Source organism: Nicotiana tomentosiformis, chromosome 1 (genome assembly GCF_000390325.3).
Source record: "Nicotiana tomentosiformis chromosome 1, ASM39032v3, whole genome shotgun sequence".
Lineage (NCBI taxonomy): Eukaryota > Viridiplantae > Streptophyta > Magnoliopsida > Solanales > Solanaceae > Nicotiana > Nicotiana tomentosiformis.
Window position 1 is genome coordinate 146,600,963 of NC_090812.1, and position 72,089 is coordinate 146,673,051.

At 35.9% G+C, this 72,089-nt stretch overlaps 4 protein-coding genes across 7 annotated transcripts; 1 reads left to right on the top strand and 3 right to left on the bottom strand.

Moving 5' to 3' along the window:
* The first annotated feature begins 29,947 nt into the window (after positions 1–29,947).
* On the top strand, positions 29,948–40,381 carry LOC104112921 (DNA topoisomerase 6 subunit B). 2 transcript variants are annotated; one of them, XM_009622961.4, is made up of 19 exons: positions 29,952–30,292; positions 30,473–30,525; positions 32,436–32,533; positions 32,646–32,751; positions 32,870–33,004; positions 33,161–33,212; positions 33,473–33,537; positions 33,931–34,037; positions 34,115–34,217; positions 34,352–34,437; positions 34,574–34,770; positions 37,276–37,391; positions 37,534–37,619; positions 37,720–37,792; positions 38,627–38,718; positions 39,033–39,171; positions 39,243–39,337; positions 39,415–39,589; positions 40,028–40,381. In XM_009622961.4, exons 1-19 carry the CDS (start codon positions 30,211–30,213, stop codon positions 40,172–40,174), a joined length of 2,007 nt encoding a protein of 668 aa, XP_009621256.1. In that variant the 5' UTR covers positions 29,952–30,210; the 3' UTR covers positions 40,175–40,381. The 2 variants fall into 2 exon arrangements, with proteins under 2 accessions (XP_009621257.1, XP_009621256.1); XM_009622962.4 differs by lacking the exon at positions 40,028–40,381 and having other exon boundaries at positions 29,948–30,292; positions 39,247–39,337; positions 39,415–39,550.
* A 647-nt stretch (positions 40,382–41,028) lies between these two features.
* On the bottom strand, positions 41,029–44,140 carry LOC138903678 (uncharacterized). The gene is made up of 2 exons (XM_070192127.1): positions 41,985–44,140; positions 41,029–41,889 (listed from the first exon to the last, which is right to left on the bottom strand). Exons 1-2 carry the CDS (start codon positions 43,974–43,976, stop codon positions 41,881–41,883), a joined length of 2,001 nt encoding a protein of 666 aa, XP_070048228.1. The 5' UTR covers positions 43,977–44,140; the 3' UTR covers positions 41,029–41,880.
* LOC104088030 (uncharacterized) lies at positions 44,140–48,798 on the bottom strand. Of its 2 annotated transcripts, XM_070192121.1 has the most exons (4): positions 48,330–48,712; positions 47,879–47,989; positions 45,919–47,286; positions 44,140–44,875 (listed from the first exon to the last, which is right to left on the bottom strand). In XM_070192121.1, the coding sequence occupies exons 1-4, from the start codon at positions 48,685–48,687 to the stop codon at positions 44,145–44,147; spliced, it is 2,568 nt and encodes an 855-aa protein (XP_070048222.1). In that variant the 5' UTR covers positions 48,688–48,712; the 3' UTR covers positions 44,140–44,144. The 2 variants fall into 2 exon arrangements, with proteins under 2 accessions (XP_070048222.1, XP_070048226.1); XM_070192125.1 differs by lacking the exon at positions 47,879–47,989 and having other exon boundaries at positions 48,330–48,798.
* Positions 48,799–49,235: 437 nt separating this feature from the next.
* Positions 49,236–58,911, bottom strand: LOC138903681 (uncharacterized). Of its 2 annotated transcripts, XM_070192129.1 has the most exons (12): positions 58,509–58,911; positions 55,038–58,414; positions 54,850–54,896; positions 54,610–54,771; positions 52,741–53,005; positions 52,562–52,649; positions 52,260–52,381; positions 51,944–52,161; positions 51,702–51,859; positions 51,334–51,628; positions 51,197–51,250; positions 49,236–50,378 (listed from the first exon to the last, which is right to left on the bottom strand). In XM_070192129.1, the coding sequence occupies exons 8-12, from the start codon at positions 52,004–52,006 to the stop codon at positions 50,163–50,165; spliced, it is 786 nt and encodes a 261-aa protein (XP_070048230.1). In that variant the 5' UTR covers positions 52,007–52,161; positions 52,260–52,381; positions 52,562–52,649; positions 52,741–53,005; positions 54,610–54,771; positions 54,850–54,896; positions 55,038–58,414; positions 58,509–58,911; the 3' UTR covers positions 49,236–50,162. The 2 variants fall into 2 exon arrangements, 1 of the variants encoding a protein (XP_070048230.1); XR_011413019.1 differs by lacking the exons at positions 49,236–50,378; positions 54,610–54,771; positions 54,850–54,896; positions 55,038–58,414; positions 58,509–58,911 and adding an exon at positions 53,091–53,472 and having other exon boundaries at positions 51,198–51,628.
* Between the last annotated feature and the right edge of the window lie 13,178 nt (positions 58,912–72,089).

A 72,089-nucleotide genomic window follows, 5' to 3' on the forward strand; every position in this document is an offset into this window, starting at 1 on the left:
ATTGTGTACTCAAATAGTATACTGATATGCTAAATATATAATGTTTACATATTTATGTCATTGCTTGCTGTCAACATAGTATACTGATATAGCCTACTTATATACTATATAAGTATCATGTTTTACTGATAAAAAACACAAACAAATCAGTACAATTCTATACTCATATAGTATATTGATATATCATACATATATACTGTATCGGTATCATGTTTTACTGATTAAAAAATACACACACAAACCAGTACAATTCTATACTCACATAGTATACTCATATAGCATACTTATATACTATATCAGTATCATCTTTTAATGATAAAAAATATAGACAAACCAGTATAATTCCATACTCACATAGTATATTGATTTAGCATACATATATACTATATCGGTATCATGTTTTCCTTATTAAAAAATACGCACACAAACCAGTACAATTCTATACTCACATAGTATACTCATATAACATATTTATATACTATATCAATATCATATTTTACTAATAAAAACACACTCACAAAAACCAGTATAATTCTGTACTCACATAGTATACTGATGTAGCATACTTATATACTATATCGGTATCATGTTTTACTGATTAAACACACACACACACAAACCAGTATAATTCTATACTCACATAGTATACTGATGTAGCATACTTATATACTATATCGGTATCATCTTTTACTAATAAAAAATACACACGCAAACCAACAAAATTTATACTCACATAGTATACTGATATAGCATAGTGATATACTATATCGATATCATGTTTTGTTGATAAAACACATACAAAAATCAATACAATTCTATACTCACATAGTATACTGATATAGCATCATGATATAATATATAGGTATCACATAGTCATTTACTTCAAAAAATGCAGAACCTTCTTGAGCATGATTTATTAACCTGATATTGACATTTTTCTCTAATGGCATATTGTTTCATAACGAGAGCCAGTAGGTTCTTGTCTTTGTAAATTTATCCTTTTTCAACTTTTTGATAAATTTGATTAGTTATGATATTTGCATCATCAAGTTCTATACTGGTGTCATCTCACTCTTGCACATCAAAAGTGTTGATCATATCACTACTTTTAAATTGTGCAATTTCTTATGTAATTGTAGCAACATCAAAACTGGAGGTGCTTGCAACTATAGTATTTTTAGCAAACGACACAAATAGTGAGAGTGTTGTCATCCCCACACTTGATTTTTCAATTCCATATAAACACTAACATTCGTATCACTGCAAATTATAATTGGCGGATATCCTTGAGCGATAGCATACTGAATAATTATTGTGTTACTGCCCTTTTGCAGTTGCTTTGCAATCTCTATTAGAAGTTGTTCAAATTTCCAACATGTCTTTATTAGAATTGCATCAACATGAAAGTTTATGAAACTATATTTATCATCCCATTCTCCACTATGTTGCAACAAAATTGGTATATTTTCCATGATTATATAGATTTTGAAGTTACAATTACTTTTATGTCCAAAATTGAATCTCGACAGTGCAAATTTCAATAGTGTTAATATCAAATACTGAATTTCAACAGAAGATTTTTCAAACTCAAATCAGCTATTATGATTCAAACCTCCAGATCTCTAGATCTCCAAACTGAGAACAAAATTTTCAATTAAAAATTCAGAAATTTGAGCATTGCAAAATCAAAATCTGAACAACACGATGCGAATTTGAGCATCAAAAGTTTCAGCATCTTCAAAAGTCAAATCAGTTGCTATGATTCGAACATATTGGTACTTCTACAAAATTTAAGGAGAAACAGTCGAATTTGAAACTCACATCAGCATCTTCGCTATGTTTTTTCAGTCTTGCGATCTTCAAGTCTTCAACAACGATTTTTTGATGCTGGTGGAATCTCAATTTTGTGCGCTAATTTTTGTGAAATTCTGCCAAATTTGAGCAGCTTTTCCATTTTTATAGATAGGGCATTAGTGTGGATAGTTATTTTGAGATACTCGTCTGTTTATTAAATGGGAAGGAGATTGTAATTATTTAATGGGTAGAATTCTTTTATGGTAGAGCATGGTAAATATTTTAACTTTTATAGGTACTCATGTCTTTTGTGATGACCCGATAAGTCATTTTCAGTTTATCCTTCATTTATGTGCTTCGAGACCTCAAATAGCTCTGTTTAGCCTTCCTTGATTTGTGTGCACAGTCCATGTATTTTTCAGAAGATCTTTATGTGAAAAACTGATAAAAATATGAAATCGTGCATTAAAACTCATTTGAGTCGACTACAATCAACGTTTTGTGTAAAGGACCCGGATCAGTATTTTTATGGCCCCGATATGTCCGTATCATAATTTGGGACTTGGGCGTATATCCGGAATCGAATTCGGAAGTCTCTATCTTGAATTAACGAAATTTGTTGAAAACTAGCAATTTAAAGGTTTAAAGAATTCTTAAGCTTGACCGTAGGTTGACTTTGTTGATACCGGATTTGGATTTCAGTTCTGGAACTTGGTATAGGTTCATTTCAGTATTTATGACTTGTCTACAAAAAATTTGGTGCAAAACAGAGTTGATTTGACGTAATTCGGACGCATGATTGAAAAGTTGAAAGTTCTATAGTTCCTTTGAAATTTTCCTTCGTTTTGGTGTCTAATTCATGGTTCTAGGTGATATTTTGATGTTTTGATTGCGCGAGCAAGTTCATATGATGTTATTACACTTATTTTCATGCTTGGCTTGGAGCCTGAAAGGCTCGGGTAAGTTTCGGATAGGCTACAAACCATTTGAACTTAAAGCATTTGCTGGTTTTGGGCTACTATTGTCATCTAGTGTGCTCTTCTTTGCGATCGCAAAGATACTCCCATGATCGGGAAGAGCAATCTGAGCTGGGGAGGAATTTTCTCATCGTGAACGGGAGGAGTTGGTCGCGAACGCGGAGCAGTGGGGGGTCTGCCCTTCGCGAACGCGGCCACTCCTTTGAGAATGCGTAGTGATAGGAAGCAGGGGTTGGGGATGGAACTCTTACTTTACGCAAACGCAAGCCCAGGCTCGCGAATGCGAAGGCGAGGTAGGCTAAGCCTACGCGAACGCATAGAGTTTGTCGCGGTCGTGATGGCCAACTGGGCAGTGTCATTCGCGAACGTGTCAGGTGTCTCGCGAACGCGATGAACACCTGACGCCCAGTGTACTAAATATCCCAAATACGAGATTTCACCCATTTTTTACTATCTTCACATTAGAGCTCGGCCTAGAGGCAATTTTGAAGAGAAATTTCAACACCCATTGATTTCTAACCTTAATCTATGTTCTTTCATGGTAGAAAATTAGGAATTTGGAAAGAATTTTGGGGTTTTATAAAATTGAGATTTAGACCAATGGGTTTTGGTCTGAATCTCGGGTTTTGATCGGGATCCGGGGTCTGAAAAGTCGAAACTAATCACATAATCCGGCTTCGGGGGTTGATTTTTGTTGACTTTTTGGGAAAAGTATAAAGATCATAATTTTATATATTGTAATTTATTTCCCTAGCATTGTTTGTTCATATTAAGTCGGTTTTGGTTAGATTCGGTTGGTTCAGAGGTGAATTTTAGAGTAAATGCACCGGTTGAGCTATGATTTGCTTATAGAGCAAGGTACGTGTTGGGTCTAACCTTGATTTGAGGGAATAGGAACCCTTGAGCTATATTCTATGTGAATTACATGTGTAGCGGCGTATATGTGAGGTGAAGAGTGTATGTATGCCGTCAAAATACTTGTTTCCATGCTTTCACGTGCTTCATTAATTATTTCATGTCTTAACTGTTACATGCTTTAATTTCTTCCTATGCCTTAACTTGCTACTTGTCACTTATTTCCCTCATATTAATATGTTCGTTTCTCCCATGCTTTCATGATTAATTGCCACTTGCCTTAATTGCCTTACTTGTACACTTTAATTGTCATATACTTGACTTCACTTGTTGCCTTGTAGTAATTGTAGCATTCATTGATTTGGTACGAGGCCCATTTATGGCTTGTTTTCATATTCTGTAATCATAGAGATTTTTGAGAATTGAGTTGTTGAATTGCTTTCATTTATTGATTTTATTTACGGATCGGGTTGCACGCCGCAACGGGTGGAATACGGGAGGATTGATAATGATATGGTGGGATCAAGTTGCACGTCGCAACGTATTTTACATGTGATTTTCATATGGTGAAATAAGGGAGGATTATAATATTGATTCTGATTATATGATGGTATTAGGTTGCGCGCCGCAACGAATTTTACATGTTATCCTTGATATTGATATGGTTAAATAAGGGAGGATTGTGTTTGTACGATGGGATTGGGTTGCGTGCCGCAACATATTGCCTATTTTATATTCATTGTGCATTGTGTTAGTGTAACGACCCGACTTTCGTTTATGCCCCGTTCAGTGACTTAAGGTCTCGAGCAGCTTCGCAATATTTATTTTGACCCGCGGAGAGTTGACTTTTGAGAAAACAACCCCAGAATAGAATTTCGAGGATGGAAATAGCTTCATATGATGATTTCGGACTTAGGCGTATGTTCGGATTTGGATTTGGAAGTCCGTAGGATAATTCGACATATTTTGGCAAAAGTTGGAAAATATAAGATTTTGAAAAAGTCTGACCGAAAGGTAAATTTTTGATAACGAGGTCGGATATCGGTTCCGGAAATGGGAATAGCTCCATTAAGTAAATTATGACTTGTGTGCAAATTTTGAAGTCATTCCGGATTGATTTGATACGTTTCGGCGGAAAATATAGAAGTTGGAAGATTTGAAAACTTATAATACGATTCGATGCACGATTCGTAATTGCGATATTGTTTGACGTGGTTTGAAGCCTCGACTAAGTTTGTATTGTATTATGGGAGATTTTGGTATATTTGGTTGAGGTTCCGAGGGCCTCAGGTGGATTTCGGAAGGTTAACGGATCAATTCGGACTTGAAGAAAAGCTGCTGGAATTTCTGGGCAGCTGCTGTTTTTTTCGCATGTCCGTGAACAGTAACCGCATGTGCGTGAACAGTAACCGCAGATGCGAATCTAGGCAGAATGTTAAGGACCAAAAATTAGTCATTTTGCCATTTTCGTTTTTGGATTTTTGAAGCTCGGATTTGGGCGATTCTGGAGGGAGTTTTCACAAGTTTGGTTGGGTAAGTGTTCTATATCCTAAGGTGTTTATATTTCATTAATACATGATTATATTCATCATTTAATTCGAATTTAAATGGAAGAAATCAAGATTTTTATAAAATCTTCCTAAAACGAAAATTTAAGATTTGGAGGTCGAGTTGGTATTGCAATTCGATATAATTGGTATGGTTGAACTCGTATCGGAATGGGTGTTCGAATTTCATAAAAATTATGTCGGGTTCCGAGGAGCAATCCCAGCATTGACTTTTATTGACTTTTTGGAATAAACTTTTAAGTCGACGTATTATTATCCAGAATTGTTTCCGATGAATTTTAATGAAGTTATACAATTAATTTGGTTAGATTTGAGCGGTCCGGAGGTCAATTCAAGCAAGAAGACGATTTTGGAATATCGGCATAACTTCAAAAAAGTAAGTGTCTTGCTTAATCTCGAGTGGGGAAATTACCCCTTAGGCATTGAGTCTTATGTGCCATTTATGAAATGTAAAAAGCCATCTACGCGAGGTGACGAGTACGTACTCGGGATTATACGTGCAAAAATTCATTGAACTAAAGTCTTAGGCATTATTGTGTAGTAAATTAGAAAATTATTAAATCATCTGTTTGCCATGCCTAAATCCTTATTGTTGAATTTGTTTTTATATGATAATTTGATGTGATTGTTAGTTTAAATATCTATGAAATTTCGTGAGTATTGTTGGTTTAATATTTTTTGGAAATTAATTCCAATATGAATTTTCTCTGCAAATAATTAATTAAATGATCTTAAGAAGAGGTGTTTATATAATTATCGAAATTTTGAATTTAATGAAGACTTTGCTTTATGTTGAGTAATTTCTATCTCTATTGATTGTTTTTGGGTGTTATATACATTGTGTGGAGCCTTGGGCTATTTGTTGTGAAATTAATTGATTTTGTTATATCTTTGGAATTTGGTTGTGGCTATTGGATAAATTGTGATATGAATTAATTTTATTATGTTGTTGTGATAATTTCCCGTGTAAATTATTGTGTTGCGTGAGTTGTTATTTTGGGGAGATAAGGGTGGTATTTCACCGTTGATATTATGTGGTTATAAGGGTGCCATTTCACTGTTGTGTGTGTTGGAATATTGTATGGGCGGAGCGATAAGGGTGGCTATAGGAGCGATAAGGGTGGCAATAGAAGCGAAAAGGGTGGCTATAGGAGCAATAATGGTGGCAATATGAGTGATAAGTGTGGCTATTGGTATTGTCTGGGCGGAGCGATAATGGTGGCTATATGAGTGATAAGGGTGGCAATAGGAGCGATAAGGGTGGCTATTGTCAGGGACGATATGTGATGATGTGGGGTTGAGGTGTTGATAATTTTCATGTGATGTTGTGATTTTCTTGTGTTTACTTTTATACCTTGTGCAATTTGTCTTGTTGTTGGTAAATTGATAACAATCTGATTTATGTTGAAATTGAGAGCCCGTGGCTATTGCCAAGCGGATTATAAAATAAAATGTGGGCACGAGGTGTCGTGAGTAAATAATGAGGATATTTGGCACGTGAATTGTCCGTGCAGTTGTGATATAAAATATGGGCACGAGGTGCTGTGATGAAATAATAATGACAATTGGAACGTGAATTGTCCGTGCAGTTGTGATATGAAATGAGGGCACGAGGTGCCGGAAAAATATGATGATTTAATTATGGGCACGAGGTGTCGTGGGAATATGAAAATATACTGAGACCCGTGTTTACGAAAAATATGAAAATAGGCTGAGACCCGTATTTTTATGATTATGAAATGAGGTGTCACATGGTAACTTTTTAATTGAAAGAATTATATTCAAAATATTTATTTGGAAGGAGTTTTATTCAAAAAGAATTATATGAAAGAATTGTATTTGAAAGATATTTATTTGAGGAAATTATATTTGAAAAGATTTATTGAAAGAATTATATTTAAAAAATAATTATTTGGAAGAATTATACGTGAATGATATTTATTTGAAAAAACTTAAATTAATTGGGCGTACATGTATTTATTAATTGTTGTGTGATATTTGTGGTATTCTTGTTGTCTTGCTGCGCATACCACTGGTTGTTTTATCCTACCCTTATTGCTATATGTTTCCTAATATTTTGTATATTATATTGCACAGGTTATTAGACTAGTGAGTGTCTTGAATGTACCTCGTCTCTACTCCATTGAAGTTAGTCTTGATACTTACTGGGTACCGACTGTGGTGTACTCATACTATACTTCTGCACATTTTTGTGCAGAGCCAGGTATTAGAGATATCGGATTTGAGTAGAGTTAAAGCGGGATCGAAAGGATTCAAGGTAGAGTTGTTTGGCTATCGCAGTCCCTTGGAATCTTTTCATTTCATTGTACTGTTAATTTGTAATCAAACAATATTGTATATTTGGTCCTCGTGATCATTCCATGTATTCAGTTAGAGTTCGTGACTCGGTACTACCAGTCTTGGGAGGTTGTATATCGTAATTATTTTCGATGTTAGTTTTAAAAAAATGGCTTCAAAAGGTAATTGAAATCGGCTTACCTAGTCTTAGAGACTAGGTGCCATCACGATGCATGTGCTGGGATTTTGGGTCGTGACAAGTTGGTATCAGAGCTCTAGGTTCATAGGTTCTACGAGTCACGAACGAGTCTAGTAGAGTCTTGTGGATAGGTACAGATATTTCTGTACTTATCTTCGAGAGGCTACATAACTGTTAGGAAATTTCCATTTCTTTCATTCTTGTCATGCGGAATTCGTTGAATTTGGAATTTGAACCTTTGTATCTCCATTCTCTCACAGATAATGAGGACACGTGCGACTGGGTTAGCTGAGCATGCATCCGCACATACTGCTAGGGCTGCATGAGGCTGGGATGGAGATAGAGGCCGAGATAGAGGTCGAGGAAGAGCACGTATTGTGACTAGAGCACCTGTCAGAACGACAGTTGAGGAGCCACTAGTAGCTCCAGTTGGGGGACAGGTACCAGAAGCACCTATTGTTACCCCAGACTTCAGGAGATCTTAGCACAGTTCATGAGTATGTTTGGTACATTAACTCATGTGGGATTGAGCTTTGTTGCACCAAATATTTCGCAGATTGGGGGAGTAGCTCAGACACTTACCACAACTCCAGAGCAGTAGGTTCACGTTGGTCAAGGTCCGAGTGTAGTACCGATACAACCTATTATTCCATTTCGGCCTGAGGTCAGGCCTGAGGCATCAAAAGAAGAACAAAAGAGACTTGAAAGGTTTAAAAAATATGATCCACCAACTTTCAGTGGCACGGCTACAGAGGATGCCCAAGGATTTCTGGAAAATTGTCACTGTATTCTCCGTACCATGGGTATTGTGTAAGTGAGCGGAGTTGCCTTTACTACATTTCAACTGTCACGCGCAGCGTATCGGTGGTGGCAAATCTATGAAGAAGGTAGATCAGCCGATGCAACACCACTAACTTGGACTCAATTTTCGGAAATGTTTTTGAAAGAGTTTGTTCCTCATACACTCCGATATGCGTGGCGCATGAAGTTTGAACGGTTGCGTTAGGGCACTATGACAATGTCAGAATATGCTATCAGGTTCAGTGAGTTAGCCCGTCATGCACCTATATTAGTTCCTACAATCAGAGAACGGGACCGCAGATTCATTGATGGGCTCGATTATTATATTAAAATATGTATGGCTCGAGAGTTGCAAATTGATGCTCCATTTCAACAAAGTAGTGAAGATTGCAAGGAAGTTTGAGGATGTTTTAGGCGAGGAAAGGGAGTCTAAGGAGGTCAAAAGGTCTCGAAGATCTGGAGGGTTCAGTGGATTTTACTCTTCAACTAGAACCCATTATAGCGGAGGCTCGAGCAGCCGGTCAGCTCAGTCCGCACATCAGATTACTCGGGGTTATCCAGTTTATAGTGCACCACCAACACGAGATTCTTATAGTGGTGATTCCAGTTATTCGGCACAGACTCAGTACGAGCAGTCGCGACCTCATAGGGGTTGTTATGAGTGTGGTGATACTAGGCACATCATGAGAGATTGTCCCAAACTTGGGAGGGGTGGATTTCATCAGAACACTCAAGCTACAAGCTTTTATTCCAGCTGATACTCCACGTGCACAGTTAGCTAGAGGTGGAGTACATGCGGGTAGTGGGCGCCTAAGAGGTGGAGGCCCGACCCGTTGATAAATCGCTATGTTTTGGCTGAGGCCAATACACGAAATGGTGTTGTTACAGGTACGATCTTAATTTTATTATAAAAGGATATTTTCCTTAATTTGATTCGGTTCTGAATATTGAGGTGAGTCCTCCTATTATGCTCCACTTATGGGTGAGCTTCGTAAATTTGTGACCCACTTATATGTTTATCCCTATGAGGAGATTTAAAGATGTGAGCCCGTGTATGTCATTTTATTTTTGGTACACCATTGAGGGCTATAAGCCCAAAAGTAATTTTTATTATTCATTACAACAGATTTAATGTGTTTCGAAATAATTGATTCCAATTTTTATGAATTATATACCCTACCGGTATGAGAGTTCATTATATGTTGTGAAAATTATTTATGAAATATATCGAAAAGAAAGAAAGAAAGGAAACTGAAAATTTCAGTTGGCACAATGTGCAACATACTTGTGATTCGGAGTTAAGGAAGAGATCCTCGTATTTTTACATGATGTGAAATATTTAAACTGGGATGCAAGCCGCGGTGGAAGTTATGTAAGGACGAGGTCCTTGTGGTAAAATATTTATGAGTTCAAAAATTTTTCCTTTGTGAAATTTAATTGTACAATAGTATTAATAGGGAGTCATGCTTGTTAGGCTTATTTGATAATTCTTATATATTTTTCTGTTCATATTCAGCTATTTTCGTGTTGTAAACATTGAGTTTTAACCTATAAGATGAGTGCCCAGGTGGCGTTAAATGTGACTCATTAATCCGAGTAAGTAATCATGAGGTCTTCATGCCTCACATTCTATTGTCAGCGTTGTAAAAATTCGAAATGAGGTGGTGGTTAATATGAGATTAATTGATGATGTTGGAATTAATAATGAACAGCTTGTAAGACCAGAGATGTGGTGATGAGCATACATATGATGTGCTTCATGTCCTGATATCATTATGATAATGCAGTGCTTGTAATACTGGGATTGGTGTTATTGATATATACCTTGTGGTATTGTGTTGGGTTGTGGATGTGTTGTTAGGAGTTGTTTTGGTGTTACTCTAGCAGGTGAATATGCCCAATTACTAGGGAGACTCTGCCGAAATTTCTGAAAATTTTGGGAGTTAGTAAAATTTGGAGGATTGAGATTTGCAAAGAAAGAGATAAGTTATTTTATGTGTTTGAGGGCGAATGATCCTAAGCGGGGGAGAATGTAACACCCTAGAAAATATTTGAAGTACTTCAACACTATCAAGAAAATTGATGTGTGCGTAGACACGAGTTGCTATAGCCAGTTAAGACTAATACTATGTGTTGTTGTAAAAATCAGACCTTTTAAAATGTTTGGAGTGTAAGGAATTGATCTTAAAGCTTAGAAATATGGATAAAAGAAATAAACTCAAATGAGATGATGTTATCACGCTTATCTCAAATGTGGTAGCGTGGAATCAACCGTGAGTATATGTGTAAAAGTAAAATCATCAATTTGGTAACCTCAGAATAATTCTTAGAACGTTCGAGGACGAACGTTTGTTTAAGGGGTGGAGAATGTAACGACCCGACTTGTCATTTTAAGAATTTACGCCTCGTTCAGTGACTTAAGGTCTCGAGCAGCTTCGCAATATGTATTATTGTCACGACCCAAAATCCAACTAGTCGTGATGGCACCTAACCCAACCCGCTAGGTAAGCCAACTTTCAACTATCCAATTCCAATAACAATTATTAAAGGAATTTAAGTAAATAATTATCTTAACCTTATACATTCCCCAAGAACTGGTAGTACAAATCATGAGCTTCTAAGAATAGAGTATACAAAGCGGAAATGAAATAAATACATAGTCTGTTTGAATAATACATAAACAGAGCTTTTATAAATCTAAGGCTACCCTGAACAAAAGGCAGCTACAACAGAAATGCAGGTACACCTTCAAGTCCTGCAACCATCGAGCACAGCAACAACAACAGCCAACATCTGCACGCAATATGTGGAAGTGTAGTATCAGTACAACCGACCCCATGTACTTAGTAAGTAACAAACCTAGCCGTAGGTTGAAAGTAGTGATGAGCTTCCACCAAGTCGGGTCCAAAACCAATAGTCCACAACAATCCATAACAACATAAAGCAAACAGTACCAGAAGTAACTCAGGGATAAAATACTCAGCCAAATAATGATTTCAAAAATTATACTTCTTCCTTTCAAATATCTCAGTGAAAACCCAAATCGTTTGCCGAAGTTTTCAATAATATAAATAGTTCGAAAACATAAATTTCTCCAAAAATATTCTCAATAATAAATAATATATTTCATTTTCCTTCCGGATAACCCGTGTAAAACAATCGCATCACTATGCCCATCTGTTAAAAAAATATGTGAGAAATCATGAATGATGTGATGTTGTACAACATGAGGAAAAATACATCTCTTACCTGTATGTCATGTGTGCATGCCAATGCGATGCAATTCAGTGATAAAATCATAAACATCCCCTCGGGCAGAACATCACTCATATACATCCCCTCGGGCAACCACACAGTCACTCGTGCCACTCTGGCATACCTCACAATCACTCTTGCCACTCGGGCATACCTCACAATCACTCTTGCCACTCGGGCATACCTCACAATCACTCATGCCTCCCAGTCACTCAGCACTCGCACTCATTAGGTACCTGCGCTCACTGGGGGAGGTGTACAGACTCCGGAGGGGGTCCTTCAGCCCAAGCGCTATAATCTGCATGGACAACTCACGTGCCATAATAATAAAGTATGTTGCAGGCGGGCAGCCCCGATCCACACTCATCCTCACAAATCAGGCCCTCGGCCTCACTCAGACATAAAGTATGTTGCAGGCGGGCAGCCACGATCCACACTCATCCTCACAAATCAAGCCACTCGGGCATTTCAGTAAAATAGGGCATTCGACCCAAAACATTTATATGCATCAAAATAGAGTCATAAAACTGAGTTATGATATGCAATGAAATGAATATGACTGAGTATGAATTTTCAATTTAACACAATAATTCACAGCAATATGACCTCTGTGGGTCCCAAAAATACTGGCACATAGACTCAACATGATTTTTTTAATATGTTTTTCAGCTCAATTTCTTTAACACATAAAACCGCATGAAAAATGCCAAGGTTATTTAACTATAAAATTCCATATAACAGTTATGTCACAATTTCTATAGTGCACGCCCACACGCCCATCACCTAGCATGTGCGTCACCTCCCAACAATTCACAAAATACATATATTCAAGGTTCATACCCTCAACTCCAAGATTAGAAGAGTTACTTACCTCGAACAAGCCGAATCCAATGTCGAGCAAGCTAAACAATGCTCCAGAAATCCCATTATGCGCGTATCAACTCCCGAACGACTCGAATCTACCACAATTAATTTGATTCAGTCCACACAATTCATAGGAATTAATTCCATATCAAAATGCTAATATTTCCACAAAATCTGAAATTACTCCCCAAAAATCACCCATGAGGCCCACATCTCGAAATCCTACGAAACTCACAAAATATGACAACCCATCCAATTACAAGTTCAACCATACTAATTTCACTCAAATCCGACTCCAAATCGGTATTTAAACTTGAAAAATTCGTTTTGTGACATTATAGAAATTTCCTTCTATTTCTCTTGAAGATTCAATAATCTTACACCAAAAACGAAGATGAATTCATGGAATATAATCGCAAGGGATTTAAGAACACTTACCCCAAGTTGTGTGGAAAATTTCCTCTCCAAAATCGCCCAAACCGAGCTCCAAAATGTCCAAAATGAGAAAAATCTCGGAACCCTCGTTTTTAAACACTGCCCAGGCATTTCCGCACCTACGGTGCCTGGGCTCGCACCTGCGCATCCGCATTTGCGGACAAAAATGCGCGCCTGCGAAAAACAACCAGCCTCCCAAAACCTCGCATTTGCGTCCCTTTTCTCGCATCTGCGGGCTCGGATATGCGCATTCCCCTTCGCACTTGGGGCCTCGCAGATGCGGCAAATTTCTCGCACCTACGAGCACTGCCCAGTCTCACTCTTGGCCGCTTCTGTGGCTTATTTCATGCACATGCGGCTTCGCACATGCGATCAAAATCTTCGCAGGTGCGATCACACAAATAGGCAGCATTTCCTTAAGTCCAAATTTGATCCGTTAACCGACCGAAACACACTCGAGGCCCCCGGGACCTCAACCAATTGTATCAACAAGTCCCATAACATAACACAGACCTACTCGAGGCCTCAAATCACACCTACCAATATCGAAACGACGAATTACACCTCAATCCGAAATCATTAAACCTTGAAACTTCAAATTCTATAACTTACGTTGAAATACATCAAATCACGTCCGATTGACCTCAAATTTTGCACAGAAGTCACATTTCACATTACGGACCTATTTCAATTTCCAGAATCAGATTCCGACCCCGATATCAAAAGGTCAACCCCCGGTCAAACTTCCAAAAAATTTAACTTTCGGCAATTCAAGCCAAATTCCACTACGGACCTCCAAATAATTTTTCGGACATGTACCTAAGTCCAAAATCATCATACGGAGCTATTTGAATCATCAGAATTAAATTTAGAGATCGTTTACACATAAGTTGACATCCGATCACTATTTTAACTTAAGCTTTAAACCTTGGAACTAAGTGTTCCAATTCATTCCAAAATATTACCGGACCCGAACCAATTACCCCGGCAATTCACACAATAATTGTAAAGTATAATTTGAGCAGTAAAGGGGGAAGCAAGGTTGTAATACTCAAAATGACCAGTCGGGTTATTACAATTATAACTGCGGGTGTGGTCGAGTTTGATTTACTAAAGATTCGGATTTAAAATAAAAGAACAATCCTTAATTTGAAGCTTAAATGGAAAAAGTTGAGCGGAGAGTTGACTTTTGAGCAAACGACTCCGGAATGGAATTTTGATGATGTCAATAGCTCCGTATGGTTATTTTGGACTTAAGAGCGTGTCCGGAAAATTATTTGGAGGCCCGTAGTGAAATTAAGCTTGAAATGCTGAAAGTTAAATTTTTGAAAAGTTTGACCATAGAGTTGACTTTTAAGCAAATGACCCTGAAATAGAATTTCAAGGATGGCAATATCTTTATATGATGATTTCGGACTTAGGCGTATGTTCGGATTTGGATTTGGAAGTCCGTAGGACAATTCGACACATTTTGGCGAAAGTTAAAAAATATAAAATTTTGGAAAAGTCTAACCGAAGGGTAAATTTTTGATAACGAGGTCGGATTTCGATTCCGGAAATGGGAATAGCTCCATTAAGTCAATTATGACTTGTGTGCAAAATTTGAAGTCATTCCGGATTGATTTGATACGTTTCGGCGCAAAATATAGAAGTTGGAAGATTTGAAAACTTATAATTCGATTTGATGCACGATTCGTAATTTTGACATTGTTTGATGTGGTTTGAAGTCTCGACTAAGTTCGTATTGTATTTTGGGATATGTTGGTATATTTGGTTAAGGTTCCGAGGGCCTCGGGTGGATTTCAGAAGGTTAGCAGATCAATTCGGACTTGAAGAAAAGCTGCTGGAATTTCTGGGCAGCTGCTATTTTTTTCGCAGGTGCATGAACAGTACCACATGTGTGTGAACAGTACCACAAGTGCATGAACAGTGACCGCATATGCATGAACAGTAACCGCAGGTGCGTGAACATTAACCGCAGGTACGAATCTGGGGAGAATGTTAAGGATCAAAAATTGGTCATTTTGCCATTTTCGTTTTTGGATTTTTGGAGCTCGGATTTGGGCGATTATGGAGGGATGTTTCACAAGTTTGGTTGGGGTAAGTGTTCTATATCCTAAAGTGATTATATTTCATGAATCCATGATTATATTCATAAGATTTGGAGGTCGAGTTGTTATTGGAATTCGATATAATTGGTATGGTTGAACTCATATCGGAATGGGTGTTCGGATTTCATGAAAATTATGTCAAGTTCTGAGGGGCGAACCCCGCGTTGACTTTTGTTGACTTTTTGGAATAAAGTTTTAAGTCGACGTATTATTATCCAGAATTATTTTCGATGAATTTTAATGAAGTTATACAATTAATTTGGTTAGATTTGAACGGTCCGGAGGTCAATTCAAGCAAGAAGACGATTTTGGAATATCAACATAATTTCAAAAAGCTAAGTGTCTTGATTAACCTCGAGTGGGAGAATTACCGCTTAGGCATTTAATCTTATGTGCCATTTGTGAATTGTAAAAAGCCGTGTACGCGAGGTGACGAGTACGTACTTGGGATTATACGTCCAAAAGTTCATTGAATTAAAGTCTTAGGGATTATTGTGTAGTAAATTGGAAAATTGTGGGAAATTTTTAAATCATGTGTTTGCCATGCCTAAATCTTTATTGTTGAATTTGTTTTTATATGATAATATGATGAGATGTTACTTTAAATATTTATGAAATTTCATGAGTATTGTTGGTTTAATATTTTTTGGAAATTAATTCCAATATGATTTTTTTCTCTGCAAATAATTAATTAAATGAGCTTAAGAAGAGGTGTTTATATAATTATCGAAAATTTGAATTTAATGAAGATTTTGCTTTATGTTGAGTAACTTCTATCTCTATTGATTATTTTTGGGTGTTATATACATTATGTGGAGCCTTGGGCTATTTGTTGTGAAATTAATTAATTTTGTTATATCTTTGGAATTTGGTTGTGGTCATTGGGCAAATTGTGATATGAATTAATTTTATTATGTTGCTGTGATAATTTTCCGTATAAATTGTTGTGTTGTATGAGTTGTTATTTTGGGGAGATAAGGGTGGCATTTCACCGTTGATAGTATGTGGTTATAAGGGTGACATTTCACTATTGTATTTGTTGGAATATTATCTGGGCGGAGCGATAAGGGTGGCTATAAGAGAGATAAGGGTGGCAATATGAGCAATAATGGTGGCTATTGGTATTGTCTGGGCGCAGCGATAAGGGTGGCAATAGGAGCGATAAGGGTGGCAATAGGAGCTATAAGGGTGGCTATTGTCAGGGACGATATGTGATGATGTGGGGTTGTGGTGTTGATAAGTTTCATGTGATGTTGTGATTTTCTTGTGTTTACTTTTATACCTTGTGCAATTTGTCTTGTTATTGGTAAATTGATAACAATTTGATTTATGTTGAAATTGAGAGCCTGTGGTTATTGCCAGGCGAATTATAAAATAAAATGTGGGCACAAGGTGCCGTGAGTAAATAATGAGGATATTTGACACGTGAATTGTCCGTGCAGTTGTGATATGAAATGTGGGCACAATGTGCTGTGATGAAATGATAATGATAATTGGCACGTGAATTGTCCGTGCAGTTGTGATTTGAAATGAGGGCATGAGGTGCCGGAGAAATATGATGATTTAATTATGGGCATGAGGTGCCGTGGAAAAATGAAAATGGGATGAGACCCGTGTTTACGAAAAATATAAAAATGGGTTGAGACCCGTATTTTTATGATTATAAAATTAGGTGTCACGTGGTGACTTTTTAATTGAAAGAATTATATTCAAAATATTTATTTGAAAGTAGTTTTATTCAAAAAGAATTATATGAAATAATTGTATTTGAAAGATATTTATTTGAGTAAATTATATTTGAAAAGATTTATTGAAAGAATTATATTTAAAAAATAATTATTTGAGTAAACTACATTTAAAAGAGAGTTATTTGGAAGAATTATATGTGAATGATATTTATTTGAAAAAACTTGAATTAATTGGGCGTACATGTATTTATTAATTGTTGAGTGATATTTGTGATATTCTTGTTGACTTGCTGCGCATACCACTGGTTGTTTTATCCTACCCTTATTGCTATATGTTTAATAGTATTTTGTATATTATATTGCACAAGTTATTAGACTAGTGAGTGTCTTGACTGTACCTCGTCTCTACTCCATTGAAGTTAGTCTTGATACTTACTGGGTACCGACCGTGGTGTACTCATACTACACTTCTGCACATTTTTTGTGCAGAGCTAGGTATTAGAGATATCGGACTTGAGTAGAGGTAAAGCGGGATCGTAAGGATTCAAGGTAGAGCTGTTTGGCTATCGTAGTCCCTTGAAATCTTTTCATTTCATTAAACTGTTAATTTGTAATCAAACAATATTGTATATTTGGTGCTCGTGATCATTCTATGTATTCAGTTAGAGTTCGTGACTCGGTACTACCAGTCTTGGGAGGTTGTATATCGTAATTATTTCCGATGCTAGTTTTAAAAAAAATGGCTTCAAAAGGTAATTGAAATCGGCTTACCTAGTCTTAGAGACTAGGTGCCATCACGACGCTTGTGGTGGAATTTTGGGTCGTGACAGTTTTCTTTCAGTTTTTTCGTACGAGATTCTAAGGACTGATATTTCTTATTTTACTGATTTCGAGGATTGAGTTTATTTTCATAAGTTAATTGCCTTACTTTTCTTGTGTTTCTTTCATATTATTATTATTATTATTATATTATTATTATTATTATTATTATTATTATTATTATTATGCGTATATGCTATTGTAGGTGACCCGCCTTTGCCTCGTCACTACTTCTCGAGGTTAGGCTCGACACTTACAGAGTACATACGGTTGGTTGTACTCATACTACACTCTGCACTTCTTGTGTAGATTTTGGAGTCGGTCCTAGCGGCGGTCAATAGATTACTCAGATTGATTGCCTGACGGAGACTTGAGGGACAACTTCTCGGCGTTAGTAGCCCTGAAGTCCCCTTCTACCTTATCCTAGTTGTTTATTTCATTTCAGAAAGTTTTACTTTTATTCAGACCATTATCTGTATTACTCTAGTCGCTCGTGCACTTGTGACACCAGTTCTGAGATTGTATCTAGATATTGCGGTTGTTATGGTCTTTCTCACTCTATTTCAATTTATTCAGTTTACTGAGTATCAATTAATTTGAATTGTTAAAAATGGCTAAAAACTATTCTAACGTTGGCTTGCCTAGCAAGTGAAATGTTAGGCGTCATTACGATCCAGAGGGTGGGAATTATGGATCGTGATAAGTTGCTATCAGAGCACTAGGTTGTCTAGGTCTCACGAGTCACAAAAAAGCTTAGTAGAGTCTGGAGGATCAGTACGGAGACGTATGTACTTATCTTCCAGAGGATATGGAGTTTAGGAAAAATTCCACTTCTTTCTTTCTCTATCGTGCGATTTTATTCTATCATTGATGATTCAACTATTCTATTCTTGTTCTCTCGCAGATGGCGAGAACACATATTGCATTTACAGTTGGACACTAGTCGGAGCCCTCTGTGGCAGCTGCTATCAGGGGCAGAGGTCGAGGCAGAGCCAAAGCTCAGCGTAGAGCTCGAGCAGCAGCACCTACAGTGGAGCCTCAGATTGATCACGAGAAGGAGGTTCTAGCTCAAACTATACCCATCGGACCAACTCAGGTCCCCGGAGGTGTTCATAGCCACTATAGTGCTTTAGGATGCTCTAGTCTGTTTGGTAGGCCTTATAGAGAGTGTGGCCTAGACCGGTACATTCCCGGTGGCACCATCCATCTCTGGGGCTGGAGGAGGAGCACAAACTCCCGCTACTCACACTCTGGAGCAGCCGGCTCCCCAGTATCAGACCCCAGCTGCCCCGTCAGTTGGGGTGGTACAACAAGTTATTACGACACATGCCAATGATAGGCCCGCTATATCTTCTGAGGCTTTGTTAAGGTTGGATAAGTTTACCAAGCTCTTTCATGTTCATTTTAGTGGTTCACCTTTTGAGGACCCACAGGATTATCTAGACCGTTGTCATGAGGTGCTGCGTAACATGGGCATAGTTGAGACCAATGGGGTCGATTTTGCATTGTTTCATATGACTGGGTCCGCTAAGAGGTGGTAGAAATATTATATGTTGACTAGACCAGCTGGTTCGCTTGTACTTACTTGGGATCATTTCTCACAGCTATTTCTAGAGAAGTTCATCCATGTCACTCTGAGAGAGGATTACCGCAGGCAATTTGAACGTCTTCAACAGGGCAGTATGACTGTTACCCAATACGAGACCAGATTTGTGGACCTAGCTCGCCATGTCATTATCTTGCTTCCTACTGAGAGGGAGAGAGTGAGGAGATTCATTAATGGGCCTACTTTCACTATCAGGCTACATATGTCCAAGGAGACTAGAGATGATATTATTTTTCAGAGGGCGGTAGATATTGCCAAACGGATCAAGATGGTTCGTGCTCAGGAGAGGGGGCAGTGTCTGATAAGAGGCCTCGTTATTCCGGTAGTTTTAGTGGTGCGTCATCTAGAGGTAGGGGTACTTTTGGTAGAGGCCACCTTCCCAGGCCATTTCAGTCAGCGCTTCAGGCATCTCACAGTGCTTCAAGGAGTCGTGGTCCTTATGCGCCTCATTATGGGCAGCCAGCCTACAATGCACCATCAACTCCTATCAGTGCGCCTCCGATTCAGAGTTATCACCGTGGTTATCCGGCCCGTTCGGGTCAGCTTTAGCTTCAGCATCAGGATGTTATGCTTTCCTAGCTAGGCCTGAGGCCGAGTCATCTGACGTCGTTATCACATGTATTGTTCCTGTTTTCCATAAAGATGCTTCAGTTCTATTTGATCCGGGCTCTACTTATTCCTACGTGTCATCCTACTTTGCTTCATATCTAGTTATGCCTCGTGATTCTTTGAGTGCTCATGTGTATGTGTCCACGCTTGTGGGAGATTCTATTGTTGTATATCGTGTCTATCACTCGTGTGTGATTACTATTGGGAGTCTTGAGACTAGCATAGATCTTCAACTTCTTGATATGGTACATTTTGATGTTATCTTGGGTATGGATTGTTGTCACCTTATCATGTTATATTGGATTGTCACGCCAAGACGGTGACCTTAGCCATCCCAGGGTTGCCTCGATTAGAGTGGAGAAGGACTCCTTGTAAGGCCTCGTTAAAATTTCCTAATGGTATAAGATTTTTAAAGTGTGCCAACGGTATTTGGGAATAACGTATTCGAGTATTAAAGGAGACATATGGTATAGAACCATATTATTTTGACTTGGAAATACATATGAAGAGTGTTTTGGAACATATTAAGGAGGTTTGTAAGTGGGAAGAAGTTGTTTGGAATGAGTTGGAAATGTTAAGTGGAATAGATGTCCAAATTTGCACAACACTTGATTTTGAATGGGTATATATCTCATAATATAAATATATTTCCAATGAATTTTGCCCGTGGAGTGTATCCCTTCGAGTCTAGTTTCTAACGCATCAAGCCATTTGCCATTTGGACATTCCTACTAAAAGTTATGATCAAATTACCAAAGTCAGATCACCCAGTTAATTTGGCGGACAGTGAAGCGAAGTCGCTTCGCCAGACCAGACGTGGATCCTATATTTCCTTGCATGCGGTGGACAGCGAAGTGAGGCACACTTCGCTAGAGTAGACGCTCCCCCAGCTCCAGCTCTTTTTAAAGCCAATTCAGGGTTCATTTTCTACATTTTATTTGGACGAATTTTGGAGCTCTTCTCCACTCTCTCAAGACCACCTACTCACCTCTTATTCAAGGTAAGCAATCACCATTATCTTGGTGTGAGATTCCATTATTTATACACTAGTATTGATGAAATCTACACATAAAGTACTTAGATCTTCAAGAAATTTCTTCAAGAACTCAAAGGAGGGTTTTGCAAGATTTCTTCCAAAAGGTAATTCTACACCCTTAGACTTACATGTATAGATATATTGTGGGAATATGAGTATGAATTAAGTATTGGAACTTATGGGATGGTGATTGAAAGCAACTAGTGCTTAACCTAGATTATTGGGTATTGTAGAAATTTTGTAATGAGTTAATTAGTAAAATTTGGTGGATGTGAGTTCATTGATGATTATAATGGTTCTAAGAAGGTAGTTAGTGTACAAAGGACGTTATAGTATCTCATGTTGGTGGGAATGAGGGATTGTTGGATGAAGAAACACCATTACTAGAGGTAGTTGAATGCTATACACTCTAGGTGTTTGATAAAATGCCAAAATGACCAAACACCTATAAATGTTTACTAATATTGGTCCAATTGAATTATTTTGATGTAGATTGAAGGTGTAAGAGTAGTGGGAGGTTTTAGTATCACTAAAGAGATCCATCAAGGTATGTTGGCTAAACTTCTTCCCTAGAATTGAATCACGTGATGTTCTTGTAAGTCCTGAGTTATTCATTATAAATTGACTATTCCGAATAATCTTTGTGTCGAAAGGTATATGTTCAAAATGTGTTCTAAACGCTCTTGTTATATTATGATATCATACGAGAATGTGTTCAAGTATGGGATGTGTGTTAAGATGTTATGACTTCAAGTCGTGTTTTGAATGAAGGCTATTATGATAAATTGTGTAAGAAATATCGATGTGCTTAAGACTCTTAATTACTCGTGTGTTTAATAAAAGCCATGATTTCAAATGCCTTGTTGTTGATAATCTATAAAGATGCTTGTAAGTGAAGTGGGTTGAATAGGTAAAGTGTGGCCACCATGCCGATAATGAAAGTTATACTTGTGGCTAACAGTGCCAATGGAATAAAATAATGTGAGAAAGGTTAAGAAATTAGTCTTGGTTCAACTATTCCAAATTGACTTCGAAAATAGATTTGCCTAAAAGGTTATGTACTCAAGTCATGCTCATATGTGGATGTTTTAACTAATGTTATGCTTTGTGAGTATTTTCAATGTGTTTTGCTTTCTTATATATTCGTGAGTGGAAATTGTGTATTGCCCTTTTTGGGGAAAAGTATTTCAAGAATAAACGGTGTTACTCATTTATGATCTTAACTTGTGCTTTGATTGCCAATCATTTTACTCTATTTCTTGGAAAGAAACCTATTGTGTTTAAAGACTTCATTACTAATGAACCTAAAGTTGCGATTTTCAGAATATTCTATATGTTGATATTTATGATGATGATCTATGAAAGAAAATATATGAAAGTGTGGAATATGAAATACGACCATTGTGCTATGAAAGAAGAATCATATGTATGGCTAAGAGTGCCAATGAAATAATGATGTTGTACGTGGTTGAACGTACAAGTGAAGCGATATATGGTGTGAAAGGTTATGAGATGAACGTATTTGTACTTTGTTTCCAATGTGTTATAAGCTCCTATGTTCCTATGAGTAAAGGCTATGGTGTTCCTAAATGTTTTAAATGCTCTTAATGTTCTATGATCACCCATGGCAAATACAAGTAAGTGATAGTATGAACATGAAGTGTGGCCGCTTGCCAAGACGAGAATTATGAGGCGTTGTATGTCCCAATGGTTTCAATCATAGTATGTATGCTTCTAAAATAATCAATGCAAATGACTTCGATGTTAAGTCCCCTAGAGTCATGAACTTATCTAATGACCTCAAGATGTCAAGTGATTGAATAACGAGATGAAATGGAGATGTCTTATGCTAAATGATGATGAACCTTAAGAAAAGAAATTGGGCTCATGTGCCATTGAAATAGACTTATTGGTTTACTATGCATGTGCTAATGTAATGAGTTGTGTTTCTCTATGATGAGCATGAACATGAAGTATTCCAATGATATGGGAAATTTCGACCTTAAATGTAATGTTAATCATGCTGCTTTGAGTTTACATATGGTATTGTGAGTCACCTCCACCCGCATATATTGGGGTGAGGTGGCAGAGATGCTATGTGTAGAGATTGTGGTATGGTGATACACATCTACCCGCATATACTGGGGTGAGGCGACAAGGCCGCTTTGTGTAGAGATTGTGGTATTGTGATACACCTCCACCACATATATTGGGGTAAGGCGGCATGACTGTTTTGTATAGAGATTGTGGTATTGTGATACACCTCCACCCGCATATATTGGGACGAGGCAGTATGGCCTCTTTGTGTAGAGAATATGGTATTGTGATACACCTCTACCCGCATATATTGGGGTGAGATGGTATGGCCTATTTATGTAGAGATTGTGGTATTGTGATACACCTCCACCTGCATATATTGGAGTGAGGAGGCAGGACCGCTTTGTGTAGAGATTGTGGTATTGTGATACACCTCCACCTGCATATATTGGGGTGAGGCGGCATGGCCGCTTTATGTAGAGATTATGGTATCGTGATACACCTCCACCCGTATATATTGGGGTGAGGCGGCATGGCCGCTTTATGTAGAGATTATGGTATCGTGATAACATTCACCTACATATGTTGGGGTGAGGCAGAATGGCCGTTTTATGTGAAGGTGGTTATAGAGGATCCCCGACTTGAAATCTAATAATGTTATTGGAAGCTCTTAATAAATTTGCTTGACTTTAATGGCTATCTAAGCACTTTTGTTGTTACCATGACTCATCATATTCATGTTGTATTTCCAAGTCCTTGAATAGGTGTATTGTGTACGTGAACACTATGGACAGTCTATGAGACACATATGTGTATAATATGATATGTGAACACTAAGGTCGGTCTACGAAATGTATAAGTGTAAAATAAGAGAGGGATATGGACGGTCTTGTGAGACGCATTGTTAACGCAGACAATAAGTGCCACTCTCATTGGCCTTGTTTGTTCATTTCAATTTCATTATATTATGTATTCCACATATAGTTCATATGGCTCAGTTGATCCTAAAAGAAGTTTAGAATGATGCAAGTATACTAAGACTTGAAATGTGATTCTATGGGATGTTTCGTAGTTCTTGATGTACTTTATTTGTCTCTTATTTGAGTTACCATATTTTCATATGTTGTTTTGTCTGTTTTACATACGAGTACTATTCCACATGTACTCACGTCCCTTTTGCCGGGGGCGCTGCATCTTTTAATGGATGCATGTATGCTTCTACATGATAATATGGATCTTTGATAGGGATCTTCTTCACTACTCAGCTATGGTGATCCCGCTATAGTTCTATTGGGTGTTTGGGTCTAGTTCATTTTATGTATTTAGGTATCTATTGTCATAGAAGCTCTATGTACACTGTGGGTCATGTAATTAAAGCTTTGATTTTTGTCATGTATTTATGTTCAGAGTATTTATGAGGCTACGCACCCATCATGTGAAAGATTGTAGGCCGTTGAGCCAAATGTAGTCAATTTAAAAGTCATGACACTGATGATGTTTTGATAAATCATGAATGAGTTATGATCAAATGTTGATATAAAGTAGGCTTTCTCGACCGGGTTTACTCGGTTGAGCGCCGGTCGTGCTCCTTGAGTTCGGGGCGTGACACTCTTGTCCATTCTACCAGCAGGGTTATCTCTTATGTGAAGGATCGACGTATGGTGGAGAAGGGATGTCTAGCATATTTGGCATATGTTCGTGATTCGAGTGCGGAGGTTCTTCAATTGATTCAGTACCAGTTGTGCGTAAGTTTCCAGAGGTATTTCCTGCATATCTGCCGGAGATGCCACCCAATAGAGATATTAACTTCTATATTGATTTGGCTCCAAGCACTCAACCTATTTTTATTCCACCATACCGTATGGCCCCGCCGGAGTTGAAGGAATTGAAGGTGCATTTACAAGATTTGCTTGATAAGGAATTCATCAGACCCAATGTCTCTCCCTGGGGTGCACCCGTGTTGTTCGTGAAGAAGAAAGATGGGTCGATGAGGATGTGTATAGACTACCGACAGTTGCTCGTGAAAAAGAAAGAAGGGCAAGTTGAGCCCTAGGTATATTGAACCTTTTAAGATTCTTGAGAGAGTGGGTGAGGTGGCCTACATGCTGGCATTGCCACATAGTTTATCAGCAGTCCATCCGGTATTGTCCATGCTTCGGAAGTATCACAGTGATCCGTCCCATGTGTTAGATTTCAGCTCAATCCAATTGGATAAGGATTTGACTTATGAGGAGGAGCTGGTGGTTATTCTATCCCAGCAGGTCCGACAGTTGAGGTCTAAGAGTTATCCTTCAGTTTGAGTATAGTGGAGAGGTCAGCCGATCGAGGCAGCCACGTGGGAGTCCGAGTCGGACATGCAGAGTAGATATCCACACCTTTTCACCAGTCCAGGTACCTTTTTATGTCCGTTCGAAGACGAACGTTTATTTTAGAGGTAGAGAATGTGATGATCTGATAGGTCATTTATAGTTTACCCTTCATTTCTATGCTCTGAGGCTCGAATAACTCCATTTAGCCTTCCTCGATTTGTGTGCATAGTTCGTGTATTTTTTTCGAAAGATTTTTATGTGAAAAACCGATAAAATGTGAAATTGTGCCATTAAACTTATTTGAGTTGACTACGGTCAACTTTTTATGTAAACAGACCCGCATCAGTATTTTGACGGTCCCGGTGGGTCCGTATCGTAATTTAAAACTTGGGCGTATACCCGAAATCGAATTCGGAAGTCCATAACTTGAATTAACGTAATTTGTTCAAAACTAGCAATTTAAAGGTTTAAAGAATTTTTAAGTTTGACCATAGGTTGACTTTGTTGGTACCGGGTTTAGATTTCAGTTTCAGAACTTGGTATATGTTCATTTCAGTATTTATGACTTGTTTGCAAATTTTGGTGCAAAACGGAGTTGATTTGACGTGATTCGTACGTCCAGTTGAAAAGTTGAAAGTTCTTAAGTTTTTTTGAAATTTTCCTTCGTTTTGGTATCCGATTCGTGGTTCTAGGTGTTATTTTGATATTTTGATCATGCAAGCAAGTTTATATGATGTTATTACACTTGTGTGCATATTTAGTTTGGAGCCTGATGGGCTCGGGTGAGTTTCAGATAGGCTACAAACCATTTGAACTTAGAAAACATTTGTTGGTTTTGGGCTACTGCTGTCATCTGGTGTGATCTTCTTCACGATCGTGAAAATACTCTCGCGATCGCGAAGAGTAATATGAGCCGGAGAGGAATTTTCTCATCGCAAACACAAAGCGGTGGGGGGTCTTCCCTTCGCGAACGCGGCCACTACTTCGTGAACGCGTAGTGATAGGAGATGGGGGAGTGGGAATGGAACTCTTACTCTACGCGAACGCGAGCCCAGGATCGCGAACGCGAAGGCGAGGTGGGCTAAGCCTACGCGAATACGTAGAGTTTGTCGCGATTGCGATGGCCAACTAGGAAGTGCTCTTCGCGAACGCTTCAGGTGTCTCACGAACACGATGAACACATGACGCCCATTCTATTAAATATCCCAAATACATGATTTCACCCATTTTTCACTATCTTCACATTAGAGCTCGGTCTAGAGGCGATTTTGAAGAGAAATTCTATCACCACCTCATAGGTTAGTGTAGTTTAACTCCTTTTTTTCCATTTTCATTAACACCCATTGGTTTCAAACCTTAATCTATATTCTTTCATGGTAGAAAATTAGGGATTTTGAAAGAATTGAGTTTTGTTTTGTAAAACTGAGATTTAGACCTCAAATTGAGGTCGAATTTCAAAACTAATCACATAATCAGGCTGAGAGTTGAATGGGTAATTGGGTTTTGGTCCAAACCTTGGGTTTTGACCAAGCATGCATGGGTTTGACTTTGATTGACTTTTTGGGAAAAGTGTAAAGATCTTAACTTTATGTATTGTAATTGATTTACCTAGCATTGTTTGTTGATATTAAGTCGATTTTGGTTAGATTCGGTTAGTTCGGAGGCGATTGTTAGAGGAAAGACCCCGATTGAGCTTTAATTTGCTTGTGGAGCAAGGTAAGTGTTGGGTCTAACCTTGATTTTAGGGAATATGAACCCTTGAGCTATGTGCTATGTGAAGTACATGTGTAGTGGCGTATATGCGAGGTGACGAGTGTATATACGCCGTCAAAATACTTGTTTCCATGCTTTACCGTACTTCGTTAATTATTTTATTTTATGTCTTAACTGTCACATGCTTTAATTTCTTCCTATGCCTTAACTTGCTACTTGTCACTTATTTCCATCATATTAAAATGTTCGTTTCTCCCATGTTTTCATGATTAATTGCTACTTGCCTTAATTGCCTTACTTGTATACTTTAATTGTCATATACTTGACTTGTCTTGTCGCCTTGTATTAATTGTAGCATTCCTTGATTTGGTACGAGGCCCTTTTATGGATTGTTTTCATATTCTTTACTCATAAAGATTCTTGTGAATTGAGTTGTTGATTTGCTTACATTTATTAATTTTATTTATGGATCAGGTTGCACGCCGCAACGGGTGGAATAAGGGAGAATTGCTATTGATATAGTGGAATCGGGTTGCATGCCGCAATATATTTTACATGTGATTTTGATATGGTAAAATAAGGGAGGATTGTGATATTGATTCTGATTATATGGTGGGATCGGGTTGCGCGTCGCAACAGATTTTACATGTTATCCTTGATATTGACATGGTGAAATAAGGGAAGATTGTGTTTGTATGATGGGATTGGGTTGCGCGCCGCAACAGATGGTATGTTTTATATTCATTGTGCATTAGGGGTGGGCATAATACCGGCCGAACCGAAAAAACTGGCCAAACCGTTCATTTCGATTTTTCGGTTTCGGTTTAATCGGTTTTTCGGTCGGTGCACGGTTTTTAAATTATTAATTTTTGGTTTTTCGGTGCGGTTTACAATTTTGGTGCTTCGATTTTCGGTTAAACCGAAAAACCAAAATTTTGGGTATTAGTTAAGAAAAATAGGTTTGAACATGTGGTTCTTTTATGAGTCCAAAACTTATTATCCATTTTAGGCTGAAGCCCAATAGTCCAATACACATTTGAACTTTAAAGCCCAATTTACCCAAACTTACTGATAGTCTCATACGTTACACTTAGTCACTTACTTCCCAATTTCCATTTCCCAAACCTAAATAAAAAATTAGATTTAGGGTTCTTTCTCAGCTCTGTCTCTGTGGGACTGTTGTCTTCTTCCTCAGCTTTGTGCGACTGCTGCCTTCTTCCTTAACTCGACTGTGATGCCTTCTTCCTCAGCTCGTCGCTCATCCTTCTTCCTCGGGTTAGTGCGACTTCTTCTGAGTTCTGAGTTGAGTTGGGTCCAGTGTCATTTTACAGGTTTGCTCACTGTTAATGCTGTATTGGCAGAACTTTCTGATAGAGTTTTGCCGGAAAAGGTGTTCAAGATTTCTTTGGTTGATTTTTTATTAAGATAAGGCTTCTTTTTTTGGTGTTTTAGTTCTTTTCTATTCATTCATTATGACAATACCTTCTTTTCTATTCAATGGATGTTAATGTCGTATCTGTTATGTGCAATGGTTGTTGGACCAATATCTTATTTTCTATTCATTCATTATGACAATCTATTTCCTTTTGCCAGAGAAACATAAAATTTCTTTCAACCGTTTAAAACCGAAAAAATAAATCGAAAATAACCGAACCGAACTTTAAAAAAACCGCACCGAACCGTAAATACTTTGGTTTGATTTGGTTATTAATATTACAAAATCGAAAACTGATAAACCGAACCGTACTTTCATAATAACCGACCGGACCGACCGACGCCCACCCCTATTGTGCATTGTGTTAGCTTTTAGTGCTTTCGTACGAGATTCTGAGGACTGATATTTCTGGTTTTACTGATTTCGAGGATTGAGTTTATTTTCATAAGTTAACTGCCTTACTTTTCATGCGTTTCTTTCCTATAATACTACGTACAAGTTATTGTAAGTGATCCGTCTTAGCCTCGTCACTACTTCGTCGAGGTTAGGCTCGGCAGTTACGGAGTACATGGGGTCGGTTTTACTCATACTACACTCTACACTTTTTGTGCAGATTTGAGAGTTGGTCCTAGCGGCGGTCAGTAGATTGCTCGGATTGATTGCCTGACGGAGACTTGAGGTACAACTGCTCGGCGTTCGCAGCCCTGAAGTCCCCTTCTACCTTATCCTAGCAGTTTATTTCATTTCAGACAGTTTTACTTTCATTCAGACCATTATCTGTATTACTCTAGTTGCTCGTGCACTTATGACACCAGTTCTGAGATTGTATCTAGATATTGCGGTTGTTATGGTTTTTCTCACTCTATTTTAGTTTTATTTTAGTTTATTCAGTTTACTCGGTATCGGTTAATTTGAATTTTAAAAAATAGCTAAAAACTATTCTAACGTTGGCTTGCCTAGCAAGTAAAATATTAGGCGCCATCATAATCCCGATGGTGAGAATTCCGGGTTGTGACATCTTTTTCCCTAAATAGAAACATGGATCAATGGATGGCTAATCCGGATTATCAAAGCCCTATCATATTAGCTAATCAAAAAATGGATAACTTGAATTTAATAAAGCAAATACTTATGTATTTTATTATTCCAATATTATATATGCTTGAAAAATATTTTTTACTTTTTACTTTATAGATTAGTTTTATTTATGTTATGGATAAGTCCATAATATAGATTAAAAAGAGAGAAAGTATTAAAATACTAAAAAATAAAAAACGACAACGCTTGATAACTATAGGGTAAAATTAGATATTTGGCTCCGAGAAAGTTGAAAGATTTGGTTGAATTACCTTTTGAGTGCTATTAGATATATTTAAATAATTTTTCTGTTATAAATAAAAGAAACATAAATTTGTTAGGTAATTTAAGTTGAGCGATCATTGATTCTTACATTACAAATATCAAAATTTCTTTTAACAACAACGGGGGAAGAATAAAAAGATGAATAGAAAAAGAAATTATCTATCCTTTTGCATCCACCCTAGTTAACGCGGGAAAATTCGTGTGCCCATGTCATTCGGGCCAAGCCCCATTCTATTACGGGCATCCGAAATTGACCCGATTGGTCCTCACATTTTAACAAACTACAGTCCTGCTAATGGAGCTTCAATGGTGGATGCATTTAACAGTATATACTTCCTAAATGAACACTGAATGGAGGCTTAGTTAGAAAAAGGGGAACAAAAACCCTAGCTGATTTGAAGTAAAAACCCTAGTTCAAATTATTTTTTAATCAGTTGAAATGGAGAGTGATAGTCCAGAAATACCGAAGAAGGGCAAATCAAAAACCCCTCGAAAACCCAAAGATAGCGTTCTCAAACAGAGTTTGTTCTCTCTCTCTCTCTCTCTCTCTCTCTCTCTCTCTCTCTCTCTCTCTCTCTCTCTCTCTCTCTCTCTCTCTCTCTTTCTATGCGTGTGTGTATATGTGTGGAGACTGCTGAGCTTAATCGTTTGTAGTTTTTTTTCTTGTTTAACTTTCGGTTTATGTTTTGAATTTTATGCAGAGTCTCCAGCTGAGTTCTTTGCAGATAACAAGAACATTGCGGGTTTTGATAATGTGAGTTTCTTACATGCTTATTATCTCTCTGTATTTCTAATGATACAGATTACAATCTCAAATAGTTTTGTGCAATCATGATTAGATTTGATGATTTAAGGTTATCAATGAAATATTATTGTCTTGTTGGTTCAAATCCCAGTGAAAGCAAATAACACTAGGTTATTTTTTCACAAAAGCCTTGGTGGACAAAGTTACCTCGTATGTGAGTTAGCAAGTACCTAGTGGAATAGTTGCACGCAAGCTGGCCCAAACACCTCCATGGTTTAAAAAAAGAGTGATTTATTACTTGTAACTAAAGTTGTCATTAACTAAGGTGCATTGCTAGGCTGCTAGCTGGAAAGTTAGGTATGTACCGAATGAATCTAGGTGCGTTATTTATGCAAATGAAAACATTCCCAAGTCTAAATATGTAGAGTTTCTAGTTATTAATTATTACAAACATTAACTCAAGATCTGCTTATAACAACACCAACAACAAACATTAAGTCAAGATCTTAAAGTATCAGGTTTTATTTTGAGAAAATTTTGCGCACCCAAGGGTATGACTTAGTGGTCAATTAAGTGTGTGAAAACCTTGGAGACCAGATTCAAATCCCACGGGGACAAAAATCACTAGGATGGTCAATTAAGTGTGTGAAAAGTGAAAACCTTGGAGACCAGGTTCAAATCCCACAGAGACAAAAAATATTAGGTGATTTCTTCCAATCTACCTAAGCCTTAGTGGATGGAGTTGCCCAGTAGTTGTGCTGGTGAGAGACAACATGTATCCGATGGAATAGTTTAGATGCACACAAGTTGGTTTGGGCACCACCATTATAAAAAAAGTTGGAAAATCTTGCATGCCTCAATGTGAGAACTTAGATCAAATATGAACTACATATTTTCCAAGAGAAATAATTTTCTTATAGATTTTCCAAGTGAAATAGTTTGATAGAGAAGCAGAATAAAAGAAATGCAGAAGTCATAAAAGGATTACTGAAAAGGGAAAATGAATGCAAACTAAGGTAAAAGAGAAAAAAGAGAAACAAAGTGGTGCAAGGTCTAGGTGGGTGCAAATTGTCCTAGATACCATCGTAATTTAAAAAAATTTGCATGCCTCAATGTGACTACTTAGATCAAGTACGAACTAAATATTTTCCAAGAGAAATTTTTTATATAAAGATTTTCCTAGAGAAATAGTTTGATAGAGAAGCAAAATTTCAAAAAAGAAGCAGAAATCATAAATGGATTACTGAAAAGGAAAAACAAATGCAAACGAAGGGTAAAAGCAAAAGTGAGAAACAAAGGGGTGCATGGTCTCCATAGAACTATACATTGAATCTTTAGCTTTACGAAGATTTTGCACTTGGTTAACAACGGTTATATAGGAGAGGAGAAGCTGGTACCTCAAAATTGTAGGTACCTTTACAATAGAAAAGGTTGAAAATTTAACCTCCATATGCCCCCTGCTTAGCATGTAATCAGACTGTTGATAACTCACTGTCATCAGTTAATTAATATACCCCTTTTCAAGAGGTGTCCCCAAAATTCATAATTATAGTAGAGTAGGTGGAGGCTTTAAGGTCAGACATTGTTGCCATCAATCGCAAAAAATTGTCCATATTGAAGGGCATGTTGAAGGCATTAAATGGAATAGGCTCTTCCTTTTTTATAGCTTAAGATTTTTATGAGGTGGAGCTTACTTCAGCAATGATACACTAATGTGCTTTAAATCACGCCGCTCTTCACCCTAACCAATGTGCTTGAGGTGTGGCAGTACCTTCGAACCATGCACCTTTGCCAACGGTGAAGAATACTTCTCGTTTAAAGTATATTAGCCAAATTGGCCATTTCATATGTATGAAACTCGCCTAAAACTTTCCTATATTTATAGGCTGTCTCTAGTTACCTTTTGTTCAATTTTTCAGCCTGGAAAATGTCTTTACACTACTGTGAGAGAACTTGTTGAGAATGCACTTGATTCTGCTGAATCCATATCTGAGCTTCCTGTCGTAGAGATAACCATGTAAGTGATTATTGTTGTCTATTTTAGTAACTGCTTTAATGAGCTAACAAAAATTCATTAATGGAGAACCTTTCGTCATAGCTTTGTTTTGGTTTTTGTTATGCTCCTGTAGTGAAGAGATCGGCAAAAGTAAGTTTAATTCCATGATTGGTCTGGCTGACCATGAACGAAGAGATGAAGCTCTATATGATGATTTTGAGACAGCAAAGGCTCGTGAGGTGTGTAAGCAGTGATTTTGGTCTCACTTGGATGGCGTTCTGATTTACATCTTATGCTGACTGTTTGACATTTAGCGGATTTCAGTAGTGAACTAGTTTTCTACCTGTTGTGCTACAGAAAAGACTTGCCAAGGAAGCTCGTCTTCTAGAGGTTCAAGCAAAGAATGCTGCTCTTGGGAAGAAAGGAAAAGACCCTGTAGCTACAAAGGCAGCTAAGGGTAGGGAGGCATCGTATTATAGGGTGACATGCAAGGTATGACCTGTTTCTCTTTGTTCTTCTATATGCTGACGCTGTTCTCAGTATGGAAGACAACAAATGTACATTGTTGAATTAAAGCAATCTCACTAGCAAGTTAGAGGGAGTTTATTTCCAGAATGACTTTACTCACTGTACTTGTTTCTAATATAGGATAATGGAAGAGGAATGCCACATGACGATATCCCGAATATGTTTGGACGAGGTTTTATGTGATCTCCATATCCAGTTATTTTACCAGTTGAAATTTTTGCATATTCCTGCCTTTTGTTTTTTCCCAACTTCTTTTGTTTTCTCTTGACCTTCTATTGGGAGGAGCGGAGGTGTTTTCGAGTGGCTTTTCTAGTTTAGTTATTAGGATTAATTTTTCCTGATATTATTGTAGATCCAAGTGGAAATCGTTGATTCTTTTTAACTCTGATATTGCTGCACATGATCCTTTTCCTAAGAAAGTGTCTTCTGCAGTTTTGTCTGGAACAAAGTATGGATTGAAACAGACACGTGGGAAATTTGGTCTTGGTGCAAAGATGGTACGTTCAGAAATTGGTCTTGACCTAATCATTTGACTTTCTTTAACAATCACCTTCTCTAAATTGTTTGCACTCATAGTAAAGCATATCTGTAACATTAGGTTAGTGTTGATCTTCTATCTCTTCTGGTCTTACATTTTAGTGTCTTAGTTGTTTGTGGTATCTTCTCTGCCTTGTTGCTATTATCTGTTTTAAGAGGTGGTTGTGAGGGTGAGTGGGTGGATAATTTCTCTGAACTAAGAGAATATTCTCATACTGTTAGAGTGATCCTCCCAGTGATTTTAGCCTGTAATTCTTTTTTCCAGTTTAGTTGTGTTCATCCAGAAACGGATTTCAATGGATGTCAGCATATACCTTCATTCGAGATTTGATCCTTTTCTCTCATTTCTACAGGCATTGATTTGGTCCAAGATGAGTACAGGACTTCCCATTGAGATTACATCTTCCATGAAGAGCCAAAGTTATACCTCATTCTGTAGGCTGGATATTGATATTCACAAGTAAGCTATATTTCAGAATGCATAGTAACACAGAATTTTGTTTCGTGGTACATCACTGCATTACGTCTTTGCTTCAGGAATGTTCCTCACATTCATGTACATGAAAAACGGGAAAACAAAGAATGGTGGCATGGTGCTGAAATCCAGATTGTTATTGAAGGGAACTGGACAACCTACCGAGTATGTAGTTTTTACATTGTCATTGTGACAGATGTCCTCCCAAGTTTCACCTCATTCAGGCAGTGAAAGCAACTTAACCAACTGATGCACCTTCTATATTTCTGAAAACTGATATTTTCTTTCTGTGTTTCCAGTCCAAAATATTGCATTATATGCGACAAATGGCCGTCATCACGCCTTATGCACAATTCCTTTTCCAATTCATATCAGATTCTCCAGAGTACTCTCTCTCTCTCTCTCCCCTCCTTGATTGAATTAATTTGTTTGTGCAAGGCTACAAGCACATCCACTATCTTTGAGTTCATAAACCATGTCCTGAATTTCTCCGGTTTCACTTTATTTTGAATTTATTGTAGGAAAAATGTGATAATTAGGTTCGCTAGAAGAACGGACATAATGCCTCCAGTTCCTCTTGAGACCAAGTATCATCCATCAGCTGTGGATATACTTCTTATCAAACGGCTTATAACGGAGACATCAAAACAGACCCTTCTGCAGTTCCTTCAGCATGAATTTGTAAACATTGGGAAGTCCCATGCAGAGCGTTTAATCGGTGAGAACTTGAAACTGATTGCATTCATCTATTTGAGATCCCTTGTTAAAACTAAATTAGTTGGCAGTCAAGGGTGTCTGGCTAAAGATTATGTACATGCTCTATGTATTTTCGACAATGGAAAATAGTTCATCTGTTGATTGCATTCCGTTCAGCCACTAGTAGACAACAGTTTGTTGTTACTGCTCACCAACTTAATAGAGTTGGAAAAAATATAAATTTTTCCTTACTATCAGACTAGCAGAAGATAAGTTTGCATTTCAATTGGCTTTTTATGCACAGAGATTGTATTTTTAAAAAATTGGCTTTTTATGGAACTCCAATGTTTATGATAAGCCTATTTTCCGTGGTTGCCACTTCTAGTGCTAATCTCATTATGTTTTTGGTTATTTCATTTACATTTTTTTGGGGTTAAGATTCATTCTCTTTGGTTGTAGCAAAAAGTTTGAGAATGAAATCTTTGATTTGTCAATCGAAATTCAAATTCTAGGACACAAAAATGCATTGCTTCATTAAATCACAATGCAAAGTTTCTTTTAATTTTTTTTAGATATTTATAAACTCCTTCCTTCAGGCTTGACAGGATATAGATTTAAAATATTAAGTTGATCCGTAAAAAGTAATTAGAGTTTTGGATTATAATATGGTTGCAAAGATAGATTGAAAAGAAAGATATCACATCAAAGAGTAAATTAAATGGTTAAATGTAGCTAAATTCAAGAAATCCGAACATCGTATAATATAACATTGTATAATATTCTTCTCAAAAAGTGTCTCAAATATTTTGGGATATTTAAAATTGTATTAAACAAATTGTGATGGATGTAGGTTTTATAGTGTTTCTAGTACCTTCTTGTAGTGAACACCATAGTATGCTGTTTCCTCTTTGAGGTAAGAGATGTAGTCTATTCATCCAGGTCTTATTAAGTTATTCAAAATTTTAAATTTAAGTCTTATAGTGAACTAAGCTTCTTAAACACAGCCAACAAAAATTATTTTTTTGCCTTAATGGGTGTCACTACTCGTCGACAACAAAAAAGTTATAGATCCTTTCCTCTATAGCTAAAGAATGATAACCCAAGTGTAATACTCTTCCATTTTAATTTATATGATACTCTTTCTGTTTTAAGACATTCTAAAATGTTTGACATGGTTTTTTTATTAAGGTAAGCCTTGGGCTAAGCAGGAATGCCCAATTTAATAGCCTACTTCTGATCTCTTTGCGCTTTGGACATCACTCTTTATTATGTCAAGACGGAATTCCGACATTACTGTCTACAACTCTTGGAATTTTCAAAAATTCAAATTCTTTTAACTATTCGAATTTTAAATTTTGATGCAATGTTATCTTTATTTACCCAACTTCCTAATCATTACTTAGTTACCTAATAGAAAAATTCACTCAATTAGTTTTTACTATCACTAATATAATTAAAAAGTCAAATTAATATTTCAATTCTATGTCCAGTTAACCACTGTCATATAAAGTGACCCTGAGTGGCTTTTCGGTTATATAAAAAAAATATGAAACTGAGGGAGTAGCAATTTTTTCCATATTTCTCATTATGAAAGACTCCTTTTGAATTAATTGAGTAGGAAGATTTCATAGTTGAATAATGTTGAAGTGTGTGACCGCCTCATCTAAAAGATTAAGTTGATTGAAAGAAGATACTTTTATTTACTTAATATTATGCTTTCAACATGCTCCTTCATGTGCGGGCATGATTATTTTTCATGGTGAAGCATGTGGAGTTCTTTTTCATAATGAGTGGCAGTGAGAGACTTTTGTCCCTTCTGATACCATGTTGAAGTGTGTGACAAACTCATCCAAAAGTTTAAGCTAATAGAGGGAGCACACTTTCAGTAAACTCAAAAGTTTAATATTATGTCTCCTACAAATAATAACATAGAGAGGAAAGACTTAAATGGAAGACTGGTGGCAGGTAAGAATACAGATTACACAACAGTAAAAGAAATTGACGAGGTCAAATGTAGTCTTATTTTGAGCATTAAGGTCCTTAGAAGCCACTACAGTAAAATCAGACAAGCAAATTTGAAACATAAGTTGGAATTTTCACGAGAGAATGTGAATTACATGAATGTTACGTTCAGGCTAATTCTGGGTCCGGAAATTCCTCTGGCAAGTGTGGCTAGGCATGTGAAATATGAAATATGCTGAGAACTATGCTCCTACTATTAGGTTGTGTGGCATTGTAAAAATTCAAGTCTGATTTTGGTACTGTAGTAAAAAATTAATGTGATATGCTGAACACTGCCTTGCTAGAGTTGCATTTCGTAAATGTTTTTGTGCTTTGTGCTCTCTTGAAAACCTTATTCCCATTAAAACTACTTGTTGATACATCAATCTTTCCATAATGAACATTTCTATCCCTCGTTACTTATGTACTTATATCTGTAGCATACTACTCATTCACTTACATAACAATAAAATGCCTTCGGTCATTGTACATTATAACTAAAGAAGGATGTTCTTTCACATTCTAGGGGAGATGGGTCCTGATTTTAACCCAAAAATGCCAGTTAAATCTCTAACACCACAGCAAATAGTTCGCATCCATCAGTTGTTTCGTCAAGCCAAATTTGATGATCCCAGTGGTGATGTAAGTTCCTCTTTTGAAGTTCTTGCTTCTTTTCCATTTGCTTTTAGCGACACCAAATTATAAAATGTTATGTTGATTCCCAGTTTTATTGTGTATATGTTTTGTACTAATTTTTGCATGTCAATAACAAGCCATATTGCAGATTCTAAGTCCTGCTGGAGAATATAATCTACGTCTTGGTATTATAAAAGAACTGCATCCAGATATGGTTGCTACCTTTTCTGGAAGGTTGGTATATAAAGCTCTTCATCTACTTTTATCTTTTGAATCCTTTGATTTTATCATACAAATCATAGAAGTATTAAAAGTTACTACAACTTCTGTCCAGTGCTCAAGTATTCGAAGGCCATCCATTTATCGTGGAAGCTGGAGTTAGTGTTGGTGGGAAAGATGTTAAACAAGTGAGAAATCTCCTTTATGGTAAAGTATATAAAAGATAGAGAATGAAGCACGTCTAGTCCTGAAACTGATTGTGGCTATACAATATGTTGTATCACCAATGTTAGAAGCAAAGGACCCATCAGAATGTGTCTTAATCTGCATTCGTTAAGTAGTGAATTATGATTTGATTTCATTGGACAACCCTAATCAAATGATTGTGGAAGCACTATATGATGGTCAAATTCTTTTTCTTCGCTTTTGAGCTTGAAGTTACCGCTTGATGAGGTTCTTGAGGGAGTCACCTGGTGATAAGGATATACTTTCTAGGAGCTGTAAGAAGTAAATAATTGCCTGCAGAGGACATCCTCTGGTCTTCCCATATTCTCGAACAAGGGGTCGTTTGGTACAATGGTTGGATAAATAAGGATATCCCATGGGATCAGCTATCCACCTTCTATATGGGATAGCTAATCCCACCATTTTACTGTAAAATTTATCCCGGGATTAGCTAATACCTATAACCAAACATGGGATAAATACAATCCCAAATTCTATCCAAGGATTATTATCCTTATCCCTGGTACCAAACGACCCCTAAATAGATGTTGAAGTTTTATTCATTGGATGATAGTGTTTCCTTTCTTTTGATAATAACGGACGTGGAAAAGAAATAGAAGAAAAGAGAAGCAAATGTCAGTGTTAGAAAATTCTGATCCATAGAACTTTTGTTGCTTCTCCTAGCTTGTTGCCTCATGATTCATCAGTTGGTGTTAGCCCTATTATTACAACTTTTATATCTTCTGAATTTCTTTATCTCATATTGTTGCACTAACTATGCCTGACCAAAATTTTAGGGGCTGAATATATTCCGATTTGCTAATCGGATTCCGCTTCTTTTTGAGCAAGGTGCTGATGTTGTTACCAGGACTGCTTTGAAGAGAATCAAGTAAGCATTTAAAGCCTACAAAGTTTGCTCGTAATTCTCATTCACTAAAAAATAAAGAAACTCTGCTTGTTCTCTCATAGAAAATGTTTTCTCCTTTCCCTAAATTTCTTGTGAACAAGTACTATAGAAGATGTTATCTTTTGTGGGCTCCCCTTTTTGCCACCCCAGAACAGGGGAGAAATAATTTCCTTCAAGCTTCCTTTTCTCTGCCTCATATTCTTTTGTCACTTTTAGTTGGTTTTTCCCTTTTTGTGTGAGGGTGGGGAAAATTCCTGCGAATTGAACTGCAGACTGTAATAAGATGTCATTTATAGTTGGAACAGTTACAAGATCAACCAGACACAAGACAAGATTGGTGTCTTTGTCAGCATCGTTAGCACCAAAATTCCCTTCAAGGGGACTGGCAAGGAGTATATCGGAGATGACATAAGTGAGATAGCTTCTGCTGTCAAGGTAACTCCTATTGTCCTTGGTTCATAAATCGCTGAACAGTTTTTTCATAGGCTAATAAATCAGTATTGCAGACAGCCATTCAGCAGTGTTGCAATCAGCTCAAAGCAAAGATTGTAAAAAGGATTCAGGCTCGTGAGCAGCAGGAAAGGAAGCGGAATTTGAGCAAGTAAGCTTGATCATTTAGGCTGATAATAGTTTGAGTTTCATCAGTCAAATTCAATGCTAATTTTCTACTGGACGCAGGTATATCCCTGATTCTACTAATGCTATATATATTGTCCTAAAAGAGATGGCAAATCTGCATGCGTCAAAAAGGAAGCGCTACGGGAATGACGAAACAGACATACTAAAACAAGTTTCAGTTAATTCAATAACGAAAGATACATTGAGAGAAAAGCTTGCTCAGCATGTTGAAAAGGTAAGCATCCCTGTGTATATGTTATTCTAGTGCAGAGAAGTTTGTATATCACATTATGGTCAAATACTGCTACCATCAACTTGATTGGATGCTTCTAACCTCTTATGAATTTGAGAAAGAAAATGGTTGTAAACCTGCTTGCGACTGTAAGGAAAAATTTACCCGCACCAATTGTTTGCACCAAACGAATGAATGCAACACATATATCTAACACCGGGTGCAAGTAAGTTAATTGATATGTATTCTCACTTAATATGTGAATGTTAATTAGTTTGGTGTAAACACCGGGTATGAGTAAGTATTTTCCCAGCTGTAAAGTTGGAAAACTGAGATGATTCCACAGAGCCAGCTAATATTGCTAATCTTTGTTCTGGAAAATCCACAAGAAAGGGTCTGTAACAACGAACCACTATGTCGTTTCACTATTTTGTTTTGCAGGTGGACTATGAAATGGCCTTGGAATATGCCACACAGAGCGGAGTGAATGAAGAACCCCGAGAAGACATATACATAGAGTCGCTGGATGAAGATAAGAACTTCATCGACTTCAAAAGCCCTGTATTTGTTTTCAGACTCTATCACTAGTTATTCGCTAGCTGGCTTGTCATAGGAGTGTGTTATCTGTAATATCATTTTTCATTGGTTTGTATCAATCGAATTATAGAAATTTAGAGATGAACAAGACCACAGCAATTATGTAGTGTCATAGGAAGATTCATGCAACTATGTTTACTGAATCGTCGTCGCACATTGTAAATTTGAGGTCAAAGATTCATTCTCCCATTCCCTGAAGATGTTAGTGTCGATCTTGTAACTTAAATAATCTTTAAGTACCATTTATATGTTGGAATATTGACTGACGAGTTATCTATGATCATTTGGTTTTTTCTCCGTGAATCAGTTAAGGGAACAAAAAAGATGAGGGTAGAGAAAGTTGCTACTAAGATAAAGAGTCAATAAGTTCTTTGATCTTGCAATAACAATGACGACCCAGTAGGATCTCACAAGTGGGGTCTGGAGTAGAGTGTGCGCAAACCTTATCCCTAACCCGGAGGGATAAGTTCTTTGATCTTCCAAAGTTTAATTAAGCTTGATGCTAGTGTACATTGTAACCCATGAGTTGAGATGCTTTGAACAACTAGAAAGAAAAATTCTTGGAAATTATAAACTCTAGAACATGAAATTCTATTTCCTACTTAAGTTTGTCGCATGCAAGCTGACCTGACACCACCTTTATTTAAAAATCCCGAAGAAAGAAATCCAAGCGAGGAGGGTGTTTTGGTTTATTTCTGTACTAGGTAAATTGCCCACGCTTCGCGCATTCATAGTGGCGTCATTCAATCGCACTCCTTTAACTATATTGGCATACAATCTCTCCTGGCAGGCATTGGATATGTACAAAATAATTTCAAAATGAATACTTTAGAAGCATGATCGCGCATGAGAAACAAAATAATAAATTTGAATCAGTGTTACTACATAGTGAACATATTAGATAATTATACACCAATAGTATTTTTTGTAAAATCTTCCGATTCATTACCCGTGCTCCTGTTCCTTGAATTGTACAAATGAGTTTAACCTTCAAACACCAATTATTCAAATTAAATAAGTACGAAATAACAGAATAATTAGAATCACCTATATATAATTGATTTTTTTTAGTATTATAAGAATATTTTCCCCCTAAATTATGCATTTATCATGAGAAAACAAAGTGCAACGAAGAATCGGTTTTAAAATCGATGAAGAAAGGTTGCATAGACTTGAGGAAGGACTACTTGCCCATTATACAGTCACATTCACTCTATTCAATTCTTCATCAACCTGCACATTAAAAAGATTTTAAAGAGGTCAAAAAGTCCAAAAATACACTCACGAAAAGTACTAAAATAAATAACCAGCATATGAGATATATTCTTGATGCATCCAACATGAAGCAGTACCAAGAAGATGAGATGCACAAATTGTAGATATAGTTGGGAAAATAGTGGTGGTGACTGTTTTAATAATAGAAAACCGTTTCAAATTCCATAATTAAGTGTTAGAGCGTTTAGATTTCAAAACTTATCTGGACAAAGTTGTAACTGAAAAACTGTCCGGTCACGCCTTTTCTGAAAAGGTGAGAAAAGACACTTAACAAATAAATAAGGAAAATGGCATAAAAAGGAGAAAAGAGAAAAATAAGAATACTGCCCAATGAGAGGTGCCATAAGCACAACTGAAGCAGGACGTTTAAAATTGTCATCGGCATTGAGAGCTCATTCCAGCATGAATCATCAATGGTATAGTTAGTTATCCTGAAGCACAAACATTTTGAAATAATTGTAATGAAGTAACTATTTGTAAGATTGTATAAAGCTCATGTCACAGTTTGGAAAAGAGTAAGAAATACCTCGCGTGTCTCAGCAGCCATAGGGCGTATATTTTGGAATACCTCTTTGTAAACAATATTTTTAATGAATGTAGGATCTTCTGTGTCCTCGTCAGCATTTAGTATGGTTAATCCTTCTCTTGTTGTTACTCGGGAGACAGCCACATATAATTGACCATGGGTGAATACTTGCTTCGGAAGATACAAGCCGACATGGTTAAGAGATTGTCCTTGACTTTTATTGATTGTCATGGCGAAACATGGCGCCAAAGGGAGTTGCCTCCTGTTAAGCTTGAATGGCCACTTTGAATCGTTAGGAGACATAATGATTCTTGGAATTGTGACTCTCGTACCGATGTTCTTTTCGGACATGATGTTTGCGCTGACAGACCAATTTCCAAGATGCCTGACAATTAATCTTGTTCCATTGCATAGGCCTTCTGTTTGGTTTAGATTTCTGAGAAGCATAACTGGGGTACCTACTTTTAAGTGTAAGTCATGATTAGGGATGCCAGGGAATGTTAAGCTATTTAGAAATTCGGTTGGGTACAACAGTTCTTCATCGTTAGTGTTCACGCTCGCTTTGCATACATTGTCGGAGCTGAAATATGTTCTTCCTTCACCTGGTATCATTTTCATAATTCTATCGTTCAACTCATGTACCATATCATTTTTTGGCGTTAGTATTGCTCTTTCTTTCAGATATGTTGGGTCACTGTAATTTTGTAGGAGAGATGGATAAACTGCCTCAACAATCGATCCGATTGGGTCGTTAGATGATTTCATGCATACATCATAAGGCAATTTGATGAGCTCCTTGTTAATATCATCGTAAAATGATCCATTTCCAACCTGTAGCAACCATTTGTCAAAAGTAGCAATTTGATCAGCCTCGTAATCACTTACTTTTCCATTGCATAGTCTCATATTTTGCTTCAATTCGTATATTGTAAAAAATGGCCACAAATAAGAGGAGTTTAGTGATGCATCAACAATATCAGCTCGTGTACCCTTTGGAATAACATGTAATATTTGGCGAAAATCACCACCACATACAACTGTAAGGCCTCCAAAAGGTTTGTCAGAGCTATTTTCATACCTGACTCGCAGGATATCTCTCAACGTTTTATCTAATGCTTCAAAACATAACTTATTTGCCATGGGGGCTTCATCCCAAATGATTAAAGAAGTTCTGTTGAGAAGTTCAGCTAACTGTGTGCCTTGTTTTATTTCACAAGTGGATTCTACAGTAACGTCCAAAGGAATATGGAAGCGCGAATGAGCGGTTCTACCATTTGGCAATAACAAAGCTGCTATTCCAGAAGTAGCAATGGGAAGAACTATTTTTGATTGTGATCTGAGCTTGGAAATTATTGTATTCCACAGAAATGTCTTGCCAGTACTACCATGTCCATTTATAAAAAATAATCGTCCTTGTTCATTCTCAACTGATGTTATTATTGCATCATAAGCTGACTTTTGGCAATCATTTAAGAGAGCGAATGATTTGTCGTGCAGTATTTTTAGCTCCTCTTTGTCATAGTCTAGCTCCTCATTGACCATACGGTTTCCCACATTTCGCAGTAACGCAGAATCTGGTAGCGGCATTCCATCTATGTCTTTCAAACTTTTTCCCATCTTTAATAGGATGGTTTCAATCTCAAATAACGTATATGCTTCTACTTGTTTTTCAGTTAACTGTAAATTTTTCAATTGAAATCTCTTCCTCTGTAATGATGTTATATCTTCTGATAAAATTTCACAGTTGTTCTTCCAAAATTTGCTTGAATCAGATACCTGACAGTGAATAAGTATCGTTACAAATAGATGTCTCAACTCATTTCCTGTCGCCCAAAGTGTAGCCTCGGCTAAGTAGTCATTCCACTCTTTATCATCATCTAATAATCCTAAAGCGTAGCATGCATCTCTATAATTTTTATACTCCACTCCATTTATTGTTCTGATGCTTTCATAGGAAGTGCTTCCTTTCACAAAGTTAAGCAGCATTCTCATATAAAAACGTTCTCCACTTGCAGGATATGCGAAGTAAATTCTACCAACTGCCTTCCCACTTTGCCTTCTATTCCATGTTTTGTCCTTTGCATTCCAGACCCAACGCGTAGGAAAGTCTGAATATGTCAGCTCTCGTGCATCATCATATCTTTTGTTCGCCTCAAACCATTATGTGAATTTTGTTTTTTCTATGTCCGGTCTGCTAATCACGCTTTCTGCTCGCTTTTCTTCTTCGAATATTATTATGTTTTGTCCCTCTAAATGAAAAGGCAGACGCTCAACTGCCGACTTTCTATAATGTATGTCAAATTTAAAGATCCTCCAGCAAGCTTCTGTAGCTGATATGTATCTGCAGTCTAAATATTTTTTTATCTCATCATTTTCTGCATCAGTATTGGTAGATTCTATAGTTGCAGTTGCTCTATCAGACCCTTTATGGACATACTTGAACAGGTACTTCACAGACCTTGAGTAATTGCATAATTCGACATTTATATGTGCATCATATTTGACAAGCAAATCCCTATTGTAAGGGACAACATATCTATTGTCTAAGTTAGCGCCATTTTTCTTGACTTGAGTACCTGTGTTCCTTCTCCTATAAATAGGAAATCCATCTGAATCAAAAGTTGTTCGATCATTGAATTTCTTTGGAAAATGCTTCGTGCACTTTCCTTGCCTCATACATGGGCAATGTGGATTCAGTTCTCCGCAAGGTCCATGCATCATAAAGTTCTTAACAGCATTATAACCGCAAGGATCAACTTCCAAATTAGATATTTCTGCTGCTATTATTCTGTCAATATGATCTGTGAAGGGGCTTTTTAATGTGGGATGCAGGAAGAGCAATATATGCCCATGAGGTAAACCTCTTTTCTGAAACTCAATTGTATATAAACCTGTAAATGAATAGTATAAGGTTATGGTTAGGATGCAGGTACAAAAGACATGCAGTACATATTCTTTTACCAACATATGCAGAAGCTATACTATGTAATTATTCTCTATTTTTCGGTGGTAAAAGTTTTCCTGGATTAAGATTGAGATTTAATCTGACATGACAAAAAAGATTTGGTGATATCAATAACAACTGCTGTCTATGTGCATTTGTGCTAAAAAAAAGTAATCTCAACAAACTTATGATACGTCAATGATTCTTATCTGGACATTGGCAGGACTTTTAGTGGCTCATGATAATTACTCCATAGCCAATCCTAGTGAATGGTGGGCTTATGGGTAAAGATTGTATATGAATTTACAATTTAATATCTGTTCTCTTTTGGTATTAAGTCTTATAGTTATGTATTATGGGTGAAATTATTTTTGAAGCTTGGATCTGTAGCTAGGGTTGCTATTCAGACTGGGATAATTGGTATAGTTGTGTGCACGCCAATTCGATTATGTACCTGCGAAAATCATCGCTCCTTAAGAGCTATGTAACTTCCTTCTAACTAAGTAGTTATTCTTTTGTTTTTTTGGCTTGGACTTACCATCTATGTCTTTCTTTTGAAGTTTTCAAATATAAGTCTAAGAGAACTTCTATACATGCATATAAATACATTTCATAATAGAATTATGTAAAATCGTCTAATTAAATTTAGTGAAAATAGCATCAAATAGCATCGTTAACAGTTCAATATATTTTTGTTGCTTAGTTTTTCAAGATCCTTTACTATCCCACATATATGCATGATGCATTATATTGTTACCAAAAGTCAGATAAGCACATTGATGTGAATGGCATGTATATTGAAATTATGTACGACTAAGTTGGATTATGACGAACTTCTTAAAGCATAAAGCCTTTAGGATAAACTAAGAAATTATAGTTTTCATAACAATGAGAATTACTAACATTCAAAAGACCTGTTACTAACACTTCTTTCATGCATATTTATGTTATTAGTAATGTGTGCATTATGTACAGAATGAGTTAACTTACATGCAATTATTTTTCCAAATGGCTGATTCTTTTTCAGATCTTGCATTAGCTGGAACAATTTTATTTGGAAAACTCTGCATATGATATCAACCCGGTTGTCATCACTCTCTTGTCCAATTAAACAGAGCATTTCATTTATTTCTGGCCACTTTGGGTTGCAAGTGAAAGTAAGGAACAAATCCGGATATCCCGCCCACCTACAAATTGCCATTGCATCTTGATAATTTTGTACCCTATATCGAGGTCCCCCAGTGTGTGAAGAAGGCAAGATTATGGTTTTCCCTATCATTGAACAATCAGAATCACCTCGGACAATAGCATCCATCAATCCAGAAAATAGATCAGCCCTGAGTTTTTTTTGATTGTTCCGAATATAACGAAATCTTTCTTCTTCAATTGCCATGTAACCATCCACAATGTATTGCTGCAATAGCCTACCAGCTTGTAGAAGAGCGTGTGCTTCGTTAAGTCTTTGTTGTATCCTGAAGCAGTAGAACTGTCTCATTGTCAATTTTTCTCTCGCGAAAGTTTTTTTGATTACATCTGTCAAAAGAATTCCAAGCCTATATCCATCTTCACCATATGGGTGTATTAATGGGTAAGTCATAGACATGAAACTTGGGTGTAAATCTGTGATTCTTTGAAGTCCGTTTTTCCGATGTTCTACTATAACATCTCGTTGGAAATTTTCATCAGTAAGATCACCAATTATTAGTCCTGCAACTTCAGAAGCTGTGGGTATATTGTATTGTCGGCCATCTCTTGTCCTATCGGATAGTAATCGTAGACGAAAAACAGATTCAGGATGTTGTTTATATCTATCCCTTGCCATTCGAAATGTTTTTGCCAAAATATTATGCTCGTCCAGCATTTCAGATAAGCCCTGAACAATTTTAGGATCAACTTCTTCATGGAGCAGACTATTCATTCTGTTATGTATCTCATTTTCAGTATCATATATATAGAGCTGGGCAAACTGTGGTTTTTTCCCACTTTCCGGCAACAGAGAGCCAATGTGATGATAATTTTGACCACTCATCCTGAAAACATATGGGCCCTTTGAACGATTGATGCTTCTGTCAACTCGGCCTCCCATAGATGTAAATGCGAACATAGAGTTATAAACTCTGATATTTTTTCGAAAACTGATACCAAGTTGTCCAGAATCTGTGCTTAAAAGATATTTGAGATAGGGCGGGGGTTGGCTCATTAACGGTAGTCTTACACGGCCTTCCATACAACAAAATGAGAATTTTGGCCGTGTTGTCTGTTTAGTTTTTTTTGTCCGTTCTTCATACCATAAAATGGCACCACAATATTGGCAGGTGTTTGTAGGAGGTCCAAAATTCCAACTTCTTGTATTATGACCTGCCAAATAGAAATTTCAATATCAATATGAACTGTCTTTCAAGTCTAATGTTATTGACATGTCTTGCAGATATATTAGGAGTTTGCGAGCTGTCTTTGAAGTCATTTAAGATTTGTATGTCAGTAGAAAGTGCAGAGAACCTCTAATGTTAAAGACCTCCATGTTATTGAGTATTGGATTGAAACAGGTCCGAAATGAGTGAAATGGATAATGAGGATTTATATAGCCACACCAGCAAGTCTTTTCATGTTCCAAGGACAATTTATATTGCAAAGAACACTGGACATTCAAACTGAAGCCCGTTGATTGCATTTTCTGCTAAGTTGAGCAACATGCAACATTTGTTCCAATTTGGTACTTTTGAAGTAGGATTTAGTTTATTCAAGCAGAAATTGTATAGAATTGTTTTCCCCTTTGTGTTTCCATATCAGGAGACTTACTGTTTTCTATAGTATTTTAGTATGATATCTTTGAACATGTTATGCACAGATAATAATGTGCCTTTTACCCTTTAACTCCTGCTTTTGTTATGTTTGAAAATTTCGTAACAAACAAAAAATATGTACCTGTATTGTACCCAATAATGTGTACCTGTATGTTGAAGATTGTTTTGTATAGTTCTACTGCTTTGAGAACACATATAAACCGATACTTCATTTGCTTCGTCTTTTGGTGTATGATGTCGCAGGATACATAGGTCTCCTGCAATGTATTTACAAATATTCTTTAGTATATAAAGTAAGATGCGAACTGCAAGAGATGTCGCTTCGCGAAAGCAAATATGCGTAGAATATTTAGATGTACAACAATACCACAATTTGGGATTCATGGTGAAAGGATCCAGATGGGATTAGATTATGTACAAACCAAAGAAGAGACATAATTTGTTCAATGGTGCTACTGGAATTGAAGCATCATAAGGTCCTGCTAATCTTATGAACACCACTATTCTAGTTTTCTATATTCACACATCAATTTAAGAGTATAAATAACCACTTAGGCATTATCGTTAAGAGAGATATCTTGATGAGTAACAACATACCATTTTGTTGAGTGAACACGTGTCTCCTTATGCAGTGTCGTAACTTCATCAATTTTGTGAATCGTTTCACAAATCGTAGTAGCAGGAGTATTTTCTTTTGTGGCTGATTGGCATATTTCTTTTGAATTAATACGACCTTCCGCTTCAATCTGGCATAATGATATCTGCTTTTTTTGATATCAACCAATTCATCATTCTTCTGGTTACATCGAACTGTTGTTGCATATCTCTTCAGTTTTATTTTAAGCATCCTCTCTTGCCGAACTAAAACTGGTAGAAGCTGCCGCAGTAGTGTAATTTCCGGCTGAACATTCGTTGAAACATTAATTTTTTTAACAATAGCAGATACCAATTCCATTAAACCCGTTATAAAGTATTGAAAAAATTGAATATATTAAAATTTGAAATATTTGGTGAAGTCAGATATTAAAAACAAATAGGTCACAAAGATGGTTATGGGATGTGCAAATCAAATTATTCAGTGCAAAAAAAAACACAATGGAATATTGACAATAAGGACTATGTAGCATGTAATCTTGAACAATTTGTAATTGCTATTATTAACAGGTAAAATATGATATTTCCGGAAAATTAATTGCATTTGTGGCGTTGATATATTCAATGCAAACAGATTCTCAAGAGTATGCCAAGCCAAAATGATAAATAAGGATTATACCCAGTTTATACTTGAGCAAATCCAAACAATTCTTTCTTTGTAAATAGTCAAAGTAATAAAATCTAAGAAGAGACGAAGAAATGACTGGCTGCTTAACAAAAGAAAGAAAGAAACACCTTGCATAAAATTAAAAATTGTAATCACATAAATGTATTTCAAATAGAACAAAAATGAAAATTTTGATGAAGAAATGACTGACTGCCTAACAAAAGAAAGGAAGAAACACCTTGCGTAAAGATAAAAATTTTGATCACATAAATGTATTTCAAATAGAACAAAAATGAAAATTTCGGAAGCCAACATAAAGTAAAACACACTAAGCGTATGATGTTAACAAAAGTGAAGTGTTAGTAATGCTGCAATTTGCTTCTTCTTTATGTTTTCTGAAATACTAATTCAACTTTTCCTTCTTTGCTGCTGTCCCTTTTCAATTTTTAGCAGGAAAAAATGAATTGATGTTTGAATGGTTAGCGAATTAGGAAGAGATGGCTATCATGAGTTTGAACCAAAGTAGAAGGAGGATATCGAGTTTGTCTCGGAAAATAATTGAGGAAAAAGGAAATGTGAAGAATATAATAGGAGACAACCATTGGGGAATCGGTGGAAAGATAAAAGTAAGTGTGAAGTGTATAAAATAGGAGATAGCCGTTATTGATTTTCTGCAAGAAAGTAACTGCCAGGGAGAAGTTGTGTGATGTTTCTCTGAATCACCATCTACTGTTGTATATAATATTTGGGTGTTTCATAAATATTTAATTAATATTAAATTTAATACTGTATTTATTTGGAACATAAAGGTTAGGTATTATCCAGCGAATACAAGTAAGAAGCAACCTTCGTGGGTTAGCGAAAAGGAGATGGTGTTAGAACTTCTGTTTGATAAGAGTGTGTTAAAACTTACGAAAATATGTGAATGAATGGCAGAGAACAATGGCAAATGGAAATGTAAACCAAAATATTTGAAATAAAACTCTTACTCACATGGTTTAGTTTCCAGCTTTTAAGCAAGTTAACATGATGTAATAAACCCAAGTTCATCAAAGTGATGCCCAAGTTTTTTAAAAAGAGATCGCCAGACGGAAATCTTAACAGGGTAGACAGTAACTTAAGTTTCATATTGATCAAAAGATGTCTGCATCCTGCTAAAGAAAGAGATTTCAACATGTGTTGTTCTGTTTTTTCCATTTCTTTCTCTTTTGTCCTTTCTCAATTGGTGAAACAGTGGAAAGACGGTAAAGATAGGAATGGCAAAAGATATTTAGAAAATTTAAATCTTGAAAGTAAGGATTGTATATAACAACAGAAACTTGCCTGAAAAGAAATACGCTCTTGTTTCTTATGTCACTATTTATCTTTCTGCAATTAACAAAACGCTAAAAAAAATAAAATCTGCAATCAGTTTATTGTAAAAGTATGGAGCCGACATTTCGATAAACATTTCAATCAAATGAGTAGTGAAGTAAGAGTATACGGAAATGCTAGCATTGGCCAAATATGACCAAATTTATTTAGAAACCACTTTGCGCTTGGAAATACAAGAATTCATGAAAACAAAAAATAACAGCAAAAGTAGTGACATGATAGATGCAAGAAAATAAATTAGCATTGTTGGTGAAACTACTACCTATATGAGTAAATGAAACTCAAAATGTTTGACGTAATTTTGTATTTATGTAACTTTCACTTAAAATGTTCCAACCAAAGCGGGAACATTTTTCTTCAAAGTATGCCAAACTGTGATACTATCTACACATCATACTCTTCAGATTTTCTGCAGAGAATCATATGCTTAGGAGAAAAAATGCCTTTCTCACCACGTTTAGACAAATAATCAGCAGTCACGAACAACATCTTGTGCAGATCAACTGTACCTTTTGGTGCAATCCCAAGAAAGGCAAGAATTGCTCAATAAAGTAAAAAATCCTATATTAGAAAATACATTGTTGTAGATTTTTGCTACTGAATGCGTTCAATTTGCTTCCTTCCAGAGAATAAGGAAAATAAGTCATTTGAATTGATAAGTGTTTTTTGTATCTAAAGGTATCTATGTCAGTTGATAACATACATAAAATTGCTGAATCAATGACTGTTGTACTTAAAACTCACATATATACTCTCTTTTTTTTTGCGTCGAAGACATAATTTCTTTTGTAGTTGAAAGTTTGCTAAATAAAACAGTAAAGAAATTTACCTTTCCTTCGACAAAACGTTTTGTTTCAATGTTATCCTCAACCTTCTTTTTCCCCTGCATAACAAACGAAAATAAAGCATATTTTCAATGTACATATACATCTGGATTACCATTTAAAACAATCTATATCACAATACCTTTTGTTCTTTCCTTGTTGTGTATTGCAATTCCAGATTCTCATCTGGAATGAATAACTTGGATACCGTATAATTTTCAAGCCCCTCTTTAAGATTGTAATTGTTTAATCGTAGCTTGAAAATAAATTCCTTGCCGCAAAGGCTTTGGATTTGTGGAGGTACATTATTGCTTTCCAATGACAGCCTATTGAACAACTTGTGGGCGGATGTATCAAGGAGCTTCTCCGCTACAGCATTAAATAGAACCAGAGTAGTCTTTCCAGTTTTGTCATTTACTTTGACGTGTATTTTGTACCTATGATTATACAATCAGTTAAAATAAACGAACGACAGTATAATCAAATTTACATTATTAGTTGCTTCCTTACTTCACCAAAGGAAACTTGCATTCTTTCGCGCAAAAGTGACATGTATAGACACCATTTGAAGGTACAATCTTCTTCGAACACGAGTTGCATGAAATGTAGTACCAATCAAAATAATTATCTATTTCTGTAATGTTGCCCCTCATAGTAACAATGTATTCCTAGCATATAAAAAACTCTAATTAGTAGAAGCATCTTGAAGAATTTGAATTTTAATTACAAAGAAGTAGAAATAGGGAAATAACATGTATATCGGCACTCCAGTCGGACTCCAACAACTCAGTAATGTTCATCCTGTTCATAAACATCTCTTCCTCAATGGGAATGTTATTGACATTAGAGCTCCCGATAGTTTGTACACCAAGAAATGTGGCACCAAACTTTTGAATCAAAGTTGTTATATAATCTATTTCTAGATTTACATATATTTTGCTTGCATATGTCGTGGCGAAAGTAACCTCACCTGTTAATAGCGAATGCAATTTTAAAACAAACTTTAATATATATTCAGAATATCAATAATAAATTACATAGCAATGAACAGTAAACGGGAAAAATTACCACGGAATTGTTTAACTGTTGTAGAAGTAACTATGACAACTTATGGGCTAGAGTCGTTGTATAGAAATGGTTCGAACTTCTCTCCAAATTCTTCCCACAAAGTTATTTTTGATTTTGCAGAACTATACAGGGAAAAAGATGAAACAAAATTTAATTGAGTAACAATCCATATGATCCATCTAATATGTAATCTAAAGATATATGGATAAACAACTTGGATAACAAAATAAAAGTACACACAATAAATCTGGTTTTAGGAAGTTAACGAACTAAAGGAACTTAAAATAAGATAAGTGGCTTACTAATCAGTTATAACTTGGATGTCCCTTTTTTTCCACTTGCTTCCAACACTCTCCATGTCACCGATGGCAGTTAAACAACCAACCACATCTACAATATCAAATTGAAAGAAGTAGTCATTTCATAATTACATTGCTATTGCGGAAAATATAGCAGCAAACATTAATCGTAATCAGTATACCTGATAGCACGGTGTTATTGTTCAGCCTTGAGTCGATCATGTCGGATTTTATAAACTGGAATCCATTTATAGGAATACTAACAATACCTTCTCGTAGTGCAGTTGTCAGGAAGAAAGAAATTTTAAAAGTACTTGTCACTGGTCTATATACACCAGAAGCCTCACTAACTTTGAAGTTCTTAATAACATAGACTGATCCTTCACTGAGCAAATTCTTGTACTTATTTACTAAATTCTTGTTGATTGTAGCATGTATCAAAGTTTCCTGGTAGAGGAAAAACAGTTAGTGTTTTCAAAATTAATAATTACAAATGCATATTAATTAAAAAAGAGTAAGACACATGTACTACCTCTTCATCTATAAGGATCATGTCTGTACTCATTAGTTCTCTGTTTCTCTTGAAATTAATAGAATTCCATTTCCGGCAAACTCTAACCCTCACGGTCCAATCGTCTCTAGTACTATTCAATTCTGTAAGAAGAGAATACGCCATATTGTATATAACAGTTTTAGGATGAGTTTAAGAAGGATAGCAGAAATTGTTTTAGGACAATGGTGTGCGTGGCTTTTATATAAAGGATTCGGTTAACAAATTTAAACGATGGCAACGGTTAATTGGAAAGTTACAACCCTTTAGAAAAGCCACTATAACGGAGGCAGGTTTTGCACATGAGGATGAAGAGGGCATCGTTATGTCGTTTAACTTTCCGTATATGAATGAATATATGAAGGAACCGATTCATAGCGACAACCAAACGGATATAGTTGGGCTTTTTAAGACAAACGGATATTTGGGGCTCATTAGGCAATCTGGTTGGGCTTTTATTTATTAATTATTACAGATAGAGATAAGAGATTAGAGATGTTGTGGGGTGTTAAATATAGTGAATTATAAGAATGAATGGTAAGATTTAAAAAAAATTGGAGATAAAAGATATATTCAATTGATGGTCATAGAGAGCTGTCATATCACATTGGCAATCCACTTTCCCATGTAATCTTTGAAGCTTCCGATGTAATATTTTTAATTGTAAATGAATCATCGTTCCTTCACGCCATTGTAAAAGTAAATATAAAAGTTTACAAAATCGTCATCTCACTACAAAGAATTAAGTATATCATCCAACTATTCCCAATGAAAATATGGTATCAGTATTCCAACTCTTTTATAGTTGATTATAATTTGTATTTTTTATAGAAATAAATAGCAATAAACCACCGAAGGTAAGAAAGATAGGTTGTCCGTTGACAACTATATAATACCGAAAAGTTGGCCATCTACAGTTTTCTGGGAATCATGATAGAGATGGCACACGGGGCAGGTCGGTAGAAGTGGAAATCTTCATACGCTGGGGGTGGAGAGTTAAACTTGTACCTTTAATTGTCAACTTCTTTTGCACTTCAATTTTTTCCCTTTATGTCAATCTTTCAGCATATGCGGAAAATGAGATCAAACAATCAATGGGTGTTGCATCAGAAATTTGTTGGTTAACGTTAATTTCTAGCGCTTAAAAATGATATAATAAATATATTCTAGTCATTCTTTGCATGAATTATCTAGTAAACTCCTATAAATATGTCAGGTATCGGTTCTAACTTGTTTAACTTTAAAATATTTAATCCGCAACCTCAAATATATGGAAACAGATTCAGGTGTACCTGTAACTGTGATAAACGTAATGTTAATTGTGGAAACCTATTGAAACAAATAAAATCCTACCTCAACAATATAATTATCTGCAACAATCTAATTCAAAATACATAAATGTAATAACATATGTAATATCTTTGTATATATAAATATATCCGGAGTCATTGTTGGATTCAAAAGTCACAAAGACAATAACATATAGAAAATTTTTACATACAGAAATATATTTGAACTCATTCTTTGCATGAATGATCTGGTAAAACTCCTTTATATATGTCAGCTCTCAGTTGTACTTGTTTATTTATAAAATATTCAATCCGCATTTGTGAGATTTCCCTATAACTCAAATATGTGGAAACTTCATATTCTTTAGCAGAACCTGTAAAATCATAAACATAATGTTAATTGAAGAAACCAAAAAAGAAATAACATTGTTAAATGTAGAACGAAAATTTACCTGGCCAAATATTTGTACAATCTCGCTGTGCATCCATTGTAGGAATCCTGTATGATAAAATATAGAGTGAAGATATAAGCACGGAAAAAACCATAAGTTTAATGCATATGCCGATCTTCAAGCACAACACATTTGAATAGAGCAGGAAAAAGTCTTTAAAATATTGCCAAGGAAAAGCATATATTCACCTGATCATTTCAATTTACAACAATACCACAATTTGGGATTCGTGGTTAAAGGATCCGGATGGGATTACAGTTGGTACAAACAAAAGATGAGAAAAAATTAGTTCGCAAGTGCTACTGGAATTGAAGAAGTATAAGGTTTTGCTAATCTTATGAACACCAGTATTATAATTTTCTATATTCACACATCAATTTAAGAATATAAATAACCACTTCGGCATTATCCGTAAGAGAGATAGCTAACGAACACATCATAGAGCAGGGTAAAAAATAATTAAAGGAAGAAAGATGGAATTTATTATGGGGTTCACACATCAATTTAAGAGTATAAATAAACACTTCGGCATTATCCGTAAGAGAGATAGCTAACGAACACATCATAAAGCAGAGTAAAAAATAATCAAGGAAGAAAGATGGGATTTATTGTGGGGTGTAGGAAATAAAAGGAACAATAGTCAACGTTTGGTTTAAATTAAGATGAAGAAGAAGAGGCGTGGCCTTTGAAGGAGTAAAGAGAGGGCGTGCCTTTTGATGGAAGACAAAGAACGCTTACATACGACAAAATGGCAAGAGATGAGAAAATCGGTAAAGTAGATTTCCTGATAGGTCTAATATTGCTGGAACTAAAAGTATTTTTCGGATCATTACGCTTCAACTATTGTGTTAAATGCATATGTTGATCTTAAAGCTGTACACAAAAGAGTAGAGCATGAAAAAATCAAGTTTTTAACAGCATAATTGAGGAAAAATCACATATTGTGAACCAGGTTTTGCATATGTCAAAAGAAAAGGAAACCAATAGAAAGGAAAAGATTTAATTCTACAGAAAGAAGGTAGAAAATCAATAATTGCTGGTTTAATGGAAGAATATCAGTTTCTATGTTTAATGCATATATTGCTTAAAGTAGAACATAAAAGTGTAAAGTAGAAATTACTAACAGAGAAGGAAGTTGAATGACTATCCAATAGTAATTTATACGGTTACGGTGAATATCTAATATAGTCTAAACATCATATTATCAATTTTTTTATAAACAAATTTTATAGATTGTGTTTTCGAATGCGTGAGTTTTGAAGGAAGAAAAGTAACAGGAAGTTGAACTACTATGCAATACCAAAATCCAAGCCTATAATAAGAATCGAATAGTCTAAACTCCATAACACTAACAAATTGTATAGATAGCGTTTTCGAATGCGTGAGTTTTGAAGGAAGAGAAGTAACAGGAAGTTAAACTACTATGCAATACCAAAATCCAAGCCTATAATAAGAATCTAATAGAGTCTAAACTCCATAATACTAAATTATATATAAACAACATTTGTAGATATAGATTTTGTCTATGGATATCAAAATTCTTCCGTTTGATGAGCGAAAAATAATTGCAGGTTCCATACTATTTTATGTATGAATTTCAGCAGACTCTAAAAATATATGTTAGCTGAAGGCATAAATGAAATGACATGAATATGGAGGATTCACATAACCGACTCCAGCTATAACCATGGATTTGCGGGAGAGGGGGATGGCTATTTTTTCCGACTGCATTCGTTTCCGATGTTCATTGGGTTTTTTTCTTGAAAAGAGTCGGGTTGAAGATGGAAGCAGTGTGGCTGTAAAGGTTCTATCAATTGAATTAGAAACAATGTGAGGTGAAAGGGAATTTATAGCTGCATTGTCTGATATTAGACATGAAAATCTTGTCACCCTCATAGGATATTGACCAACAGACTCTTAGTCTATGATTACAGGGAAAACAATAGTCTAACACAATCTTTGATAGGTTATATTTTTTTAAAACAGTTTAAGTTTTATATACTGTCAGCGTAAAAGATTCGGTAGTGTGAAATTTGTTACGCTAATAGTATACATAACTTAAAACACATTCTTTAATATATATCTCATATTTAATTTTTGGAAGATTCCTATCACAATGAGATGGCCTAAATTGATTGTTTTGACAAGCACGGGAAGAGCAATACAGAAGTAAATTTACATGGGCAGTTAGGAGAGAAATTCAAAAGGAATAGCAAAGGGACTTTCATATCTACATGAAGAAGTGAATCCCCACATTGTATGCAGAGATACTAATGCCAACGATATACTTGTTGATCAGAATTTTACACCCAAAATTGCGGATTTTGGTTTGTCTAGGCTATTTCTAGCAATAAAACTCTGAACCTATAAATATCTGATTTCCGAGTTAAATGTCCACCATTGGCGTATTATGGAGAAAGATAGCCTATTTAGTCATAAGGTAATTAAGTCAAGTAATTAACAACATGATGAGCAATAAACACTCAAATGTAGATCCAAAATGAGCAAAATGTGGTTTGAACTTACAATGTTCCAACAACTCGGGTAGTTACGTGGGAAGCTTTAAAAGTGTAAAGTAAAAATTACTAACAGAGGAGGAAGTTGAACAACTATCCAATAGTAATTTATACGGTGACGGTGAATATCTAATATAATCTAAACATCATATCACCAAACTTTTTTATAAACAAATTTTATAGATATTGTTTTCGAATGAGTGAGTTTTGAAGGAAGAGAAGTAACAGGAAGTTGAACTAATATGCAATACCAAAATCTAAGGCTATAATAAGAATCTAATAGAGTCTAAAATCCATAACACTAAATTATATATAAACAACATTTGTAGATATAGATTTTGTCCATAGATATAAGAATTCTTCTGGTTGATGAGCAAAAAATAATTGCAGGTTGCATACTATTTTATGCATAAATTTAAGCAGACCCTAAATATATATGTGTCCTAAAGGCACATGAATGCATTAAAAATAAAAGTTAGGGATTTTGAAAAGGAAAAATCTGGATTGATGAGTCAATACAGTCCCGATGAAGCTGACATATATTACCAAGTGGAAAAGCAACATTATCATATGCCTCTGAATCATGCGATGAGATTTAGTAGTAAGAACAAAAATGATATATTATAATTTTTCGTCCAGTTCAGAATGATGAGAAGGATTCCAATATGACATTCAGTGGTATCATACGACGAACAAAAGGTATTAAAACAGAACAATTGAATAAAGATCTTCTGAGCAACCACTAAGATAGCAAAAGTTGTGTTAAGTGTTGGGTGTTCATTATTGCTTGCATCCAAAAATGAAGGTAGAAATACATCAGAACATTTAGGAGTAAAAGATGGGATTTGATGTGGCGTGAATGAAATAGGAGGAAGAGTAAACAACGATTGGTTATATTCTTTACATCCTTAATTGTTGATTAGGGGGAAAATTATAGTATCAAAGAATAGTGACGTTATAATTTCTTAGGAAAAACATAAATGCGAAGAAGGTTCGGACTGTTCCTCAATCTTATTTGTGTGTGTTTTCACATCCTTGTTTGCCCAGACCTATACAATTAGATTAGGTTCCATAGAAGTTAGTAAGAGGCAAATATGTAAGAATAATGCATAAATGATAAATAACTGTAAAAGGATTACAGACCGGGAATTATGGAGCGAATATCACTTTTCTCTGAAACAGTTTGGGGGGCGGTGTTCTTCAGATGTCTTCATTGGCGTCGAAGGAAATAAACTTTTTTGTCGGAATAGATAGAACACTTGCAAATCAGAAATAAGGCAAAGAAGGGAGATGTAGTTGAGTTGATAGAAATTAATTCACTAATTAAGAGGGCTGGGGGAATTTGAATAGGGGAAAGGGAATTGTAAATTTAAAGAAGGGTTTGTTAGGTCTGGGTAAATTGGAGCAGGGGAAACGGAATTGAAAATTTAAAGAAAGTTTGTTTGGTAGGAAGAAGCGGCGCGGGAAGAAGGGAAAGTGGAAGCGCAGTTGAAAGTTTAGATGAGGTTTGTTTGATGCGAAGAAGCGGTACCCGAAGAATATGCGAAGCGTTTTTTTTTTTTTTTTTTTTTGTAATTTCAGTTTGAAATTGCCGGAAAAAACATGGAGCATAGAAAATTCAATTGCTGTTTATTGAGAGTGCCACGTCACCGAGCTTAGGGCCCTCTAATATATATATATATATAGATTGCCAACTTCCAATGAAGAAAAGGTAAAAAAATATTGTGGGAAGTATACAATTCAGGGTAAAGGACTTCTATCCTAAACCGGTATGTGAATCAGAATGATACTGAAAGGGCTTGTCCAATAGTAATCTGATCAAACCATGTTCTAACAGCCAAAAGTAGATTTAGCACTTCTCATCATACTCCATATATGTGAAGCAACATGTAGCATATATGTATTGCCTAGGGAAAAACAATCACGAAGCTTCGTTTCTTAGCAAAGTTTTCACTTCATTTTAGCCAAGTTTCATTCGATAGGCATTGAGGATTGTGCCTATACATGGGCGTATCTAAGTCTTAAGGGTTCACGTGAACCCATACTCCTCTCCCTAAAACATGTATAATAATGTTATATTTTTTGAAAATTACTTAATTATATGTATGTGAACCCATGCTCAAAGACTCCTATGGTACAATAATCATTCGGTGCATCTTTACGAGTGAAATTGGTGGTTCAAATTCCACTCCGGACGGTCTAGTTTTCGGCACGGAGTATAGATATATACGTAAAAATTACTAAAATTTTAAAAAGAATATAATTTTAAACCTATAATTTCAAAAGTATAGTGGGTGCATGGTAGATACTAAAGTTAAACTCGTCAAATATAAATTTTAAATCCGCATCTTCACAATAGTGCACCCATACTCTTGAAATCTTGGATCCGCCTCTGACATATACTAAAGCTATTCTGGTTTATAGTTAGCTGCACAATAGGCATTTATAATTGTTCCTTGGCCATTGTTGGACTTCTTAGCTGATCACAATTCTGCAGTACTGATGATCCCAAATTCAAACATCAGTCCAGTACCATGGCAATTCTATGAAATCGTCTATTTAACCGTTTAAATGATTGGCGAATGTACATATATATTTATAATTATATGTATGATCATATATATATATATATATATATATATATATATATATATATATATAATTACCGTATATAATTCATGTATACCGGCTAAAGAAAATAAAAAATAATCATTTCATCGCTTTCCGAGCTATATCCCATCCTTTAGTTTCAATGCAAAAGGTAATTATTTTCCTCCATCTCGTCACCTTAATCTATATTTATATTAGTATTAGTACTAAACTTCAACCCAAGATACTCCATGATATTTAATTAATTAAAAAACTCATTATTTTTCTTGTTTAATGAAGGAAACGCAATAACTATTGAATGAATAAAAACTTCATTATTTTCTTGTATTACGACGTACATAATAAAACCAATAAATCTTTTTTTCAAGTTTCCAAGTTTTTATTCTATTTTCCCACTTTCAGAAACATTCCCTAATAAAATCTACACTTTTTCGTTTTTCTAAATCTTTACATTAACTTTTGTAAGATGCAAACTTAAAATATTATTAATTAATTTGGATACATATTTCTTACTAATTATCATGATATATATATATATATATATATATATATAGTTATGTGCACGTCAAATAGAGACTAATTAAAATAAAAATTATGATTCACTATAGATTGTGGTGAGAATAATAAATACTTTTTTATCCTTAATTATAAGTCTCGAATCCAAAACAAGTGGTAGGCATGCATGCATGTTCTCGTAGCAGATAGCCTATATACATTGAATGTAGACATATCTGAAGTTCCCTATGGCACAAACATGGTCTCCTTTCATATATTAATATAAAAGACAAATTAAACAACGAGGGAAAAGACCCAAATAAATCTCTGATCTTAAGGTAGTAAACGTGTCTTATTTGCCACGTCATATTTCCTCTTTTTGTTTGGGTGTGAATTATATTCCAGAATCCTTCTTTTTTCCTTTTGGAACTACTGAGAAGCCCAATTTGTATCTTTATCAGATTCTGAATCATATAAAGCACTTCGCTATAAAATTGTAACTTAATATACAAGACGCTGCATACCGGACATTGTTATGCATTTCGAATTGGATTTTCTATCCCTTCAGAAGATCTAACTGAACATAATATATACTCCCTGATCACATTTTATTGATCGTTTAATTAATGCAGAGTATTAGATGTTTATCCAGAAGCAGTAATAAAAAATGAAAGAAATGATTGAAGATTTAATTAAAAAAAATCATTTTATAAGTTTAAACTTTGGAAAGGTAAATGAACTTGAATTATTGAAAGTTGTGAGTATATTGGTGGAAAAATAGACTCGACACGTGGATTAATGATATGCTGACAGGTGACACAAGAGTTAGAACAATAAAGAAGAATGAAGGTTATAAGAAGAAAAGCATGAAAAAATACCCACGGGGTTGAGGTTGTTACAAAGAAACCATATCTTGCAACTGAGAAAAAAGAGATAGGCGCGGGATGCACAATTGAATACTACAAGGAAGGAAGATTCATCAATAGCCACAAATATGAAAAAATCGACATAATCCCTGATATATGCGACTGTTTATTATTACCATAACCGTTACAAATTACCTTAGTAACGAGCAATTAATGTAATAAATATTAGTAACGGACACGAATTAAATAGGACAAAGCAGTTACGTATTGTACCCTCATATAAACACACCTTACCATATTTTATAGGATCATCACAGAATTCCTCAAATTATATTGCCAATCGCTTACATTTTACTTCCTGCTATTTGAAGATCTTGTTCTGGGAAGAACCTACGATCATCAATAAGATTTCTTTTTTCTTATTCTCTCAATATTTTATTTCCTTTATTTCTACTTTTGACTAAACTAGGAAAAGTGAAGTAAAATTGATTATTAGAAATTCTAATTATTCCATTATTTGATTTGACCATAAAAACTATTTTTTGGTTAAACAAATTGATTTCGTTACCGGAAAATCTAGTAATCTTTTCCCTTTTCATATTTTGCCTTTAGCAACGAATTATATCTACTACTAATAAAATTATTTAGGTGGGTGATGGAATAATAACCACAACTACTCCACCGCGTTCATGAGAAAATTCATCTAACATATCTGCTAATCGTAATGCTGGACAACAAATTGATGAACAGTCAAATGTTCAAGATAATTTGAAGCAGTTTATTGCTCAACAGATTGGTGAAGCCCTGCGTGCTTTTTCAAGTGGGTTGCCAAGTATTGTACAAGCTCTACCACCAGTGAACACAACTATGGAAAACCCTCATTCAGGGCTTGAAAACTCTGAAAGTGGGAAAATACCAAATAATTTTGGAGCTGGAGGGTCAGGTACGCCATATGATTCTAAGTTATAAAATTTAGTACTAACCTTGTAGAAACAACCCAAGGAACAAAACGAATGGATAGAGCAAATACCGAGAGTACCGCCCGTGATTAAATAAGTGGACATTGATAAGTATTCACAACAACCTTAGAAGCCAAGTGCATCACTGTTACCATTACCCAAAAAGTTCAAGATGACCGATATTCCTAAATATGATAGGACTACTGACCCGCGAGATCATGTTACTGTATTTACTACAGGATTCAAGGGCAACGATTTAACCAATAGGAAATCGAATTAGTATTGGTGAAGAAATTTGACGAAATCCTTACAAAATGAGCATTAACATAGTATTCACTCTTACATGAAAATTCGATTGAATCTTTTGCTGGGCCTGCAGATTCATTTATAAAAGCGCATTCGGGAGATCAAAAGGTAAAAAATAGAATGGAAGATATCTTTAAAGTAAAAAAAAAGAGTAAAAAATTGCTCACGGAATTCGTGGATATATTCCAGTGGGAGAGAATGATGTTACCGTGTATATCTGATAATTGGGTAGCTAAGTCATTTGCAAGCAATTTGAATGAGAAAAGTTCAGAAGCCACAAGAAGATTAAAAGAAACCATGTGGGAATTTTCTGCTACTACTTGGAATGATGTTTATAACAAGTACAACACAAAGTTGCGAATAGAAGAAGATACGGTGTCGTAGCCGAAGGTGGAGGAAAGGTTCAGACTTAGACGTTCAGAATCAGAAAAGAGATCTGGAAAAAATAGGTAAGAATCATACATGTGACCCGCAGGATGAAATCCTAGATCAAAACAAGAACACGCATGGTTTGATCAAAGATCAAGACAGAAGGAAGCAAGTTCTTCTTCCCGATTCGAAAAAGAATGAGATAGAACAAAGAGCAACGATCAAAATTCTTGATCAAAAATAGGAGATTATAATTTCAACGTTAGTACGTCCTAGTTGGTAGTTGTGCTAAGAGGTATAGGTAATAAGGTACGATGGCCGAAAGAGATGAGAACGGATCCTAGCAAAAGAAGCCAGAAATTTTGGTGTGAATTTCCATAATGATCATGGTCACAGAACAACAGATTGCAGGCTCTTACAAGAAAATGTTAACTATTTACTGAAAAAGGTTATCTCACCGGCCTATTTAGTGAGAAAGGAAAGCAGTCTTATATGAAAAATAGGCAAGAACTATCAAAACCCCCATCGACAAAAAGGATGGTGAATATTATAACCGGGGATGAGGAGGTCAACGGAGAGACAGTCACTGCAGCGAAAAGTACAACCAAGATCTCAATTATCCATGGGAAGCGAGTTCATCAAGTCACTGAAAGAGAAAGCATAACATTTGAAGATAAGGATACAAATGGCTTGATCATCCCTCATAATGATGCTTTGGTAATATCTTTACTTATTCATGATACTAATGTCAAGTAAGTTTTGATTCATCCAGGTAGCTCTGTAAATATCATACTGTTAAGAGTGGTGACTGAGATGCAAGCAATTGATCCTATCATATCCTAGGCTTGGTCTTTGTCTGGGTTTGAAAATTCAAGTGTTGTAACAAAAGGAGAAATTATGTTAGCTACGTTCCCGGAGGGTGTCGTAAAAGATACCAAGTTTCAAGTAGTGGATGCAGACATAGTTTATAATATAATTTTAGAAAGGCCGTAGATTCATAACATGGATGTGGTGCCGCCAACATTATATTAGGTAATCAAATTTTCATCTTAATGGGGAATTCGTCAGATCAAGAGAGATCAGCATGCGGCACGAGAAATCAACATAGTTGTGACGGAAAGTGGAGCACCCATAGACGGAGATGAAAATAGCAATTACAGAATTCAGCTAAGGAGAATTTACTTTCTATAGCAGCTAAAAATTCAAGGAGTGAAGTGAATATAAATGTGAGGCCTGATGTGATCCAAGAGTCGGAGGAGAATGAAACTATTAAAACAACTACAGAAGAGCTTGAAGCTGTTGAACTATTTGAACATTAGCCTAACAGAAAAGTCTATGTTAGAACGAACTTAATCCCATAATTGAAAGGTAAGTTATTTGAGTTTTTTACGCACGAGCGTTGATTGTTTTGCCTGGTCGCACTCAGATATGACAGGTATCCCACAGGAGGTAATGACTCACAAATTAAATGAAGATCCATTACATACCTCGGTGAAACAAAAGAAGCAAAAGCAAGGAGCATTCAAAAATCAGGTAATTCAAGAGGAAACTTCTGAAAATCGATTCAATTCGAGAGGTAAAGTACCCTTACTGGCTAGCTAATACTGTTGTACTACCAAAGTAAAATAAAAAATGGCGAGTGTATGTAGATTATACTGACCTAAATAAAGCTTGCCCTAAAGATTCATTCCCCTTACCGTATATAGATAAACTAATTGATTCCACCACTTGTCATGAACTTCTAAGTTTTTTGGATGCATACTCTGGATATAATCAAATAAAAAAGGATCCCCTAGACGAGGAAAAAAATTTCTTTCAGTACAGACAGAGGGACTTATTGCTACAAAGTTATGCCTTTTGGTTTGAAGAATATTGGAGCTACGTATCAGAGATTGGTAATCAAAATATTTTAAGAACATTTAGGAAAAACCATGAAAGTCTACATCGATGATATATTCGTGAAGTCAGCACAAACAGGGGATCATCTCACGCATTTGAACGAAACTTTTGAAACACTTCGCAAGTACAACATGAAGCTGAATCCAGAGAAATATGCCTTTGGTGTAGCCTCAAGTAAATTTTAGGTTTTCTTGTTTCTAATAGGGGATTGAAGTTAATATGAATCAAATAAAAGCGATTGAAGAAATACCAGATGAACTCATGAGTAAGAAGGAAGTACAAAGTTTGACATGGAGAGTAACAACTCTAGAGAGATTCATATTTAAATCCTCGGAGAAATGTTTCAAATTCTTTTCGTTATTGAAAAAGCAAAATCAATTCGAATGGACTGATTACTGTCAACAAGATTTGAAGGATTTGAAAGTATATCTATCAAAACCGACTCTATTATCGAAGCCCAGTGATGGAGAGAGATTGCTCATTTATCTAGCAGTATAAGAAGTAGCGGTAAGTGCGGTATTAATGTAAGAAGAAAAAGACACACAGTCTCCAATTTACTATGTTAGTAAATCTCCGTTATATACTGAGACACAGTATCTTCATCTAGAAAAACTAGCATTATCATTAATAATGGCTTCAAGAAAGTTACGACCCGATATTCAGTGTCATCCTATTTCTGTCGTAACTGCTTTCACGTTAAGGAATATTATACATAAACATGGGTTATCTAGAAGATTAGTTAAATGGGCGACAGAACTTAGTGAATATGATATTATTTATTAGCCAGAACTGCTATAAAGTCATAGGTATTAGCAGATTTCAGTTCAAGCTTACTCCCTGAAGCTGAAAATGAGGTACGAATATTTACCGATTCTAATCCAGGGACTTGGACATTGTATACAGACGGATCCTTGAGCGTAAAAGGAGCAGGTTTGGGTATTGTTTTAATTTCATCTTTAGGAAAAATTATTAGGCAAGCAATAAAGTGTTATTCGATAACTAATAATGAAACCGAATATGAGATAGTAATTACAGGTCAGGAACTTGCAGAGGAGGTGGGGATTGAACAAGTTGAAATCAAAGGCGACTCGCAACTTGTGGTAAATCAAATGCAAGGAAATCATGTGGCTAGAGAGACACGAATGCAACAATATTTGGAAAAAGGTGCAAGAACTATTGCGACAGTTTCGAGTATGAAAAGTTGTTCAAATACCAAGAGAAGAGAGCACGAAAGCTGATGCATTAGCAAACCTGGGAGCAGTAGTTGATGTGTCAAATATAGAAAATGCAATCGTGGTACAATTATTTCACTCAGCGCTTGATCAAACTAAGAATGAGGTAAATTTTAATAATTTAACTTGGGATTAGAGAATGAATTTGTGAATTATTTGCAGTATGGAATTTTACCCGAGGATAAGAAGCAGTTCCAATTGTTGCACATAAAAGTAGCTCGATATTGTTTAGTAGAATGCTATCTGTACCTAAAGATGTTTGGAGGACCTTTAGCTCGGTGCCTCGGACCCTCACAAACTGAATACGTGGTGCGAGAGGTACATGAAGGATATTGTGAAAATCATGCTGGTGGAAGGTCACTAATAAGAGAAGAGAACACGGAAGGTAATGCATTAGCAAACCTGGGAGCAGTAGCTGATGTGTTAAACATGAAAAATGCAATCGTGGTGGAATTATTTCACTCATCGCTTGATCATACTAAGAATGAGGTAAATTTTAATAATTTAACTTGGGATTGAAGAATGAATTTGTGAATTATCTGCAGTATGAAATTTTACCTGAGGATAAGAAGTAATCCCAATTGTTGCAAATAAAACCAGCTCGATATTGTTTAGTGAAATGCAATCTATACCTAAAGATGTTTGGATGACCATTAGCTCGGTGCCTCAGACCCTCATAAACTGAATACGTGGTGCGAGAGCTGCATAAAGGATATTGTAAAAATTATACTGGTGGAAGGTCACTAATAAAAGTAGGGTATTATTGGCCAAAAATGGAAGATGAGGCAAAAAACTTCGTGAAAAGGTGCGATAAATGCCAACAGTATGAAAACAATATGCATCAACGGGAAAATTTGCTACATTCAATTATCACAATGTGTCCATTTATGAAATGGGAAATGGATATGGTAGGTCTTCTGCCTCAAGCACCTGTAAAGATACGATTTTTACTAATCTTAACTGATTATTTTTCTAAGTAGGTGAAAGCAAGTGCCTTTAAATAGGTATGAGAGAATGAAGTTGTCGACTTCATTTAGAGTAATGTAGTATGTTGATTTGGGGTTCTAAGGAAAATCGTCTGTGATAATAGGCCACAATTCGTGGGAGCAAAGTTTACTAATTTTTTTTAAAAGTAGGAAAATGAAACGAATTACTTCGGCACCGTATCATGCCGTAGCTAATGGACAAGCAGAGTTGACAAATGAAGTTATTGTCAATAATATAAAAAAACAATTAGAAGAACAAAAAGGCAGGTGGCTTGAAATGCTGCCTGGTATTATGGACCTATAAGACAACGACAAAAATAAGCACGGGAGAAACTCCATTTTCGCTTGTTTATGGTATTGAGGCATTAATTCCAGTGGATATATGAGAGCCAAGCACGAGGTTCGAGCATGCAAATGAAGCATCAGATGAGGAAGAATTTTGTACAAATTTAGATTTGATAGAGGAATGAAGGAAAATAGCCTTGATACGGATGACAGCGCAAAAACAAAGGATTGAGCGCTATTATAATAGAAGGACGAATATTCGATACTTTAAGATTTGGGACTTTGTCCTTAAGAAGGTGTTTCGATCAAAATAGGTGAAAAATGCAGGAAAATTGAGTCCTAATTGAGAAGGTCCATATCGAGTTAAAGACATTGCTGGAAAAGGAGCGTATGAGTTGGACACCATGGACGGGAAAGTGTTACCTTCCAATTGGAATGCAATATACTTGAAGAACTACTACTTTTGAGCAAGAATCCACGGCCATGTATCTCAAAGTTCATTTCGTATTTGTTCACTTAAATTTTACTAACAGGTATCTCAAAGTTCATTTCTTATTTGTTCATTTAAATTTTACTAACCATTTTAGATGATAGACAAATAGCTAGTCCGTACAAAATGATGACATTAGACCTAAAAGACACGTGGAATACTTAATTATTCTCGGTCTAGGTTACAAATATTCTGATGGAAAGGGTTAAGCAGTCATCATCTAAAAGGTTACCTCCGAGTCCCGAATGTATTTCCTTTTTAAGGGAAAGAACCGTAGAGAAGAGTGGGTCCAGTGTTCAAATTTTTATACTTCAAAGCTCAAACACTGGGGGACTATGCATATGGAAGAAGTATACCATAAAATCATAGTTCAATGGCCAAAGGAAAAACCTTAAAGAAAATTTCGAATTTTCAAGCTCAATGATGGAATGGGAAGTGAGGAATCGAAGATTCAACAAAAAACTCTCAAGAGCTGTTAGGTTAAGGATACAAATATAGTCACGAGATAATTATACCCGTACTTATAAATATGCTAAGCAGTTATGAAAATGATGTACATGAATATTTGTTTTGAAAGTTCAAATAAAACTTCTTCAAATTACTTCATATTTCATATTTTACACCAATATGAAGATGAGACGTCATCTTCATCAGTGTTGTTTATGTAAAAGGGCCCTCATATATAAATAAGACCATGTGTATTTAATCATGACATATTAAATCATTCATTCTACTTGGATAATGCAGGAAAAAGCTCAGAAATTAAAGAGCAAAAACACACATAAGATATGTTGAAAGTTAACATTGATGTTGATATTCAAAAAAGAAGTTTCTCAGGAACAACTTCAAAAATATCCAAAAAAAAATTCAAGTGATATCCAAAACCATTGAAATAAATAAAACTAGGGAGAATCTGGAGAATGAGCATCTTTAGAAGGAGCAGAAGGATCAACTCGAGGAGAAGACGAAGGCTGAGGATTAGCATGATCAACCTCTGAACCGTCTTTGCTCAATTCACCCTTGGAACTCTCAGAATCGGGTGTTGAGAAACTTTCCCGTTGCTACATACTTTTGAATGCATCCTTAGCTTAGGCAATCTCAACCTCGGGGTCAAAGCCTTCTTGGCTAGCCTCATTCAAAGTTTCAAGACGCGTGTTCAAGAAGGCCCAACTAACATCAAGAGTTAGTTTATCTCCGAGAGCCTCATAATCTTTTTTCAATTATTTCACTTCAGCCCTCAAGTCTTCTTTTTCAGCTTCAGAAGCCTCATAAGACACCTTTAAAGGTTTAAAGATAGCCTCAGGGAACTTAGCTTTGTCAGAAGAAGTACGAAGATCTTCTTAAGGTTGAGTTAATATTTGAATCAGATTACCCGCGTACACTTCCTTTTGATTTAGAAGTTCTTTCAAACTTCTAATTTCCTCAGTGGCCCTTGAGTATTGTTCAACAATGGAGGCTTCCATCCTCTCCTTCTCATTTTCAGCTTGGTTGGCATAAGCTTTTAATACTGCTAACTCAGCAATGGTGATTTTAAGCTGTTGCTCCAAGATTTCCTTCTCACCAGCCAAAACATCCTTCTCTAGTTGAAGGCTTTCAAATTCCTCCTTCCAGTTGTCAACCTCGATGTTCGAACTCCATGACATGTTTCTAAGTCTAAGAAATTCTCCTCAACAACTCCGTGCCTGTTAAATTGATCTACGGAAAAGCAATGGGAAAGTTTTAAGAAAACTAAAGAAAAGAGAAGTGAATGAGGTAAGAGAAGAAGAATATAAATTAAGAGTAGAATGAATAACATCATTCATCAGAATCAGAGTAATGAAGGAGTGAGATTCAAGTGTTTCCTTCCAAGAGAACCAATTAATTGCTTTAACCAAACTATGACACGATTGGGTTTCTTCGATAAATTCAAGCTAGATCCTAAGCTGAAGTAGCCAAAGATCCTAGATTAATTGAAGCTATGAAAGTAGAGATACATGCCCTTGAGGAAAACAAGACTTGGATAGTTTCTTTTTCTCCAGGAAACAAGTAATAGGATGCAAATGCATTTATAAAATAAAGTATAAAGCTGATGGATATGTGGAGAGATTCAAAAAAAGGCTAGTGCCTAAGGGTTATAGCCAGCAGAAAGATATAAATTACTAGTAGACATTCTCTCATGTGGTGAAGATGGTCATTGCATGTCTCTTTTAGCCAATACTGCTGCTAAGAACTAGGACATTCATCAAATGGATGTTTATAACGCCTTCCTGCAAAGGGACTTGAATGGAGAGGTCTATATGTCTTTTGACACAAGGTTTCCGTGGTCTAGCAGGAAAATCCCAAGCTTGCAAGCTACTTAGATCCCTTTATGAATTGAACCAGACCTTCAGATAATGAAACAGTAAGCTTATCACTTTTCTATTAAACTCAGGGTTCTCTCATAATCACCTGGATTATTCTTTTTTTACCAAGAGAATTTCTAGATATTTGGTGGTGATTTTTATTTATGTTGATGACCTTCTAATTACTGATAGTGATATTAATCTCATATAGAATACTAAGAACACCTTGTAGAATGCTTTCAAAATCAAGGACCTTGGTCCTCCTAGGCACTTTTTGAGCATAGAATTTGCTAGAAGCAAGGACGGTGTTCTCATGCACTAGAGGAATTATACTTTTGAGCTCTTGTCTAATGTAGGCCTAGCTAGTGCAAGACTAGTTCAACTCCTATTGAACTCAACTAGAAACTTACTACTATAGAGTTTAATGTTTATGTTGGCTTGCAGGGTCATTCAACTCTCTCTGACCTAGAGAGGTATCAGAGGCTTGTTGGGAGATCACTCTATATCACAATTACGAGATCTGACATCTCTTTTGTTGACTAATGCTTAAGTCAATTCATGCACTCTCCTAAGGGCAAGGTGGGGAGTTCTTGGAGGGAGGGAGCCAAGAGTCTATCGGAAACAACCTCTCTATCCCAGGGTAGGGGTAAGGTTTGCGTACACACTACCCTCCCTAGACCCCACTTGTGAGATTATACTGGGTTGTTGTTGTTGTGTCCTAAGCCATCCCACATGGAGGCTGCACTTAGGGGTGGTGAAGTATTTGAAGCAAGCTCTTGGACTTGGTGTTTTACTGTCTTCCACAGATTTCACTCAACTACAGGCTTATTATGATGTTGACGGGGGTACTTGTCCCAATACCAGAAGATCTATCACAAGTTACTTTAAGCTTGGAGTTTATGTGGTTTCTTGGAAGTTTAAACAGTGCACTATATATATATATCAAGGAACTTCATTGAAGCTTCCACTGTTGCTAAGGTAGTTTGTTTAAAGACTTGATATGGATGTTACATTGCCTGTTCCTATTTATTGTGATAGCAAGTCTCTGTTCAAATAGCAGATAATCTTATTTTCCAAGAAAAGTCATTTTATTAGGGAGAAATTGCAACTTGGTTTGATTGAGGGGGTGTGACGATTGGTGGTGGTTTGGGGGGGGGGGGGTGAAGGAGTCAGTTTAGTGCACTACTGTGTCTTAGCAGTGCCAATTGTCACCAACTATGTAACTATAAATTAACCCTATATATAGTTAGTTATGTGGTCAGTAGTGCTGACCATAGTTAGTTAGAGTCCGTTATTACTATATATATATATATATATATAAAAGCTATACTTAAGCACTTATGGTTAATGGCGTAAAATGTTGTAGTGGGAGGAGTTGATAGCTGGTTAGACTGATCCTCTTTCAATTCACGACATGACCTACATGTCATTAAAAGCGCGATGTGGCAATTAACACTCTACTTGGTACGTAGAAAAATCTTTTTTATGAGAAATTCATTTCTTGATGTGTGGTTATCAAATATATCTTTCAATGTTTAATTTCAATAGAACTGCCTTGACTTTATAACTTTATATTACTATAACTCCAACTAATACTTTAGATATTTCAATTTTTAGTACTCTAACATTACTTCAAAAGATCTATTCGATTTGTTAATATATTTATTAATAATGTTTTTTACACAAATTTACTCACCATCCAAGCACTAAAAAATATTTTACAAAGACATTTTTTCCATTGAAAAGATTTTCCGAAAAAATAAATTTCAAGGAAAATAACTTTCCTCATACCAAACAAGCTCCAATGTGTAAAGATAATACCTTTTTGTATATATACGGGATTTTAAAATTATTACCCGATTTTGTCTAAATTTTAATATTTACATGAAGTAACTAAAGTTTTTTA

What these genes read in the sequence shown, in the direction of transcription:
- LOC104112921 (XM_009622961.4), top strand. Translation starts at nt 30,211, where the DNA reads ATGGAGAGTGATAGTCCAGAAATACCGAAGAAGGGCAAATCAAAAACC. An exon ending in TTGATGATCCCAGTGGTGAT is followed by an intron (nt 37,392 to 37,533) that starts GTAAGTTCCTCT and finishes GCCATATTGCAG; the next exon opens with ATTCTAAGTCCTGCTGGAGA. An exon ending in TTGCTCAGCATGTTGAAAAG is followed by an intron (nt 39,590 to 40,027) that starts GTAAGCATCCCT and finishes TTTGTTTTGCAG; the next exon opens with GTGGACTATGAAATGGCCTT.
- LOC138903678 (XM_070192127.1), bottom strand. Translation starts at nt 43,976, where the DNA reads ATGAGAATGCTGCTTAACTTTGTGAAAGGAAGCACTTCCTATGAAAGC.
- LOC138903681 (XM_070192129.1), bottom strand. Translation starts at nt 52,006, where the DNA reads ATGTTTATGAACAGGATGAACATTACTGAGTTGTTGGAGTCCGACTGG. An exon ending in ACTGGAGTGCCGATATACAT is followed by an intron (nt 51,860 to 51,943) that starts GTTATTTCCCTA and finishes TTTATATGCTAG; the next exon opens with GAATACATTGTTACTATGAG. An exon ending in AACGTTTTGTCGAAGGAAAG is followed by an intron (nt 50,379 to 51,196) that starts GTAAATTTCTTT and finishes TATTTTTTTTAG; the next exon opens with CGTTTTGTTAATTGCAGAAA.
- LOC104088030 (XM_070192121.1), bottom strand. Translation starts at nt 48,687, where the DNA reads ATGGAATTGGTATCTGCTATTGTTAAAAAAATTAATGTTTCAACGAAT. An exon ending in CGTGTTCACTCAACAAAATG is followed by an intron (nt 47,990 to 48,329) that starts GTATGTTGTTAC and finishes AATACATTGCAG; the next exon opens with GAGACCTATGTATCCTGCGA. An exon ending in AAACAATCTTCAACATACAG is followed by an intron (nt 47,287 to 47,878) that starts GTACACATTATT and finishes TCTATTTGGCAG; the next exon opens with GTCATAATACAAGAAGTTGG.